The 72,089-nt window shown below is 46.1% G+C and overlaps 1 protein-coding gene across 3 annotated transcripts; it reads right to left on the bottom strand.

Moving 5' to 3' along the window:
• Positions 1-13,787: 13,787 nt before the first annotated feature.
• LOC144118631 (uncharacterized) lies at positions 13,788-68,151 on the bottom strand. 3 transcript variants are annotated; one of them, XM_077651512.1, is made up of 4 exons: positions 67,679-68,151; positions 23,508-23,596; positions 21,729-21,822; positions 13,788-14,033 (listed from the first exon to the last, which is right to left on the bottom strand). In XM_077651512.1, the coding sequence occupies exons 1-3, from the start codon at positions 67,791-67,793 to the stop codon at positions 21,739-21,741; spliced, it is 288 nt and encodes a 95-aa protein (XP_077507638.1). In that variant the 5' UTR covers positions 67,794-68,151; the 3' UTR covers positions 13,788-14,033; positions 21,729-21,738. The 3 variants fall into 3 exon arrangements, with proteins under 3 accessions (XP_077507638.1, XP_077507636.1, XP_077507637.1); XM_077651510.1 differs by having other exon boundaries at positions 21,757-21,822; XM_077651511.1 differs by lacking the exon at positions 21,729-21,822.
• Between the last annotated feature and the right edge of the window lie 3,938 nt (positions 68,152-72,089).

Genomic DNA, 72,089 nt, shown 5'->3' with positions numbered 1-72,089 from the left:
ACTAAAACGTCCTAAATTGGGGCTCGAAAGCGCCATTAAATTATCGCTTTCGGAGTGCGTGCCCACGTGACTAGGCACCACTTCTTGTCTCCGCCTTCGTTATCACACTGTGTCGCCAAAGCTGGCGCAGCAGGTGGCCCACGTGCGCTGGCTGGGAGGGCATTCGCTTTTTACGCAAGTGGCGTCGCTCGTAGCTCAAGCTGCGCATTCTTTGCAGAGGGACATGTGCTGTGTTGACGCTCATAAATCAAATGGCGGAACATACCAGTGTATGCTAGAAGAAGTGTATCGTCTAAGAAACGCGCGATGAGCGCGTGATAGGTTTGTGTATTACGCCAGATATTCTTTTCGAGAGACGTGTGCTAGCGTTTGTGTCCGTGGACTTGTGGATCACCTCGGACACTCCGTACAACATGTAGTAATTTGCAGTCGTCACCTGCCATTGGTACTTAATGTCGTGACGTTTTCATTTCCGCTAGATTTCTAGCAGGATAGGGACTGGTCTCCTACGGGGAGCTTCATATATCCTGCTAATAAATTTCACTGGAAGGAAATGAATGTGAAAGAGCGCATTAAGAAAAGAAGACAAACCGAGACGCTAGGCCCCACTAATTTCAGTCCAAGTGCGTAGCAAACAAGGCTCTGAAACCATTTTTAACTAACAATTGTACATCTTTCACAAAACGCAGCTTGGTTTAACCTTCAGTTCAGATCCTCTCTGCAGCTGATGTGTGTGCAACGAAAAACGGCCACAAATACATCACGATTCTTTTAAAGCTCCATAACTTCGCCCATGCTACTGTGGAGGTCGCCCAGGAAGGCGACCGCGGCCACGTTTATTGAGGCCTGTAGACGAGGAGAGAGCAGCGGAGCGGCGGCGGCAGCGTCCGGCCCTAGCCAAGGTTCCGAGCGTTCTCCTTAGCGCGTGCTGGGAACACTTCGTCCTTTTCGGCATCACGCGCACTGCTAGCCGCGCGGGTCGCTACAGGGCTCCCCCCCCCCCCCCCCCCCCCTAGACTAGACGATCAGTCGGTATGAGTCAAGAGTCATGCAGGCCGGCCGGCCGGCCGGGGTCCGAAGGCGAGGCTCAGGCGGGCGACTATCGCTGTGGCGTTGAGCCCGATCTTTCGGAGGGCGTCGAGAGACGCGGAGGGGCAAGTGAAGAAGATGGGTCAGCCGAGTCAGCGTGTGAAGTGCACCCAGTGCCGGTGATTCAGGGGCAGCAGCTGATGGCCGGCGCATGAGTGGTGGTGCAGCAGAGAGACCTAGGTGTGTTGCGGGTCAAGAGATTAGCGCAACTGATGACGGGCCAGCTGCCCGGTATAACCCGAGGGGCGGCTACGGCAGGCGCAGCGAGAGTCCAGGCAGGGGAGTGGCTGCGGTGAACTGCATGAGACTACTGGGACACGCTCACAGCCATCCTTGTAGCGATTGGCTTGCACGTGAAGGGCGGCTGCACGAGTGGCGCCCTTGCAACTGGTGCCGAGGCGTGCACGTAAGGAGGACGCCGGCGAGGTAGAGGCGATCGGAGGCGCTTGGAGTGGCGAAGCTGCCGGGAGGGCCGTGAGCGCCAGGAGAGCCAAGACCGCCAGGATGGCGGGGGGCGCTGGGTGTGCCGAGGCTGCCGGGAGGGCCGAGGACACCTGGAGGGCAGGAGACGCCGGCACCTAGGGCTGGCGGCGCCGGGAGAGCCGAGGCCGAAGGAAGGGCCGGGGGCGCAGGGAGAGCCGAGCCTGCCGGGAGGGCTGGGGGCGAAAGGAAAGCCGGGGCCGTCGGGATGCCAAGGGGCGGCGAGAGGACAGGCACAGGCAGCGTCGTTGTTAAGCAAAATAAGGCGGGTGATTATCACCATGCTTTGTGCCGCTGTCACCGGTTTGGCCTTCTCATCCTGCTTCATGGGATGTTTGGTGCGTTGGGGACCTTTGAAGGGGCTGTGGCTGTGGCTAGCAGGCCGGGGCTTGGCCGAGAGCTCAAGAGAATCAGCCGGTGGCGGCTGCGACAGCGCTGCAGAGGGGTGTTGTGGCGAGCCAGACGGAGGTGCCGAAAAACGTGACTCGCAGACGGGCACAGAGCCGTCCTTAATGTCAGGAGGCTTTGGCGAGAACGGCAGTGGTGGGCGAGGTGATGGGGACTGGGTCAAATGAATCTCTGGATGGGCACTGCTGCAATAGGGTGCGTCCAAAGAAGCGGAGAAGGCAGGTTTGGGAGTGGGACTTGCGGAAACGCGGATGGTGAGCTTACCTTGTGAGTCGTGACGATGCTCGGCGGGGCCAGAGACGCTGAGCGTGAGTGGCGGGTAGCTAGCCTCCAGGGGCTGCCGAGGCGGGCAGTGCTGGACGAAGGCGGCGTGGGCGTGAGCTAGGCTGGTGCTGCGCCAGCTGCTGGCGGCAGCGACAGCGTGTCTGCAGCGTCGTAAAGCGGCAGCGGGAAAGCGAGACGCTGAAATCCGCTAGAATGGCAGCGCGCAGCTCGTCGTACGGCCGGCAGCACAAGGCAGGGCAGGCGAGTCGGCGCAGCAGGTCGGGCGGGAGGATATTGCAGAGGACGGCGTGTTTGAACGGCTGGATGGTGATGCCGTTCAGCTACAGTGCCGCCTCGAATTGAGCGAACTACCCGCCGACGCCTTGAGGCCGGAACGCCGGAAGCGGCGGGTCGAATGCTGCGTTCTGCCAGTAAGTCATCCAGGAACGCAGCTGAGGGAGAAGGTGCGGCTCGACGGGTCACCACATGTGGAGGTCGCCCAGGAAAACGACCGTGGCCACATCTATTGAGGCCTGCCGAAGAGAAGACAGCAGCGGAGCGGAGGCGGCAGTCATAATGATGATGATGGCCTATGGCTCAATGTCCGGCCCTGGCCAAGGTCACGAGCGTTCTCTCTAGCGCGTGCAGGGAACACTTCGTCCTGTTTAGCACCACGCGCACTGCTGCAACCGAGCGGGTCGCTACGCTACTAATATACCATCTTTAAGCAGCGAACCTAGAACATATAGGAAAAAATTGAAGAGTTTATTGTAGTTAAACCGATTAAACTTCCGAAACCGTGTGTTTAGCCAGATTGGCTCATCATTTTGCATTGCTGCATCGTCAGCATATCTGGCGACGATACTAGGCTCAGGTTAAGCTCTGATCGAGGTTAAGGTGATCTGATCTGTTCAAGCTGCAGATGGAAGTTGAAGGCGATGTGCAAAGCATAGCGCGAAAGCGTGTTGCAGTTCAACACGAGGCCTGATCGGCTCCGGCGATAGCATGGTGCTCTCGTGCAGTGGCCAGCCAAGCTGGTCTGTTCGCGCCGCTGCGGGTTCGAATCCCAGTCGCTACAACAATTATTCATATATTTATTCAAAGTACAGGTCAAAGCTTCTGCGACAAAACGACTTTTCTAGCTTCAATACTGAAGTAGAGATTTCGCCCTAAAAAAATAAAGGACCATGTAGTAAATTACCATCGCGTTAGATGTATGCAGGAGACCGCTGTAGGGCATATGCGCAATGATCGCATGAATAATGTTGAAGTCGCTTCATGATGGAAGCCAACAGTCACCGAGACTAAGAAGCATAGGGGATGTTCATTTGTGGTGTTCATCAATTGACGATAAGTAGAGTAATTAATTAAAGGTAAATTGTCATAAATTCGAAAAATAATCACATGCGATTCGGTTGGATCCGAACCCACGACTTTCGAAATTCGCATCCGGGGCTCTAACAAGAGAGTTACACTTGGGTTTTGCGAATATTGATGCGTAGTGTCCCCTCACCTTGAGAGTGTTCACCAGCCCCACACTCATCCATAGCAGCGGAAGTAGTACATCCTCTATTACTACAACTGTGACGTGAAATTTGATGGAACGGCGAGGGCGGAAGCTGGGCAAGGACCCTCTTTTATGTTACCCATGGCATCAAGACAGGATCGAGGCGCTCTTTAGCTATTGAGCACACAAGGGAAGGGAAATGATGGGCTTTTTATTACATACATGACCGAAGACAACAGTCAAAGCAACCAAGGAGCATAGTTCATTTGTTTTTATTTGTGGTGTTCATTAGAGGGTGAATTACAAGGGAATTGTGTGAACATAACGGATTAAAAGCAGATGAAAAGCACTCACATGCCACCAGTAAATGAACGAAGGAACGAACGAACGGACGGACGGACGGACGGACGGACGGACGGACGGACGGACGGACGGACGGACGGACGGACGGACGGACGGACGGACGAATTAACGAACGAACGAGCGGACGGACGGACGCACGGACGGATGCACGGACGAACGAACTTTATTCCCGTCATGATGGGGCTCATGCTCTCGGCGCAGCATTTAGAATGGCGTGCCTCCCAGCCGGCTCTCAGTACCGGAGACCACCGAGAAAGTCGTGTAGTAAGCTATACCGATCATGCTCCGCATTTTTCACAGAACAACTTGTGCATCGAGTCAGCCAGAACAGGACACGAAATGCGAAGGTCGTGTTTTCTGATCCCGCCGGCGGCATGACAGGTGGAGACATGCCGCCGGTGGGACCAGAAAACACGGCCTGTGGATTTCGCGTCCTTTTCAGGTTGACCAGGTTGCATAGGATGTTCTGCGAAAAATGCGAAGCATGAGCGGTATTGAAAATTGATAGTTGATTTTTGAGTAAAGGAAATGGCGCAGAAACTGTGTGACACATCTCGGTCGACCCCCGAACCACGCCGTAGAGAAGGAATAAAGGGGGGACTGAGAGAACAAAGGAAGAAAGAGGTGCCGTAGTGGAGGTCTACGGAATAATGACGACCACCTGGACATCTTTAACGTGCACTGACATCGCACAGAACACGGGCGCCTTTTGCGCATCGCCTCCATCGAAACGGTGCCACCGTGGTCGGCCATGAACCCGACTACTTCGGCTCAGTAGACGAGCGCCTTGACCACTCAGCCACCACGGTGGGTAATCGGTATAGATATTGTAAGAGGGGCTTGTGACTGAACTGAATTTAGGTCACTTGCGACACCCAACAACGGTCCAGGACAAGCGTTCGGTCTGTGAGTGAGCTTCACACCTCGGTGTCGTCGCCTTCTTTCACGACCCTGACCTTGCGTCACTGCCACGCTACAATATTAATAACAGGGTGCTGTTATGCCTGATGAAATGCTGCAGAAATCAGTGCTTAATGGTTGCTGCAGTGCGTAGATACTCCTAGTTCTTTGGTCACTGACTGCTGCACGCTACAGGCAACGATAAGTTTGCGTCACCTGCCACCACTCCTACAAAAAAGGGTGAAGGGGCAACTGTTTGGGGACACGAGAGCTAAGGCGCGAGTGGCGAGGATAAAAGGTGTACCAGCCCAAGTAAAGGGTCTTGAAACAAACAAAAATTACGAAAACTACAAAAAGTTTCTCAAGTTGCACCTTCTTCAGAAAAGAGCTGTAAGATGCACTGCTGGCACACCTTACCTTTTCCCCACACATCACCTCTTTTTAAGATACGAAAATTTGTCAGTCTTTGATTTATACAATTACAGACACTTAATCAGCTACAAATGTTCTTCACGGAATCATAAAAGTTATATTGGTTATTTGGCAGAACTTGTCAAAAATACCCATATTCCCCAAACTTTGCTTAAAGACATGTCGTTAGTGCCGACACATAGAAGATATTATATCGAAAAGTCTATCTATAATACTCTCCCAGTATTATTATACAAGTTAAACCAGGAATTGTTTGACCCTTTCGATTATTCAAAAGCTGTCATTAAACAATTATTTACACAAGTGTATGAGATAATATTGCACGCATTTTAAAATTGCACTGTTGTCGTTTCTCTTCCCATAGCGTGTTTTTTTTTTGCTTCAATGAATAGCCCTTCTTTTGCTCAGTGTTCTCAATTTTTTCCTCTCTACCTTCTATTTGTACGCCCAATGGTCGACGCTTCGCCGCTGGCCTCGCAGCCGACGCGTGCAGGAATTCCCAGGGATGCGGGGGGATATTGACTCGCCGCGGTGACATTTGTTTAAGGCGCTCGTCTACTGAGCCGGAGTACCCAGGTTCGAACCCGACCACGGCGGCCGCGTTTCAATGGAGGCGAAACGCAATAGGCGCCCGTGTGCTGTGCGATGTCAGTGCACGTTAAAAATCTCCAGGTGGTCGAAATTAGTCCGGAGACCTCGACTTTTGTGCCTCTTTTTTCTTTGTTTTCTCATTCCTTCCTTTATCTCTTCCCTGACGATGCCTACTGGGTGTGCACTGCGATAAGTGAGAAAGTTACTGCGTTATTTGCTTTCCTAAAAAAAAAAATCATTTTTTTTGGCTGGGGGGGGGGGGGGGGATTGTCTTGATTCGCCGGAGTGACGCTGCTGATTAGTCGCGCCCATGGTGGCTGCGTGACGTCTGGAAAAATTCGACCAATAGCCATCTAACCATGTAAATAATAACCTTATAGCCGATAAACTATAGTCATCTAAATAGCCTCTGAAACCATACCAATAGAAATACGCAGGGGCGTGCGGGGCGCACGAGGGCACGAGCATGAAAATGTCGTCGGAAAGGACTGCCAACTGTCACAAAATTGTGTGTTTTCTGCTGCGTTTAGAAGTCTATTATTTTTGTGACGTGTTCATAACAACCGATTGTATGAGTGAATTTATGAGGTGCTTCATAGTTGTTTTATAGCTATACAATGCAGGCTGCGAGTAGAATTTTCTCTATTTTGGTGGCAAAAACCACAGAAAAAGAGAATACCTCTGCAGCAGAGTTAAGAGATAAATGCACTGCGAAAAAAAAGCCATCGTATCGTTTATTCTCGAAATTTTCACAAATGCCAATTATGAAGCAAGCCAACATTAGGCACGCACAATGCCGCGCATTCTATGCTATCCAGTGGCGGCTGACAAAAAATGCAGCCAGAAACTGTATATTCGGAAACAGGATTCTTAGTAAATGCGATAGAGCGTGGTAGACAAATTAATTAAATGCTGCCCTTAAACCGATCGCAGTACAAGATAAAAGATAATATTACTCCCCCTGGCGTTCGCTCTGCGCGTGCCTAGGCCGAAAACTTGCTGTTCGTCGCGAGTGCAGTCTCGGGAGATATGGTGGTCTAGTTCGTCCGATAGCCGCACCATCGGATAGTCGGATGTGTGGCGCTGCCCAGAATAAAGCATGCCCAGAATTCTTGGACAAAATATTGGAATATTGTAAGGTACATTCACCACTTGTTGTGGGTCTGCGCGGCGCTGAAGCCAACCAGAATTCGCCACTTGGCTGCAGCGGGTCTCCAGCCGGACAATCCTTCTTCATATATTACTGTGACGCAAAGCCACATCACCGCTCCCTCCTCGCTTTCATTAGATCGGCCCACCTTTATTTCCTTCGTATAACACCCACCCACTCTTTTCTTTTCTTTTTCTTCAAAACTTCCCTTATGCCAAGAGGCAATAAATAACGTTATATAAAAAAAAAAACAACTGGGCAAGGTATCCGTCGGCTTTTGGTCCACTTTGTGTAATGGACAATACCTTCGTCAGCGATCGTCTAAATTGACAGAAAAGGAGCAGAAATTATCTTATCTAGGTCTTTGATTTTTACGCATCATCGTCATCCCCATAAAGGTGACTAAACCGCACATGAATGCTTTGACGTCTTAACACAATATGACCGGATGTGGCCGCATTAATTCAAACGGGTTTTGTGAAAACTGACCTCTATGCTAAGAGAGAATGTTTCTTACAACTCATGAGTTCTTTAAATATTCCGATGCCCGAGCACTTAGAGTACTTGAGGGTAATAAATGTGGCTGAAAAAAATTATTTTTGCGCCGCTGTAAAAAATCACTACTAGAGATAAACATAGCTTCGCCGTTGAAGTGATTTTTCTGAATAAAAGTTGGGAATCAAATAAGGGTGCCATGAAAATAGGTTCAAAAGATAATGTACCGCAAATGGTACGGCAAGGCCCGCGAAGCAGATTGTTGTATTCTAGGTGTACAGAGTTTGAAGTCTGTATACCTAGTCCACTGCAGGAATAATTCATTGGTTCGCCGTGTTTTAACTGCTATATAGACCGAGCTTTATCAGTAATAAACCTACGTGCACTTGTTTCAGCCTGCTTGCGTTTTGTGTCGTTGCCCATGATGCTGACCAAGCAGTTAATGTTGCCTTCAAGCGAAACGTCGACCATTGGTGAAGGTTTCTCTGCGCCCTAGTCTTCCAGATCGTCGTGAATATATCACTGCACAGCAAGCAGTAGACACAAATGTAACAGAACACTTCATTTTCCTGCTCTCGCCAGCTGCTCGACAAGGCAAATCTAGATTGCTGTCGCTTAGCGTTGGGGAACGCTCCTGCTGCTTCGCCCTGCCGTGCGTGACATGGACCGAAGGTTTCCTACGAATACCATGTCGCCGCATCTGAACCATTTGTTTCGTTCCTTTTACTGAGGTAACGAGCTTATTTCAATCGTAGTTGATATGGTAGTCTCTCTTCCATTCTGCGTTTGTGTCATTGTAGAGCCCCCTTAGGACGCGTAGTTTAGGGTTTCTGTGCTCTTCGATTCGTTGATCCAGAAAACCCGGCTCGCTCTCACATCCTCCAATGAACCTCTCCCTGTTTGAAAACAATGTGACGCCAGGGACGCTAGCGTCTTTCCGGCGGTTACTCACCTAGCTTGCCCGGAATGGCACGTAAATATTTACGTGTAATTAGCCGCTCTTTGCCGTGGTGCGTGGCAGCGGCGTGTCCGGGTAAAAGGGCAGCCTGGTGGTTGAGCCGATGCCGAGCGTTTGGACCTTTAAGGCCCCTCGTCGAAGGCAACACAACACTTCGGTCTCAGCTTCCTGTGGACGGCACCTCCGGCCTGACCCGACAGGAGGTAATTGGCAGTCACCTTTTCCTTTCCCCCCTCTACCTTTAACTTTCCTATCAACTTTCTCACAACTTTCCTGTCTGCTCCTTCCTTGTTTGTTTTTCCTTCTTTCCTGGGGCTTGGATTAACCTTGAATGACGAACCAACCACCCTGCATTTCGCCATATTTTGTTATAGTTAGTGCACAACTCGCGTGAGCAGAGCTTTCTTCTAAGTTCTTGTCTCGTCTCCTTGTTGGGCTCCATGCTGGGCGGTTGGAACCGTGGCCGGACAACAGATCCATTTTATGGCATCCAACTCTTCAAAAACTGATTGCCTCGGTAAAAGGAGGTGGACCGAAATCACGGCACATTTCCAGCAAAGAACGAAACAAATGCATTTGCTAAATATCATGTAATGCATCCTGAAGACAAGACCAGCCGGAGTCTTGTCCCCTTTCTATGTATCAAAATGTTTGACAGATGCCTTGGGCTTAAGGTACAAAGTAAGCTAAGTAGCCAGCCACGAGCTGCTATTCTAACTAGATTACTATCCTCAGCAAGTAAAGCTTTCAAACATTTAGTCAATTCGGGAAGTCCCTCTCACTATCACTGCACTAAGGTCGTTAAATATCGTTCGTGGCGTGATTTGTGACGCTGACTTTTTACACATCACTTAAAATGAAAAGTTGACTGGTCTTGTTGACCAGTATGTCGTAAATGTTCAAAGAGTAACAATCCGAAAAGACGACAAAAAATTCCTACAGAGCACCAGATCTTCTCATTCTATGCAAGCAGACTGCCCGAAACCATAGAAGTAGGTTACCTGAAAATTCAAGTCCGTCCCTGTATACCGAACCCCCGCAGATGCTTCGAGTGTCAAAGATATGGCCATTGGTCAAACAGCTGTCGCGGTTTCACAACATGCGCGAAATATGCCTCGAATGAGTACGCAACTGAAAACTGAGACGCAGTGGCGTCCCCCTATGCCAAACTTGGAAGGAGACCACCCTTGTGACTCCAGGTCTTGACCAAGATGGAAAAACGAGAAAGATATCAAAACCCCGAAAACAAACGAAAACCTAACTTTCAGAGAAGCCAGAAAAAGGTTGGCACTCACCAATTCATTTCTATTCACGCCAAAGAAATATTTCGCGGGTGTGGTGCGCAAGGTCGGAGCACCGCACCCGGCTCGGGCCACTGCGCAGGCAAAGCATCAGGCAGGACCATCCCCGCCCTCAGCAGACGCAGTGAAGACCACCCTACTGCCACTTGTAAAAAAAGGCCCGCCGGCATCTCAGCCGGCCACACGCAAGGCTTCCCCCAGTCGGGAGAGGCCTCTGAACAGCGCACCCGCGGGTTCTGCGCGGCAGTCTAGAGCCTCTAGTGAGGCAACGCAGAAATTTCCCCCGCTGCAGTGGTGGCACAGCTCTCTTGAGCGAAAAAGAAAAGAAAAGACCCCTGTGACAGGACCCTCAAAACGAACAAGTTTTATGCGTCCCCCCTCCCCTTTCCCCACCTCCAACCAAAAAACTTATCCAACATGACGTTCCAAATTAGTTGAAACTGTGGATGACTTAAGAATAAAACTACAATGAAGTGAGAGATCTTTTACACTCGCTTTCCGCTGTGGCTTTATGCCTATAGGAAGCTATAACCTAGGTTCTGAACATACAAATATTTTAAAAAGTACGATGTCTTTCGGTGCGACCGAGAGCAAGCGAGTAGGCTCTCGGGACCTCACAAAGAGTATTCTTTACACAGACTTCTTAAGTGTACTTACTGCTCTTCACTCTCGAAACGCAATCACACCGCTACTTCGTGACATCATACAAACATAGTAACAGCCACAGCTCGAAGATAAATCATAAAACTCTGCTGGGTCCCAAGTCATGTCGGAATAAAAGGGAACGGGATGCACATTTGTGTGCTTCTCATGCTCGTGGCAAGGAAATAAAAAGTAAATATGCACTTTAAGGATTGCATGAACTTAGTACAACAGAAATTAGGAAAAAATAGCAGTTGGCTTGGAACAACGAATTATATATTAAACTACACTGGATAAAGCCGGTTTTGGGTGAATGGAAGTCATGTGTGCACCAGGAACGTTTCAAGGAAATGATACTCTGCCGTTTACAAATAGGCCACACACACCTTACGCACAACTTTCTGCAAACAAAACAAGATAAACTTGCGTGTGAAGAATGCGGCAATGAACTGATGGTTCATTCCATTTTATTCTCTTGTGCGAAACTGGAAAAATTAAGGAAAAAAGAGAAAAGTTTTATAACGAATGCATTCCTTTCGATACCACAGTGCTTTAAGGAGGTAACGCTGTTCTAGACATGTCTTGCGTTTTTAACGTTTTAAGAGAAGCCGGATTTCTCAAGAAACTCTAGATTCTGACCAACTGTTTTCCTTATTTTTCAGTGCTTTTTTTATGCCGGAAAGCGCTTTCCGCGAAACTATGCATGTTGTCATCGAAGAATGAGTTTCGAGTGTAGATTTAGTTGCCATCTGTTTGGAAATTTTGGCGTGCACTTGCTCACAGCAAGCGACGAAGCGATCAGGGGTTAGGTCTATTTCAAGTGCTGGAAAACCAGCTGTTTCGTGTGTGTGTGTGTGAGTGCTTTGCTTATGAAAGCGAAGAAATGAAATGGAATATGTGCCCGGTGTATTACTTCTTGTTCAGTGAATATATAAGCACTACATGTTCTAGGCAACAATTATCCGAGCTATTATAAAAACCTGACGGTGAAGGAAAAGCAGCCTGCCTGCACAGGCGTCAGCCCGCCGGCCTCCACTGGCATCGGCTGTGTAACTCACAGCAATGCTCGAAAGAAAGTGCATCGGCTGACTGCCGAGGTGTGAACAGTGTTACGTGCATTCTCCTTTAATGTAGAATGTGCGTAGTGCTTTCGCCTTCGAAACAACCCTATGATTTTTCAACCATGCGATGAGATTCAACGGCGTCAGCCGTATTTGGGCTCTAGTTTGGGCTAGTTGGTTCATGGTTCACAAAGAAAACTGCATGAAATACAGGAACAAAAGAGAGACATACACGACCGTTCGCTCTGCTTTGTGCGGAGTGTTGCATTGGGATATCCGAAGCTCGTGAATATTTGTTCGCTTCCCTATGGGAGAAAAATTTGAATAAAGCTCGTCGCTGCAATAAATAATTCATAGTGACTATGCTTATGTTAAGCAGCGAGTTGTTTGCAATCACAATAGTGGGTGCTGCTTTTTGATATTTTTGACCGCTTGGGTCTTGCACATCTTTCGCAATGTGCTTGTCTAATTACACGCCTTGTACCAATAACAAAAACGCTATTTGTTGGTGATATATATGATTTTTTGCTGTCCGTGAAGCAGGGCTCATCGCTATAGTTGAGTAGTCTCTGTCGTTTCCATGTTGGTCCCGAAAAAATCTTCTACCCGCTTTCTAAAAGCACTTCCACTTATCAGGCATCAAGTGAGTTGCTCAGGCTTTGATGTGAACTTCTCTCGGGAAAAAGTGTAAATTCAGATGGAATAAGAAATTGGCAGTACGTTGTTAATTCTACCAGAAATGTGCCATTTTTCTTTCTTGTGGTGTTGACAAGCATGAACCGATTCCTAAGTTATTATTTTCCAGTAAGGGGCTCTGATAGGTAGAGTTCGGGAGCGCAGATGGTTGGATGGGTTGGTACGACACAACTTTAAGACAGCACATACGACTCAGACAGGGAAGTATGCGGTTCCATTGCACAAGCAGGGCAAATATTTACCGGACCTGTTTAGTAAGAACACAGGTGCTTTACATTATTGTAATAAAGCAATTTAAATGCTACAGGGCCTACTGACTGGACTCTTTATGTGCTCCTGTGTCCAGAAAACGAATTTGTTATTTCACTGCTTCGTGAGATAATGCTGCTTTTGACTTCTACTTACATTTTTCTTGTTGATGATGTGGCACCATTGCCAATAGGTATGTAAACTTCATGGCCATGGTTTCTATGGTCCATGGTACATGGTGGCTATGATTCTATAGTTTTTCTTTTTTTTGGTTAAAAATACATTCGCATGTACTTGCCGAGTGATCTATAATAAACAGTGATTTGTAAGCCAGCGCACTGTGCATCCTATACTGTTTGTTCATTTTTCGCGTCCCCCTGCAGCTTTCACCGCCAAGACCAAGAATGTTTTCACTTTGAAATCATTTGAATAAGTCGAATGATAGGAGCAATAAAGTGGCTTGAGATCCTTTGTTATCATTTAGCAGCTTCATGTTATTCACAGGACGAAAATCAAATGTGCCAAAGAACATTTTTATCTTCAACCAAAGTTATGAACGTCTGAACAAACCGGCGACGGCGTTCTTGCACCGCATCATGCGCGAAAATAAACATTACTGCATTTTGGTTGCGAAAAATATAAATGAGAGCAACAACCTCAGTTTTGTCACATGTCAGGATGAAACAACCGGTTGGTGTTAATAACCACTTGCAGAAATAATCGTTTGCCACTTCAACTCCCGCTTGAGTTGCAACGGAGGCACCGACTACCCCTGTGACGTCGGTCGCGTGAAGAGGAAGAAATGTCCTGTCCTTGACTATCTGGATAGCATTGGCAAGCACAGGAGAAAGAGAGGAGGCAGGAAAGTGGATGATTCGTCGTTCTCGGCTAATTTAAGATGATCCAATGATAGACGCAGTGTTGCTCCAAATAACGCATCTCATAGGCCACGGTTTGAGAGAATGAGTGACGGCGTGCTTATAAGGTATAGCCATCACATAGCACTTCGTGCTGGTTTAAGTGCGCGTGGCTTCAAACAACGTGCAATGATTACACGTCCCACTCTAATTTAGCGGCAGCACAGCTCAATCTCCTGTGCGGGAGATCGAGCACCCGTGGACCCGTAAATGGCTTTCAGCCTTTTCCATTGTTACGCGCACTGCATCTCTGAAGAGAGGCGCAACGGAAGAGTCAAGACAAATATCTTTTAAACATTCTTACAACAGCAGTGCAAACCTTTATTTTAGAATGTAATCAGATGTCGTTTTGCTGCTAAAGTATTCGCAGTAATCATGACTTGCCGTAAAACCTGCCGTGACATTGCATTCATTGCTGCAACTCAGCTGGATGCGCATCTGGATACTGAGCCGTATATGCACAGACCACGGAAACAGCTGCCTATCCAGCAGTAGTATGCTCCATTTGCATCAGACATAACTGGTTGTGTCTGTAAAAAAATTATTTGTGGTTGTAGTTTTATAAAGGCAGAAAGAATCTTTATCTAACATACAAAAACCAAAACATAGAATCTTGATTTCCGCAAGGCCGTCCTCTCCACCTGCAGTCAGTCTACTAATGTCCATCATTTCATAATGCCATGTTCAGAAAAAGCTGCTGATACCACTTACTTCAGTGAAACAATGCAGCATAATAGATATCGCGCGGTGGCCTAGTGACTTGAGCACCCGCCTGCGAGGAGCGCCTGCGCCTCGCGCCTGCAAGTTGTGAGGTTTGATGCCCAGTGCCGTCGGGTACCGGTGTTACAATTGGTAAAATATTCCCCTGTCCAGGTGCTCGGATTATTCATGTTGAAATGCTTGGGAAATGGCTCTTAGACCCCACCGTGAGTAAACAAAAATACCCCGTGCTATGGCGCTGTTTCTCCGCAGGTGCCCTTGCGCCATAAAAAACTGCTATCGTCATGCAGCTTAATAGATAAGAACGCCAAGCTTACACAGACGAACAAGCATCCTACGACCACAACAGAGACTGTCACACAAAAGTGACTAATGAGAAACTTTCCCTTATTTCCCACATCTAGCTGCCCTCGCAGCAATGCCATTTACCGCACGTTCTGTTTTCCTATCTAGTGGAGACTGATTGATAAACTTTAAAATCTACTTTTGCCGCTCCCCCCCCCCCCCCCCCCCATGTTGTTGTACGTTCAGTCTACGAATTATATTTTGCCTCCCCATCTGCCACAAATTAGTTAATTTAGTGAACATTAAAGCCTCATCATAGTACCTTTAGATGTGTACTCACCCGATCGCTATCAGCGAATTTAGTTTTAAGGTCTTTTCTTTTTGGGACGCATATAGCAAAACCACAGCATACAGTAAGAAAGTGATAGAAATCATGTTTCTCTAGCAAGCAGGAACCAGGTGTTGTCTTAGGTAATAATTCCATTCTTTTTAATCTAAGTCGGCTCAGTCCATTGTCACACCTGCCGATAACATAAGCCATCAAGTCTGAGAGTACGCTGGTCAAGGCTGGTTTTTAACTATGATACGACATAGCTGAATAAAGGGTCCCACATCCAGGCCACAGTTGTGGCCAGCACCGACGCTGACAAATAACCGAGCGCTACCACAAATTTAACAGGCTTTATAAGCTTTATGAACGTTTATTACGCCTCGTGAAACAGACTATATGTTGGTTGTGGTGCCAGTGGTGCGGCATGCCTTGTGGGCCTGTTGGCTAATTTGAAACTGCGAACCGTGGCAGCTCTCGAAGTCCGAGAAGGAGCAAGTTGTCTTTAGAGTCTAGAGACGATATCGTCGCTGCTGATCAGAACGCATGATCTGAATCGAAATAGCCGATTGGAATATGCTCTTCGGTTTCCTGGAGCAAAACAATTGCTCCGAATCGAAGTTCAGATTTTCGCCAGAAGTAGACTTGAGCGCAGCGGCAGACGGGTCATCTGCGGCGGAGCCGCTACAAGAGCGGTAGTATGTCTGCTTGGTGTTTGGATTCACATGTTTAGTTTGTGTGGCAAAAATTGATATCGCATTTAAATGAATTGAAAGAGAACACAATTATATACAACACGGCCTGAGCATTTTCTCTTTCTTCGTGCTGATAGTTATATCTTCGTATTCTCACGTGCCACTTGAAACCATGCACTCGACTACAGCAGTGAAAGTTATGCTAGTCTGTGTCTTTTTATCTATTGCAGATTAGATTAGTCGAAGTAACGCAAATGGCGCTGATGCAGTAAAATATTTACGAGAACAACTCAGAAGATAACCATTCTTTGGTGCAGTGTTTGGAGGATTATCTAAAAGAAAAGTAGATTTGTAGTAAAGTAGTAATTACTTCTTAGCAAGCATCAAAGCACAGTTATTCAGCTACAAAAGAAGTATCTACTGCCTTTTTTTTTTCAACTACAATATTTCGGTGGAAGCTATTTGAATTTTCTATGTAGTGATACGGCTGCACCTTGGCGGATGTATATGAGTATGTACTATATTAGAACCAATATTCCTGCCTCGTTTTTGCGTACGACCGAACAAAGACATCAAAAGGCTGAGTAAACTTAAAAATAGGAGAAGACGGGATGTACGCCATTTTGAAACCATTTACTTTGTCTATGTTCAGCGTCAGTCCTGATGAAACAGCAGGATGACAAGTGACAAACCAGCCCTACGAATACCTTGTCAGGTCTTGCCGCCGCTACCAGGACTTTCACTAAAAACACTTCATTGAACAGATAACACTAGGTCGCAGCGGATGTTAACCCACGTACTGCAGCAGCATCGAGTCCGTGCGACATAGAGGGACTGAGCTCTGCCACTTGATCGCACAACTGCCAACGAGGTTCTTTTCCACGTTAATAATTATCGCGAGGGTCAGTGTTTCATAAGTTGTCCATTCAAGAATGTCCATTTCGCGTCCGTCTGGTCCTCTGTCATTGGGCACCCAGATGTACCCGCGGCTTTCAAGCGTCTATGGAAAGAGACCCGGTCATTGGGTAGAAGGGGACTAGACCTCACCGTTGGCAGCATGATGCAGCCAATGACAGCCAGTGAGCCGTTCCGGTCACCTGCTGTTGACAGAGTGCTGGGATGCGCCCTAACGGTGGCTGCATATCGCTGTCAATGCCGCCCAATGCTCAGGTCCGGTCACCTTCTACCAAATCACCGGGCCAGATTCCACAGACGCTTGAAAGCTGCGGGTATATATGAGCGGCCAATAAAGGATGCCAAGACGGACGAGAAATGGGCATTTTAAACTGGACCGCTCATAGAATAGCATCCCAGTTGTCTCAAAGCATCGTCTTGCTTCTTGATTCGTTGACGATAGTGCCAGTCGGAGAATGTCGCTTGGGCCTGGTTCAGTTTATGCCAATGAGTTGCTTTGCAGGCACTATTTGCCACGATCAGCGTAAAATAAAGCTCCGATGAGGATGGGACGCTCAGAGGCCTTCGGGACGGACCAACAAGGAACGTTTCTAATTTGATTATGTGCAAGGCGCTAAGTACAAGAGAGCGCCGAAGCGCGTCTTAACATCGAAAGGAAGAACATCAAAAGAGTGCTCACATCACAAACATGACGAGTCCACCACGAGCCGTTGTTGTTGTGACTGAAGGATGAATGGAAAGCAAATTGAACGGGACTGCCCACTTACTCGAGCTGAGCCAAAATCGCTCACAAGATAGTTGAAAGATGTGAAAGACTGAAAGAACAGACGCGCGTCGCCACAACCGCGTCTGCCGAATCAACGGCGCCTGCTGTAACATATGCTCCAGTGTTGTTGCTGTTTTGACTGAAGCAAGAATGGGAGGAAATTGCGCGGGCCGGCCCACTGGCTCGCCGTGAGCCACAATCACTTCCACGTACAGACAGAGGAGAGCTGAAAGAGAAGAGGAAATATTGAAAGAAGAGACGCGCTTCGCATAACCGCCTGCGCCGAAGCTACGACGCCGGTTTCAAGAACAGATAGCCCAGTCACCTAGTGTGCCAACTCGCAGGCAATATAAACCATCGCTAGTGTCCCTAGAAGTCCTTAGGTGGAGGCCAACTTGTGCACTTGCTGATGGTCATGTCAAGGTAGAGAAAGCGGCGAGCGCACGGGTCAAGCGCTCGATGTAACGCCCCGTTGGACGCCCACCGCACGTATAGAACGCTCTTGGCGCGCTGTCGATGCGGCGCTGTCGCGGAACCTGCCTCAACGATGTTGCTCATTCAGCGTCACACTGCCAACGTTGGATAGCTCCCTACAGCATCTCACGCAAGCCCGTTCATAACAGCCCATCCGCCGCCCGCAGATGCCGCAAAGAGGCTGCAGCGACACTGCGCCCCGAAGTGGGCGTGTACACGTTCGATGCGTCCATATATGCTGGCTATGCTGACCACCGTAGCGTCTCCTGGTCTTCTGCAGGCCTGATTGTTACAACATCCACTGATATGGCAGCACACGGGCCTCTAGCATTTCGCCTTCATCGAAGTTCGACCACCGCGGCCGGGATCGCATCCGCGACTTTCTGGTTAGCAGCCGAGAATCATAACCATTGAGCCTCAGTGGCGGCCAGTAGCAAATGGGAACAGCTGAATTGCTGAGAGACCTTCGCAGAAGGTCAGTTCTCTTTGAGGTTCGAGCCCTGAACTTGGCTGATTTTTTCTTCAGCCACAGATCGTCTGAGAAAGAAGGAAAGCATTCATTTGTAGCCTGTTTGCCACGGTCACATGGCGATAAGAGAAATTAATCCCTTATTTTCGGCTTATTGTTTCTTTTTAGGTTCTGCGAAATACAATACTTTTGAGGAATAAAATAACCTATGCCAATAATTCCTTGCATACGTCTCTGTCCCGCTCAAGTGATGTGTTTGTGTGTAATCTGTAACAAAGTCCTCACAGGGTGGTACTTGCCCCGGGCTTAACGCGAGTTCCATTTTAGTGCCAAAGCTCAAAATTTTTGGCCTCCGCGACAAGATGTTTTCGTGCTTTGCAAGCGTAAAGAACAGAGAAGGAGTCAGGAGTTTACAGAAAGGCCGTGAACTAGTGTTTAGCAGCAGAGCGGTATCGTGAGGTGCCCCACTGAAGCCGTTAGAGAGTTTCACTGAGTGGAGGCATGCTTTGACTTGATGATACGGTTAGGTTTCGAAAAATGAGTTTGGAGGAGCAGGTAGAGGTTGGCATCCTGATAGGGATGTTTGGTGCCGAACTGCGTAAATGCGTGAAGTAGGGAAGAAACAGGGCTGTACAAGAAAGACAGAAGGCTCGAGGAGACGTCAAGAAAGACAGAGAGAGAACAGAAATCCAACAAGGAAGAGAATTTGAACGCGAAATGAAACTGCTTACTATGAAGCTTCAACTGCAGCATTCTGCGAATAACTGAAGTGAAGTTCATACCGTGAGAGAAGAAAGTAGCGGGTTCCGGATAGATTTCCTGGAAGCTACCTGCCAGGTTTGATTAAAGAAGGGGAGCTCGCTGTGGTTTCCTTAAGTGCTTCGAAAGGATCGGAAAAAGTTATGTTTGGTAACACGGTGAATGCGCTACGGTCCTTAGCACGTGTCTGGGCGGTGAAGCTCTAAGTGCATTCGAACGACTGTCTCCGGGAAATGCGACAAGCTACTACAAGGTTTAAGGCCGCGTTTCTCAAACGATTCGAGCTCACCACCATAGGGTTTCGAAATGAATTCAAGACGGAGAAGCCCACAGATGGCAAAACGGCAGTCCAGAATGTGAGAAATTTAAATCACTATGTCGATCGGTGGGCAAATCTTTCGGAAATGCAAATCCGGAGAACACAAGAAAACTTGACGGCCGTAATGCCCGACCCACCTCGAAGCTTCCACCGAAATGCTACCTTTGCAACAATGCAGGTGACTACGCGTCTAACTGCCGCAACAGCGCCACAAATAGTAGCCGAACAGGATGTTTTTAACGCGGCCAGAAGGGGCACAAAGCCGTGGCATAGCCGAAAAAAGGCAAATTTGTTCCCTAGGTATCGTGGATACGGGCGTCTTTGAGCGACCACCTAAAGAAAGAAGATGAAAACGAGTTTTTGGAGCTGAAAAACGACATGAAAGTTGCAGTCATCAGCGACTTAGTAAACGTGCGATACGAAACTGTATTGCACAAAATGCTTGCCCAGAACGGAAAGGTCAGGAAAAAAAACGGCTGGGGTTCAACGGGGCTTGAACCTAGTTATACGAGCAAAAGCTCTGTAAGCATGGTCTCCACTGTCTCAAATCAAATGCCAAGGTCAAGGGTCACGGTGAGGTACCAAAAGGTCATAGCGTCAGTGATCAGGTGGTCATACTACCACAGCTGGGCCACACAACCGCGCAGTTAAGTTCGGTTTGACTTCGTGGGGAATTCAAGGTAATCGATGATGTGGCGATCAATGTCTGATATCAAAGATCAAGGCTAAGGTCAAGGTCAGGGGTCAAGGTCAATGTCGGGTACCCAAAGGTCATAGTTGTATGATCACGTGGCCATACTACCGTAGCTTGGACTATACCACCACGCAGATAAGTTGGGTTTGACATTGTGAGGCATTGATAGTCATTGTCTCTTCCGCATCGAAATCAAAAGTTGTACAGAGAGGAGAAGAGCTCTAGCTCTAAAAAGAATTTTACTGTTGTGAGACTAAAGAAACAAGGCTGTAATTATAAAAAGAAGTTTGGCCCTCATATGAGCATCTCACTGGAACGAAGAGACCCGTGCGGCTAGTGGACGGCTGAATTCAGCGCTTGCCAGAAGCTAACGTGCATCTTAGCACTTCGTACTACAGCGCGAAACTAACACCACTGTGCATGAAGGGCCCCATTTACGACCTCATCTTGGGCAACATAAAGATGCTAAAGTACCAAAGGACCCAAAAAGAAGTAGCCACGAGACAAAGAAATCGGAATCCCGCCACTGTGAACGTTTGTGATCGCAACGGGAAAAGGAAGTGGCAAAGGAAGCGCGAGCGTGGTAACTCCAGCAAAGAAAAAGCGCAGGAGATACGCAAGAAGGAAGAACGGTAGAGTGCAACCGAGGAGCGCTCCACGGAAGAGAAAACTTTCCCGACAGAAGGGTGCGGCACTCAAGTAGAAAGCTGTGAGTAGTCAAAGGAAAGCACATGGCGCCGAGATAACAAAAGAAAAGCTCCGAAGGAAGCATTGTGCTGTGAACACATATTTCGCGGGCATTGTGCCCATATGTGCCTTCTGACTTTCACCAGCGCGCGCTCCAGTGTGATTGCCCTCACAGCCTTTCCAGAGACTCGTTCTGCGTCTCGACCTCGCTTCCTCCTGCATTCAGACACATTGTGCGCACTGCGTGCATGTGCGTCCTCTGAATTGCACCACCGCAGTTTCCCGTGCCCGTCTACCGCACTTTTCGTGCAGCATTGTGCCGTGCTCCTTCCGCCGTTTCCGCGTCCAGACCCGTACTCTATTCTACTTCTTTAATCCCCCCAGTGCAGTGAAGGCGTTCTTCCAAAGAGACAGTTGCACGCCCTGCACACAATTTTTTTCTCACCAAACAGAACCACTTGTAAGATTATGTATGTAGAAACATTGTAGATATTTATGTATGTTGGCAGCTGTCATTTTAGTTTGGGAACGCATGCATGTGCGCACGATTGTGTGTTGTGAATTGTTGCATAATATTCTAAAATACAGACTCAGTGTCGCAAAATTCGGTGCACATTCGGGAACCTGCGCGGTAGTAATCTCGCCCGCGTGTGCCGTCGACGGTTTGTGAAATGCGGAGAAGTCATCATTATCGACGGAGAGCATGTCTCTCTGCCGGGCTGAGTGATAAGGTCCCGCATCGACTTTAACAAGCACATAACTACAGTACTTTTACAAGCAATGTAGTTATGTCCCTGGCACTAATATTGATGAATGGTTTATGGGGGTTTAAAGCCCTCATACGACTCAATCTATAAGAGACGCACTAATATAGATGAGCTGGACTCATTTTAATGCAGCGGTATCAAAGCTAATATTTGTTTCACTGAAAGTCGACTAAACAGCAACAGGTCAAAAGATTTCGAACGTCTAAAATGAACCCAGAGGGACACCAAATTGGTTTTGCCATCACCGCAGCAATATTTGATAATTAACGCTCAGCATAATAATTCTTAAGTATTTTCAAGCATACAACTGTAAAACAATACAACCACGCTGGATAGAAAAATTATACCGGCTTATTATCATGCAAGAAAGCCTACCCTGCATGCTCCATTTTCACGAGGTGCCTTCACATTTTTGTTTATGCAATCTTCGTTTGGATCCTCCTGCATAATTCGCAAAAAAGTACATGCAGTAATCAACAGACCAGGAAATAAAATCTCATTAAAAAACGAAACAAGTTTGTGGCACATCTCCAAGCCGCTGTCCAGCGTTAGGAACCCCCCAAAAATATTTTGGTTTTTGCAGTAAAGGACCAATAAAAAACCACCATTGCTTTTCAGTTAGAGATTGAAGAACTAAATTTTGACAGGTTACTGCAATACAGTTAGCAGAGCTATCTGACTTTATCCGCAGAAATTGCATAATGTTGATTAGGAATCATTTTGTTACTTAGTACAGCTTTTTCCTACATTCACAAGTAATCAGGCTCGCACTACTACGGGGATGTTGCTAAATATCTTCTTACCAGTGCGGCCAGTGCGAGGCAAACAAAGCATGCACGATCTCGCTTCAGCTTCATCGTTTACAGACTCTTCCTTCATTGTCATATCAACTCACAGGCAATCGCTCCTCTCCTTCGCCGCCGATATCAGCCGCGTATCTGCTTCCAGGGTGCATAATATACACCGATGCATCACACACAGCACTGCAGGGAGTTACCTCAGTTTACAGTCCGTCCCATCTTCATCTTAACTCTCACGCTACATATAGCGTGGACACTTGCACCCTCTTGCTTTGGAGCTTTAAGTGGTACACACTGCAATTGCTTCCCTTCCACGCATACCCAATTCCGATATTTTTCATATTTACACTGTCTCCCTTGCCACCCTTAAGCAGCTTAAGACTGTGCGGCGCACATTCCAAATTACACAATTCATTCAGCAGATGTGCACAAAATAGCCCTGTCCTGGTCGTATACACTGCATTCGCGGCCATGCTCACGATCCGCATAATGTTCATGTGGATAAAATGACACACCATGACACATAAGACACCCCGCCGTCTTCCCCTCTTTACACAGATCCGTTCCTGTCCCATGTTTCCGAGAAACAAGGTTTTCGCCAGCAAACACGTACCCTTATCCCTCCATGTTCGTACCCTCTCCGTAGTCTCACTCGGAAGGAGGAGGTATCTCTGCGCCGGATTCGGGCAGGAGCGGCTCTGACTCCCTCTGTGCGTCATCGGTGGCATGACAAACGTTTACAAGTGACTGACAAGTGTGCCCATTGTGGTGCTGCGCCTGAACTGTGTGACGCAAAACACTTGCTGTGTACTTGCCCGGCTACAGCTTCCGTGAGACGACGCTAGCGTCGTCGATGGGACGTTGAAGGCGACGGGACGTTGAAGGCGACTATCACAAGTGGACACTTGATAATCGCTTTATCGAGAACTTTTGCCACATGTTAATCGAGGCCTGTCTGCACACCTTCTTATAACTTTCTTCTATATCCCCTCTCCCTTTTTCATTGTGCTTAAGGGCAAACATGTCGAACAGAAAAAAAGTATCTTTCTGGAACATTGTAAGTTGTTAGCAACGTCTTAGTTTGTGCGTTTTCTGCGCTAACCATTCCACATGTTAGCTGAGAAGCACGTAGTACCGCTCAACGATATCCATACAAACAACACGATTAAAATAAATACTTCATTGCACTTCAGTCGCTGTTTGTACTTTTTGCTGTGTTTTTCAACGTGAGAGCGATAACTGAGTGCACTGTGCATGTGAGCAGGTTAGCAGACTGATCATTCGACAGTAACACAGCCACACAAGACGACACACTTTAACTCTCACCTCTCCATATAAGAAGGTAGTTCCTGGGTCTTTTAGAAGGTTTTCCTGCTGATCTTTGCTCAATATAGTGTTGTCTTCATTTTGCGATGCTAGAAAAGGTGTCAAACACATGTAAATTGATGAGAACTACCCTTTTAAAGAGCGTCAGAGGTCAGTACTCGTGGCAGCTATTTATTCCCTTGAAAATGAATAGAGGTCGTCGCATGGCTTGCAGAAAGGAAACAGAGGCTTTAAAAAAGTTTGAGCTGTTTAGAGCTGAGAAAGGAGACTGCAGTCTTAGTGATGTCACCTTATCGGCATGAGAGAGTTTAGCTTTCGGAAGATTATTTACAGTATTAAGCTTCTAGTAAACCCTTATATGAAGTCCAATACAAAGAGTAATGATATCACTTATATTCTTATAACTTTTACAAGAAGACTGAAAAAGTACGAAAGGAAGGAAGAAAGCATTAAAATAAAGAAATAAAGGAAGAATAAAGAAAGAAGGAAAGAAAGCAAAAAAGGAAGAAATAAAGTAAGAGAGGGAGAGAAATAAAGGGCGAAAGAAACGAAGAAAAAGAAATAAAACTAGGAAGATAGAACGAAAACTCAACAGCGAAAACTAGGAAGATAGAACGAAAACTCAACAGCGAGTGCAGTGAGGATTCGCACTTTTTATCTTTACGCTTGTAAAAATGTAAATAAACCCACACGTAATCTTCCTCCCATCGTCCACCTCCTTAACTCGTCGGCAGTCCTGTCCTGGTGGCGTTGGGAGCGGGCGTCGTCTTGACCGTGGTTACGACAGAGTGTGACTCGGAGCCCCACATCCCCAACAGCAGCTAATGCCGCCTGCCATTCTCACCGTGCCATTCTCATCAAAATGAACACCGGCCATGCAAAATTGACGTGTCGCAGGCGCCATATTTAAAGCAGTTGCGCATCGTCATAAAACTAGAGTTCTGCGACGCCTCCATCAGTGCAAAAGCACTTGCGCAGTCGCTTAGATTCGGATGCTGTCAATAGGAAAATATTAGGTGTGTGCAGAGGTACTTTTTTTCCAAACAGAACAGAACGCGAATAGTGTAGCTAAAAACCGAATAGAATGCGAATTACATGGTCGTAGAACCGAGTCGAATACGAATCGAAATCGGTACAAATATTCGCTACTTTTGCGAATATTCGTAGAAAACGAGCGATCGTTTATGGTTTACGGGAGTTTAACGTCCCAAAACGACTCAGGCTATGAGGGGCGCCGTGGTGAATGGCTCCAGAAATTTCGACCATCTGGGGTTCCTTGCGAGCACTGACATTGCACTGCACACGGGCCTCTAGAACTTCGCCTCCATCGAAATTCTACCGTGAGAGACAATGCACACGACTGGCGGGAGTGCGATACTTTTCTATAGATTATGGATTTAAAGCTATAGATACACAGGGTGTCTAACCAAAGAGTATAGACAATTTTAAATATTGTACTTGTCAGCAGTACTGGCGGAACACAGCTAAGACGTGCTAACTACCAGGCTGGTTAACCAATATTGAATAGTTAACTTGTCCCCTATAATTGTTAGGCTCCTTAAGGATTGAGAAGCATGCAGCCCAGCGTAAGAAACAGATATACCAGTTTTTAGAATTTCGAAAACGCGCTTACTCTCACCTCTGTGGGGCAACAAATGTTTGTGGTTTCGACGAGTTACCCTCACTAGAGACGTTTCTTTGCCTGCAAGCTTCTCAAAAGAGCGTGGATTTTGGCGCGGTGCATCCAAAATTTGTTTCGCCATAACGCCGAGGGTAACCGCGTTTTCGAAGTTCTAATAGGTGCTATGGATATTATTTATGGTGGACAACACGCCTCTCTGTAATTAAGGTGCCCTACAGTAATAGTCAAAAAGTTAACTATTTATTATTAGTTAACAGGGCTGCTAGTTGGCACGTCTTAGATTTATTCTCATGCACTACACAGCAGGTAATGGTTTGACAATAAGAGCGCTCTTCTGACTCAAAAACTATTTTTGAAAATAATTTAAAATCTTAGGTGAAACACCCTCTATAACGAGGCAACAAGAATCAGCTTATCTTAATTATATGACCGCCAAGTAATTCGTATAGAAACATTCTTCTTTTACTGCTGGTGACAAAAGAAAATAATTTGGAGACATCTCAGGCCATGATGAAGCGACAGCTACGTATGAGCCATGGCCTCCGAGATCGGGCTTGAAGGTATGGTTTGCTGAACTTCCCAGAGCCCTGCGTAACGTCCAGTCTTAGAAGCCATATACCAACGTTATCAATGCCGCCATGCTAATGCACCGAGTCGCGGCGGTCAACCATACATCCCATGCATACTGATCGCGGCAGGACTCTGTGCGACTGTGGTGTGGGCCCTGCTTTTCGAACAGTGGCTGGAGAAAAGTACTGTGTGATTTATTCAAACCTCGTGCCAATTATTCGAAAATTATTCGAAAACGTCGGTGCATAATTCATTTCTGAATAATAATTCTTATCATACACTCTTTGATTCCTTCGAATAACCAAATAGGTGGGTGTTCGATTCGCTATTCGAAATTATCGAACATTTGCATACTACTGGGAAAAATAACTTCAGAGTGCCAGCAATGACCGTGTTCCATAACCGCTGTTGCGCGAAAAACAAGGACTAAACGCTTCGTGCACATTGGCACAAACTGTTCTTGGCTCACAAGGTTATAATAGGACTCGTGAGTGCTTCTTTGCAGATAGCGATGTTAACGAATAAATTACGCTTGGGCTCTGCACATTGCGGCGAGGGTGCAGTGTTACCGACGCCATAGCTGTAGAGGTTAGACAGTTTTCAGGCACGCGGCTATCACTTTCTGGGGAAATTTGGCATTTAATATATATATATATATATATATATATATATATATATATATATATATATATATATATATATATATATATATATATATATATATATATATATATGTCGTCGTTTAGAAGAATGACATTGCAGTGCTCAAACAGCTTTTGTAATTCCAGGTTCACTTGGACTTACATATTCACACTGATAATCTTACTCACTTTCTCAAACGCAGAGTTACACAACTTCCCAGTCACTAATTTTAGCTCGGGATCAGATTACCTCTTTCCTACTGCGCTTATAGTCCCATCAAATAAGCTAACTACATTCATCAGGTTTAGTGATCCTAGTCAAGTTCAGTGATGGCACTTCGAAATGAGCGCGGCGGCTTATCCTGCAGTTATTGGCGAACTGAAATTCATTCATGCAGGTATTCTTTTCTCTGAAGGCGCGAGAGCTTCTATAGAATAACTCACATCTGACATAGACGCATGCGAACAACACGATGACCAGACAATGAGGACACCCCATGAGTTGCAGTAAGAACTGATATTACTTAGGCCACCGTCGTTGAGAAAAAGAGAACTCAAAGCGCTGACTTTTGCGGCCAAATAAAGACTTATGTATGTTTGTGATAGCTGCGTCTCCTCTCGCCCTCAGCATGCCCACGTCTAGTGAATGCCCTTTTACCTTTTCTCTCGTGCATCTCCCCTCTTATCGAAATATAATGAGTTCGAAATATATGGTGCGATATTTTTAAGGTATTTTAAAGATATTTTATAATAACGAATGCACTAAAAATATACCGGAAATAGGCTCCTGAAATTTTATGCTTGGTATTCGAAATATATTCTTCAAATTTTCCAAAAATACGTCACTTAAAGCATGCTTCGAGCACGTTTCAAACACTTGAAAAAATACGTATGTTTTTCATGACCTTGTGAATGTATTAAAAGTGTACTTTCGTAAATATAAAATCAATTCGTCTGAAGTATATTTACATTTTGACAAACGGGCAGTCCTATTAAGCACATCTGAAGCACGCTATTAGCTCCCGTAGAAAAATCTAGAGCTCGAAATCGCGTTTCGGGAAATGGCCTTCGCATGTTGGCAATGTATTTAAAGTGTACTTTCAAAATACGCCATTAATTCGTTCAAAGTATACTTAAGTTCTAACGAGAACTTCAGTTCTTCACTGATTACTTCTGCTGCTGACAACACTCATCAGTACCATCCGGTGAATCCGACTAGTAGACCTTTTTTAAGTCGAAGTGAATTTATTTTTAATGTATTAATTGTATTTTAGTGCACTTTATTGTAATGTAATGTATTTAATGTATATCTTTAGTATATCTTTATTGTAGTAAGTTTATATCTTTAGTGTATTTTTAATGTAATTTAATGTGTTTACTTTATACTTTAGTATATTTTACTGTATAATAAATGTGCTAAGCGCACAGAAAATGTGTTTTATGCATTGATAAGAATGTTCAAAATGTTACTCTTAGCATACTTAGAAACAGTTCGTAGTGCAATTTAAGCGTGGGGGCAAAAAATGCAAAACAATATGAAATTAATTAAGTGTGCTCGAAGAGCAGTTTTAGCAGTCTTTTTTCGCCAAGGGTCGTTGCGACATCGATGGTCACGACAGATGTGACGCTGAGTGTTGGCGCCTAATTATTCACTTTCTCCGAAGAGTTAACTGTCTTTCTGGCACACTGCCAAGTGTGTCACTCTTGCCAGTTGCCAGATTTGGCAGAAAGCACACCGAGATATTCTTCAGCAGTGACATGAAACCACAGCTTTTCCCCATTTGCTATCGACATACGTAGCTACCATTCAAAGCAAGCAAAAATGGTCCTCAGATAAAAATATTACATTACGTCGCTGAAATAATAATGCTTTCAGAGGACCAGTGGAAAGTAATTTCCATTCAACAAAATCTATACCGAACGATTTCTATGTGCGCAAGGAAGCGGGCAGACAAGCAGAAAAAGAAGAAACGCAAGAAGCAATAGTTTCATTTAACATGCTGAATAACAGCGCTGACAGACAACGGAGTAGAACAAAGACGAGATTGCAGTCTCTGCCGTCGCCTCTTCCCGAAGTTCAAAGAACTAGAAATTCTGTCAAAGGGCAAAAATCCACTAACCCGAGAAATCATAGTAGCCCTCACTATTACAAGCTAACAGATGAGTGCGTTTGCACGCCGTCAGTTGCATTGTTAGGAAAAGAGTTCATTCCTGCCTGCCTCGATATGATTCTGTGCATCCTTTTCGTTTTAGCCTGAGATGTTTTGTTTGCAGCCAGTTTTTGCAATCTTGCCGGTTTTAATTTTCTGCCAACGCGTCTATTATGTCATGATAAGCTTTCATCGTGTTTTCATGCTTCATTGTTTCTTTTTAGGCCGTGTTGTCTGCTGATCTTCACATAAATGACCACCTTTCCTACTTGTTATCATCCTCGCTGGCTTTTCAGGTTTTTTTTTCTTTACTGGTTTTAGCCCTTCTAATCCCGTCATCTTCTGGATGCGTCATTATCGACTTATTTCACAGGCTTTTCTCGTCCGCTTTTTTTTTTGTCTTAAACTCTTCTAGCACTTTTATCCCGGTCACCTTATCCGAACGGCTTTCGTTACGTTCTTGTTTTTCTTCCTCTTTTATTGTCACTCGCTGAGAAGTGTTGCTTGTTGGCTTCATCGACGTAATTTTAGAACTGTTTGCTTACGATATCGCTTTTTTTGTATTTTTCCCGCATCTCTTCCCTGTACCCCTTTTTTTCGCTTGTTCAGGTTACATTATTGGTTGTGGATGACCATAATGAAAAGGTGGCGTATCTGTTGGTTACTTCCGTGTTCGAATTTTGCTGATCTTTGGTCGTGCGTATTATTACCTTCCGTTTTCTATCTGTATAAAAGGTGCGGATCGGCTGCCTTCCAAAATAAAGTTGTTAGTGCAGTTGTGTGTCGTCCTCGTCCTCGTTCGTTGCCTTTGAGTGCTGTGTTTCTCAGAATGTTCCTTAACCAGCTTGCCCACACTTAGCGAAAACTAGTGCGTTTGGAATATACTTCGGGATATTTATTATGTATTTTAAACATATTTTGCATTCATGAATGCACTAAAAATAGGCAGGGAATAGGAATTTTATGCTTAGTATTCGAAATATATTCTTAAAATTTTCCAAAAAGACGTCACTTCAAGCATGCTTTGAGCATATTTCAAATATGTGAAAAAATATGAAAGCGGTTTTAGCATCTTGTCAATATATTAAAAGTGTACTTTCGGAAACATGGAATTAATGCATTTGAAGTACACCTTACTTAAACCATGTTTCGAGCACGTTTCAAATACATGAAAAAATAAGAATGCGGTTTTAGCATCTTGTCAATATATTAAATGTGTACTTTCGTAAATATGAAATTAATGCACTCGAAGTACATGTCACTTAAGCATGTTTCGAGCATGTTTCAAACACATGAAAAAAATATGTATGCGGTTTTAGCATATTGTCAATGTATTAAAAGTGTACTTTTGCAAATATGAAATTAATTTGTCAGAAGTATACATGAATTTAAAAAAACGGGCAGTCCTTTTAAACATATTTGAAGCACTTTTAGCTGCCGTAGAACAACCTAGTGCCCCTAATCGCGTTGCAGGAAATGGCTTTTGCTTATTGGCATTGTATTGAATGTGTACTTTCGCAAATACGGCAATAATTCCTCCTAAGTACATTTCAATTCTAGCGAATGAGCTGTCCGCGTAAATGTATTTGCAGCACACTTCAAGCTGGCGTTGAACCGTTAGCGCCCGAAATCGTGTTTCGGGAAATGACATGTTGGCAATGCATTTAATGTGTACTTTCGTGAATAAAAAATTAATTCACGCGTTGTATACTTGAACTCTAACAAATGGGTAGTCAGCGTCAGCATATTTGCAGCGCACTTCAAGCTGCCTTGGAACAACGGAATGCTCGAAATCACGTTTCCGGCAACAGTAAAGACTCTCTCTTTCCTGTTGTCCATTTGCTTATGCTATACCCCGGTCACACGGACACTTTAGATCCCCATTGAACTCGATCTGCATCACGATTTTCGAGCACGCTCGAAACATCCGGTGCTACACGGACATTTTCAATGCTCATTGAGAAGTTTCCCTCATGTGTGTTAGGTGGCGCCAAATGTTCCGCCGACAGCCATACATGCTGATGTCCGGCAACAATGTGCAGTCGGGGGCAGCGGCAGCCAAATCCGTGGCCAAATCGGTACATCTGCGCATCTGCGTCAAGTTTCTAACCTTGTGGAGCACCTCTGCTGCTGTGCGATGGAACCCGAGGGTCCGCAACGCCACCGCGATTTCTGCATAGACTACGGCGTTTCTCTTCAGGCGCCGAAAATCATCCAGACGGTCTTGACAGCACTCGATGAGAATGGCTTTCTCGCGCCCGCTCCACATTTTACGCGCCGACGAGCAGGAGGACGCCATCTTTGTTTACACTGATGACGAAGCTTGGAGCATGGTGTAGAGATTATTTTCAAATATGTTTGCGTATCGACGTCACTCCCAACCTACGTCAAGCTACTCAATCTCCAATTCCGAAGTCACTGCTGTAAAGGAGTATCAATACTTGGGTGTTCAGTTAACCCGCGATTTCAGTTGATCACATCACGTAACGCAGATTATTAACGATGCTTATCGTGTTCTCGGTTATTTTCGCCGAACCCTTCGCCTAGCTCCTCAGTAAAGTTGTTAGCTCATTTAACATTCATTCGTCCCAAACTGGAATACGCATGCGCGGTTGGACCCCTATCAAAGTAACCTTTCTAACTTACTGGAAGCAACACAAAACCGCGCAGCAAGATTCATCCACTCGGCATATTCCCATCATGTAAGTGTCACTTAACTAAAACGTATTGCTCATCTTACAAACTTAGCAGACCGCCGTACCATTGCAAGACTATGCCTTTTACATAAATTTTACTATCACCCCATGACCAAGTCTATTATCAGCCCTGCCCACCGCATCTCCAGCCGCACGAACCACCAGAAGGCCGCTTACGCTACCCCTGCCCGGACTAGTGCTCAACTGTCATCATTTTTTGTCCGCACTGCAAAGGACTGGAATGACTTGAACAACACCGTCGTACTTCACTCCGACCCATCATCATTAAAAAAATCCATCGAATCAACTCTGTGCCCTGAATTCCACTCCCTCATGTAATACCCGTTTAATGGGGCCTTTGAGGTTGTAATAATTAAATAAATAAATAAATTAATTAATAAGCAGGCGTAGTATCTGAAAATGTTCTGTCTTGCATTTTAATCAATTAAAACAACAACAATTGTGATTTTGTTTTGTTAACTGGTGTTTATTTTTATAGCTTCATGAGAGCGAGAGTGCTTTCGATTGTGCTTGGAACCTCAAGCACTCTTGAGGAATCGGCGTCGAGTCAAGCAGGATCTAGCTCGATTGGGCTTGGAAGTGGCCGTGTGACAACCGTCGATCTGCATTGAGTTCGATGAGCATTGACCCGTGTGACAAGTGCCCGTGTGACAGGGGTATTAACTTCTAGCAGAAAGGCAATCATCACTTATTTAAATGAAGCGTGGACAGCGTGACAGCATTATACCGGCAATGACGCCATGCGCGCCTTTGGGCCCGAGCATGCCAGCGAAAAGGACCCCGACTGACAGGGCCGAGCGGCTCCCATAGACGATCATGTATTCGTTGGTTGACAGTTCGACTCCTGCCCGATGCCTGACGCAAGTTGCGACTAACAATTCGGTTCTAGATAGACCGCAAATTCGAACGCGACCACTCCGACGCTTCCACGACAATCTGGGGGCCCACAGTCTTTGCGCGAAAAGCGCCTCACCGGGCAAGATAATGTGCCTCCTCACGAGGGTATATATAAGCCAAGTCAAGTATTGGGCTTGTCGGAGGAGTTCGTGTTTGCTGCATGACGTCACTATCCGTCGGCATTTCCTGCGTGGCGACATCTTTCACGTTCTGTCCCCGTCACGTGACCTTGCACTGGCATAGATGTCTTGATGACAAAGCTTTTATCGGGCATCGTCTGTCTCCTGATGCTTCTAACCTGTTCAGTCATTACTTCTGTTGTTGACAACATTGATCAGTATTATCCGGTGAATCCGACTAGCCAACATTTTTTAAACCGAGCCGAAGTGAATGTATTTTTAACTTATTAATTGTAATTTTTGTGTATTTTCAATTTAGTGTAATGTACATAATGTATATTTTTATAATACTTTAATATATTTAATGCATATTTTTTAGTATATTTTTAATGTAGAATAAATATACTAAGAAGGCAGGAAATGCATTTTTGATGGATCTGTAAGAATATTCAGAATAAGACTCCTAGCATACTTATAAAGCTTTCATACTGCAGTTTAAGCATGGGGACAGAAAATGCGAAATAAGTACGAAATAATTAAATGTGTTAGAACTGCATTTTTAGCACAGCCTTTATTCGCTAAGGGCGAAAACACACTTTGCTCAATTTATACAGAAAGAACGGAAGCCCGCGTCTGATCAACCTTTCACAACTATCACAATCGAAGTTATCACGAGGCATGAATTGAGCGCAAGGCCGGTAGACACTACAGACGTATTACCATATTATTCTTCTGTTAGCGTTATTTCCTTCTCTGCCCATTCCCATTGGCCCAAACTTCACCTTCTGAAAACGGGTACAAGGAAGGCGAGTTGTCGCAAAAGCTATTTTGAGGTTGGCATTCAGTGTCGAACGCCTTGCGAGATCGCATTGTTGCGGTTGTCGTTCACCTTGTCACTCTGCGACGTGCGTGCGTGTACAAGTTTCAAGAAATTGATCGCTAAGCTCAATAGCTGCCGCGTAGTCGACTTTTCCATGTGCCAGAAACACACCAGCACAACAGTACCATAATCGGCTCGGCACTACACAGCAGCAGATCGCCTTGACAAACCAGTGCGGTAACTTCCTGTGTGAGCGTTCCCACGGAGAGACAAAAATTTCGACAAGAAAGTGATAGCTGCGCGCTTCTTGTTCTGATGCCTTTTGTGTTACATGTGGCCTCCCGCGAAGACATGCGATTTTTACGTGTCATCGGCTGAACTGAACTGCGCCCCAAAGTGAGCGCTCCAGTTAGCAGGGATAATGAGCAGGAGGCTTCACTGGTACACTTGTTTGTCCTGAAAAAGCACCGTTCGTTGAGGAGGCTTTCTCCTTAGCCCGCGAAAACCTATTGAAGCTGAGGGTTTTACGTTTTTACTCCTGCTTACTAGCTTTGGATGAACACCATGTCCGCACGAGAATATGAGTGAAAACAAAAGCATTATAATAGCTGATGGCGCCGTTTTCTTTCTATGGGCCAACGACGAGCCATAATTAAATGATTTAGCAATCGGGCAGCTTTCATGGTAAGGTAGTTTTTTTCGTAGGGTTGCCGGAAAGTTGCAGCTATCTACCTATTTTTTGTCTGAGGTATTAGACGTGAAGAGACGCTTAATTTGGACGCCATGATAACTTTACAAATGATCTTGCGAAATGCGAAGATCACTTCCACCACGTATCTGTTACGAATAAGGCATAAAATATGTTTTAGAATGGTGTTGAAGTTTGAAAAAAATGGCACAACGTAACTCACTAAACTTAGCCTGAACCTTGTACACAGAGCGATCGTGCACAGCTCTCACTAGTGCCTAAAATTCTTGAAAGTGCTTCTTATAATAATAATAATAATAATAATAATAATAATAATAATAATAATAATAATAATAATAATAATAATAATAATAATAATAATAATAATAATAATAATAATATTATTAATAATAATAATAATAATAATAATAATAATAATAATAATAATAATAATAATAATAATCATAATAATAATAATAATAATAATAATAATAATAATAATAATAATAATAATAGTTTATTTCCATCACCATGCAGTGTTGGAGGGGATGGGGATAAAAGCGGTTAACGCTTGACAAGGTCCCCACCCACGTACAGCAAGTATTCATGTTATCCTTGTATTATTTCGCGTGCTCGTTATATTAGTTTTATAGAACGGCAACAAAATTCAAGATGGCCAGCGCGTTGCTGACACTTTTGGAATTACCTTTCTTTGATTTTTATGCAGCCACTACAGTTATTTCCCAGTGCCTTGAAATTCATTACAAAATTTCTTGCCGAAATTGTGCATGGCTATGTTGCTGTACATGTGGCTTGAATCATTTGCGGAGGCGTTACACTACCAGTGATGTTCAATACTGCGCATGCGTTGGCGCACAAGATTGGTTACATATTCTGGCTGAAAATGAATAACCACAATATGCACTTCCCCTGTAAGCAATGCAATAAACAGCAAGGATCGATAGAACACTATGTCCGCTATATGTCGGCAATGCTGGGCACTAATTTATTATATATTTTTATTGCCCATCCTAATGACTGTATGTTGCCACTAGTCCGCTAAGCATTATGCGGTGTGGACTGGGCGACATTAATATTCGTTCTTCTGCCAAGCGCCAACATTAATGAATATTTGTCGTAACTTGTGCGTGCATCGGCTTATAGTTAAATTTGATATGCCATTTGGCGATTTTATGCTCACGCGTGATGCTTAAGTCAGAGCAGGTGTCTGGTTTCTAATCGACTTTGACCACTCAATGCACATGGTCTCAACCCAATATCATACGAACGTCGAAAAACGTAGAAGCTATGCATGCAGCCGGAGGTTATTGCTTCCCCAAAAGCCTCCAGCTGCATGGAAGACAAAGTCCACATGATGTAATACTTCGAAGGGGCGTGTCGTAATTACTCAAATGGCTGCATATCAGCAAACTCACACTGTAGCTTAACAACGCAAAAACAGCAACTTTTAAAACCGTGATCATCTGAAAACCAGGCCACGAGACATTAAGCGGTAATCAACGCGCTCAAGCAGTAGCCCCACGTATTGCTAACTGGCCCCGACAGTGGTCTCAGCGGCCCTGGAGGTGGTCCAACTAAACTACAGTGAGGTGCTTCCTTACCACAAGCGGAATCGACAACTCTGCCCCCCACCACACAAGAAGCTTACACGGGAAGGGTTAAACCATAGCTTGGAGGCAGCTACAGGCGGACACAGCCACACACCAGTCTCCTAAACCACATAGTACACCTCATGTTACACCGAACCACTTGTGCACTATGCGGGAAGCCCCCGATACTGTTCACACTATATGGAATTGTCACAGCATGCAGGTGCCCCCAGAATCCCAGACCCGCAGCCTTAAACACTGGGAGGCTATGGTTTCCAGCTGAAGCTAAGTGGGCCAGAAGCTTCTGGTTCAGCGGGCACATCGAAGAGCTAAGTCCTCAGAGGCCAGGTAATAAGAGCTGCTCCCAGTCCGAGAGGCGCAAAGCTGTTTATACAGTAAAGTTTACCAGCTATAGCCCTGGAGAAATAAAACATTTCGAATTACATGTAGAAGTGTAAATATCGTGAATAAGGGTAGTTAAGAAGCAACGTTTAATTTTGTTATCCTGACCGTCGCCATAAATCATGTGCTTCGTGCGCAGCTCTCCTTCTAAAAATTGCACCCGAGCCCATCTTTCCGTTGTTTGCACTTTCATCAATTTTCGCTTGTTGTTGTTGTTGTTGTTGCCTCAAATTCAATGGCACATAGCCACGCTGGGGGATTGGCCAGGGTTTGGTGCAGATCCGAACAGGAAAAAAACTCATCCAGGTTTGCCAAACGGTTTCATCGCCTTCGTTGTTCTCTTCTTTCTTCTACTGTACTGATTATATTGTTTACAGAATGTTGGTGTCTCTTCTTCATGTCTTTATTTATTAGCCTTTTTTCAACTTCAGATCACTTGTTTTCAATCGTGTTAACATTGTCAACAGAGGAATCAAAAGATTTCTTCTTGCTTGTTTTCTATATGTTCTTCTCCTGTAAACACGCCTACGACTGTTCAAAACTAGCGAATGCATCATCTTTTAAAACCGCCTCCCGTTTTTTTATGTAGTAAAGCAGTGCATTTTGTTAAAATGCGCAATACGTTTCGAAAAGTAAACACCGCGTTATGCTTAGGAGTGGTGCTCTGGATAGTCAATACACGAACGAGGAAAAGCTTTCTGTATTCATGGTCCAGGTTTACTGCCCTTACTTCGATATGATCATCGTAAAACTGACTATGTCCACTGCAGGACAACGCTCTCTCACAAATCTTTCCATTAATCCTGTCCTGGCAACCTTCGCACGCAAACATCCTAGCCTTACTCGCCCAACCGAGCCTCTGACGTCCTCTGGTGCACCTGCCCTCACTGGGAATCGACTACATTATTTTTAAGAACGATCGCTTATCTTGCCTTCACACTGCATACACTGTCTGCCCATTCCCGATTTCCTCTTCACTAGGATGCTACTACCATGCGGTTCATCCCTTGCGACTTTGCTCTTTTCACGTCTCCTAATGCTGGAAGTCAGGAAGGATGCAAAAATGGCTTTTGAAAAAAACTCTTTAATGGCCTTACTCTTGCCCAGAATGACCTCAATAAGTCGGCGGTGGCTTTAGCAGGAAGCATCCTTGGGGGTCGTCGAACAGAATGACTGCTGCTCTCGGTCGAACTCAATTTAAAGCTCCCAGGGAACGATCGAGATAAAACGTCTAAGCAGCTACAACAATCTGGAACAGTGTGGAAGCGGTCGTGCATGGCTGCGATCATGCCAGATTGTTTCGGCCACATCTCGCATCAGAAACGAAATGATAAAGCTCGACTACTGATCCGGAGTTCCCGGGTTCGAACGCGACCGCGGCGGCGGCGTTTTTATGGAGGAAAAACGCTAAGGCGCCCTTGTGCTGTGCGATGTCAGTGCACGTTAAAGATCCCCAGGTGGTCAAATTTATTCCAGAGCTCTCCACTACGGCACCTCTTTCTTCCTTTCTTCTTTCAATCCCTCCTTTATCCCTTCCCTTACGGCGCGGTTCAGGTGACCAACGATATATGAGACAGATACTGCGCCATTTCCTTTCCCCAAAAACCAATTATTATTATTAAGGCAGAGTGCAATAGGCTCTGAGCTTGAATAAACAAACAGTATAAAAAATCGTGGCATTACGCCCCTCTGAAAGAAGTATCCGCTGGATATTTTACAACAAAAAAAGAAAGGGTTGCAAAAATAAGCACTGAGATTGAAGAGATAAGTGTCCACTAGCTTCCATAATAAGGTTTCAAGAGCACAACACGCAGAATAGCAGGGCCTCAACGGAACCGCAGAAATACAGCAACCCGATAGGGGACGAATTCGTAGTGAAATTATTCGATTCGACCACGAACCTTTTACGGACCGAAATACCGGCCCCAAAGCACTTCGTTGAGACTGCGGCGGCGAATCCGCGCTCACATCCAAACACGTTCACCGCGCTTTTATTACGTATGGCGTCGGCGTATATTGTATCATCAGGAATCAGTTTGCTGTTGGTATTTGATCCGTAGCCGGGCCAGTCGTCAGGTTTGTTCGTGGCGCTGAAGGTAGGCGGCGACGTCTGTGTGGCCTTCATCGGTGACGTTTGGCAGTATGCTGTGAACGAGCCCAAATGGTGTCATCTGGGTGAGCCTGCTGTGCAGCGGTGTTGCACGCAAAGACGACGTAAGAGAGGATGGCATCCCAGCACTTATGTTCATCGTCCACATACTTGACGAGCATGTCAGCGGATGTTTTGTTCAGACGCTATATATGTGTGCTATTGTGAGGATGGTACGCTGTAGTTCGCCGGTGAGTTGCGTGGCTGAAGATCAAAAAGCCCTGGGTAAGCTCGGCAGTAAATGCTGTTCGCTTGTACGTGAGTTGAACTTCTGGGGTGCTATGGCTCAAAAGGGTCTGCTCGGCGAAAAACTTTTTCGATATTCGCCGCAATCACACTCCATGGGGCTTTTACTTCAGCGTTGCAAGCCAAGCATCGGTCGCCTCGAGGATCGACTTGTTGCTCCATGTTGACTACGTGAAGGGGCCAAGGGGATCCATTCCAGTGTGTTGGAAAGGCTGCTCGGTGCTGGTGTGGGTTTCAACAGTTCAGTTGGCGCGATCGGTGGTGTCTTTCAGCGTTGACACTCACAGTATGTTTTGACGTACCGTGCGACGTCAGCAGTCAGTTTCCGCCGCCGAGACGGCGAGTGCGACGAAGGCATGGGAAAGAAATAAGGAGGAAGCTTATGCTTCGCCTTAAGAGTGGACACGGTGCGCCTTTTCGTTCTGTTTTCTCTTCCCTTTTTATTTCTCATTTTTCACCGATTACCAATCCACATTGACATATACTGATCACGTTCATCGATTAACCCCACAGGGGTCGGTGATTTCGCCCGTGCTCTTCAACCTAGCCATGATCGGCCTGGCCAAAAGATTGGGGGAAATCGAAGGCACACAACATGCCATGTATGCGGACGACATCACGGTGTGGACCAACCGTGGATCGCTAGGAGAAAAACAAGAGAGACTACAGAGAGCCGCGACCTGCATAGAAGAATACGTGAAGGCAAGGGGTCTAGCGTGCTCTACAGACAAGTCAGAGCTACTCAGAGTAGCGAGGAAACCCACGGAGGCGAGCCTAGAGATCAAGCTCGAAGGCCAAAACATACGAGAAAGAAGCACCATAAGGATTCTAGGCATGTGGCTGCAGAGCAGCGGCAAATGCAGCCACACGATCAGCCTGCTACAGAAATCGACCGAACAAGTCGGCAGAATGATAAAGAGAGTCTCCAGCAGAAGACAAGGCATGAAGGAAGAGGACACCCTCAAACTAGTCAGGAGCCTGGTAGTCAGTAGGGTGACGTACTCCCTCCCCTACCACCCGGCGATCAAGAGGGAAAAAGAACAGATCGAGGCATTAATAAGGAAAGCCTACAAGACCGCACTAAACCTACCGAGAAACACCCCGAACGACAAGCTACTACAGCTGGGAGTCCACAACACCTTCGAGGAGTTGGCGGCGGCCCAGCTGAACGCACAGCTAGAAAGACTAGAACTTACAGAAGCAGGCAGGCTACTCCTGAGAAGACTTGGCCACAGAGTGGAAACCACAGCAGATCCGGACGAGAACATTCCGGACGAAATCCGGCAAACCCTCAGAATCTGCCCACTGCCGCGCAACATGGACCCCAACCTACACGCGGCCAGAAGACAAGCAAGAGCAGAATACGTGGAGAGACACCTAGCCACGCAGGAAAACACGGTGTACACGGACGCAGGACTATATCCGAGGGATAGACGCAACCACATCACGGGAGTGGCGGTGGCGGTCGTAGACCACACGGGCGACACGATCAGCTGCGCATCCGCGAGAGGACGTACGGTGGCAGAAGGGGAGGAGATCACTGTGGCGCTTGCAGCGGTCGAAGGCTACCGCAGAAACAAGCCACAGATTATAATAACGGACTCCAAAACGGCCTGCAGACGATATCAGCAAGGAAGGATCTGCAGGGAGGCCCTACGCATCCTCCTTGGCGCGAGAGCCTCGGGATTCAAAGCGAAGCAAAATGTCTTCTGGGTACCGGCACACACCGCAGTCGAGGGCAACTCGAGGGCTGACAGCTAGGTTCGCGAGATCACGCACCGAGCCTTGCTGACGGAGGACCTCGAGAACCCCTCGATGGTGGACCCGACGTACGCAGACATCCTAAATCACTACAGAGGCTGCAGGTTCAAGTATCCCCCGCCCCACAAACTCCTCACACAGCAAGAAGCGGTCAGCTGGAGGAGGCTGCAGACTGGCACCTTCATTAACTTACACGTCCTAAGCAAAATGTTCCCCACCCAGTACAGCGACAGCTGCCCCTGGTGCGGGGACGTCCCGACACTTCACCACGTCACATGGGAGTGTAAACACAATTACACCTTCCACAAACAGACTAACCCGAGTGCGGAGCAATGGGAGGGCCTGCTCACCAGCAGCGAGCTCACCGCCCAAAGGGCATTGGTGCAGCACGCGTGCGAGGTGGCCAGGACCAGTGGAGCCCTGGAATGAGGGACCACCCTTGCTAAGGAGCCCCCGACTGCGGCGGCGGCTGCGGCAAGCGCCCAGACGCAGCTGCAAGGAGACTCTCCGGAACTGACCAAAAGAATTCAATAAAGTTTTTCATTCATTCATTCATCGATTAAAATCACAATTACCGAACACGTTACCGATTACAGATGAGCAATCAACATTCTCGATTGCCAATATCTGTCTAGGTTACTTTGAAAGGCATTCTACGCCACTACATGCACGATCCCAATTACTGATAACGTTTCCGATTACCAAACAACAATCAGACATACTACGCCACTACATACTGATACACATACATACCATTTGTTTCAGTACAATTATGCACCATTACGCCGTCTTTTCATTCCGCACATATTCTGATGCCTAATTATTGTATTTATAATTACCGAATATGTGTTAAGTCAGCCGAAATCGAAAAACATAACAGGAGTTAATTTATGACGTTTCGGCAGGAGGACCAGCATTTTATGAGAGTACACTCGAAAAAGGCTGGTCCTCCAGCCGAAACGTCGTGAAATAAATCATGTTACGTTTTCCAACTACTGGTGACTTTATACTATGTTGATCAATCAGCTGCAAACCCTTCGTGCAGTAAGGTAGTGCTAAAATGCATTATTAATTTTGCATTTTTGGTCCCTGTGCTTAAATTGCCATACGAATGCTTTCTAAGTATGCTAGGAGTACTATTTTGAACATACTTACAATTGCATCAAAAATGCATTTTCTGTCCGCTTCGTATATCTATATTACATTAAAAATATACTGAAATACACATTAAATACATTTAAAATATACAATAAATACAATACACGTATACCACAAATGTACATTAAATATATTACACTACATTAAAAAATACACTACAAATAAACAATTAATGCATTCAAAATATATTTATTTCGAGTCGGCTTACAAAATAGTTGCTATTCGGATTCACCGGATAATACTGATTAATGTTGTCAACAGCAGAAGTAATGACACAACTGGTTACAAGCGTTAGGATGCCGACAATCTCAAACAAAACGCATTGTCATCACGAAGGCTATGCCAATGCAAGGACACGTGATGGGGCATGAACGGAAAAGATGTCGCCACGCAGGAAATGCCGACGGAAAGTGACGTCAGCAAACAGGAACTGCTCTGACAAGCGTGGTACTCGACTTGGCTTATATATACCAATCGGGGGGAGGCACATTATTGTGCTCGGTGTGGCGTTTTTGCGCAAAAGCCCTCAAATTTCCCACAAATGTCGGAGTGTCGTGTTCGAATGTGCGGTCTATCTAGAGCCGAACTCTCAGTCGTAACTTGCGTCGGGCATCGGTCATGAGTCGAACTGTCAACCAACAAATGCATGAGCGTCTATAGGAGACGGTCGGCCTTGCCCGTCGGGGTCCTTTTCGCTGGCATGTTCGGACACTGAGGCGCGCATGGCGTCATTGCCGGTATAATGCTGTGACGCTGTCCCACGTAATTTAAATAAGTGGTGATTGCCTTTCTGCTTGAAGTTAACATAAACGAAAGGACGACAGAAAAGGAATTGTTTTCACTGTTCCCGGAAACGTGATTTCGAGCACTAGGTTTTTCTACGGCAGCTTGAAGTGTGCCGAAAATACGCTGACGCGGACGACCCATTTGGTAAAATTGAATTATACTACGCACGAATTCATTTCGTATTTACGAAAGTACACATTTAACGCATTGCCAACACGTCATTTCCCGAAACGCGACTTCGAGCACTAACTGTTCAACGGCAGCTTTAAGTGTGCTGTAAACCCGTTTACGCGGACAGATGATATTCGTTTGAATTGAAGTGTACTTTGGACGAATTAATGTCGTATTTGCGGAAGTACACTTTCAATATATTGCCAACATGCAAAGGTCATTTCCCGAAACGCGACTGCGAGCATTAGATTGTTCTACGGCAGCTAAAAGTGTCCTTCAAATATTCTTGAAAGGACTGCCCGTTTGTGAAAATTCCAGTATACTTGAGACGAATTAATTTCATATTTACGAAAGTACGCTTTTAACACATTAATAAGATGCTAAAACCGCATACATATTATTTTTGTGTTTAAAACTTGCTCGAAATATGTTCTAAGTGACGTATACATCGAATGAATTAATTTCATATTTACGAAAGTACACATTTAATACATTGATAGGATGCTAAAACCGCATAAATATTTTTTTCACGTGTTTGAAATGTGCTCGTAACATGCTTTAAGTGACGTATACAAATATATCGAGAAAATGCTAAAACGGAATTCATATTTTTTCACTCGCTTGAAACGTGCTCGAAACATGCTTTAACTGACGCATACTTCGAACGAATAAATGTCATATTTACGAAAGTAGAGTTTTAATATACTGACAAAATGCTAAAACAGCATTATATTTTTTCACGTGTTTTAAATGTGCCCAAACACACTTTAGGTGCCATAAACATCGAATTATTTAATTTAATATTTGCAAAAAGTACACTTTTAATACATTGAAATGATGCTAAAACCGCATACATATTTTTTTCACGTGATTGAAACGTGCTCGAAACATTCTTTATTTTACGTGTACTTCAGGAGAATTAATTTCATATTTAAGAAAGTAGAGTTTTAATGTATCGACAAAATGCTAAAACCGCATTCATAATTTTTCACCTGTTTGAAACGCGCTCGAAACATGCTTTAAGCGACGTATACTTCGGATGAATTACTTTCATATTTACGAAAGTATAGATTTAATATATTGACATAATGCGAAAACCGCGTTTATATTTTTTCATGTGTTTGAAACGTGCTCGAACACGCTTTAGGCGTCGTATACTTAGAACGCATTAATTTAATATTTGCGAAAGTAGACGTTTAATACATTGACAAGATGCAAAAGCCGCATTAATATTTTTTCACGTATTTGAAACGCGCTCGAAGCATGCTTTAAGTGACGTCTTTTTTGAAAAATTTGAAGAATATACTTCGAATACCAAGCATAAAATTTCAGGAACCTATTTCAGGCGTATTTTTAGTGCATTCAAGAATGCAAAATATGTTTAAAATACATTCAATATATCCTGAAGTATATTCCAACCGTATTAGTTATCGCTAAGATATAATAATAATAATTGGTTTTTGGGGAAAGGAAATGGCGCAGTATCTGTCTCATATATCGTTGGACACCTGAACCGCGCCATAAGGGAAAGGATAAAGGAGGGAGTTAAAGAAGAAAGGAAGAAAGAGGTGCCGTAGTGGAGGGCTCCGGAATAATTTCGACCACCTGGGGATTTTTAACGTGCACTGACATCGTAGAGCACACGGGTGCCTCGGCGTTTTTCCTCCATAAAAACGCAGCCGCCGCGGTCGGGTTCGAACCCGGGAACTCCGGATCAGTAGTCGAGCGCCCTAACCACTGAGCCACCGCGGCGGGTTATCGCGAAGAGAAAAAACTCACTTTTGATATATATATATATATATATATATATATATATATATATATATATATATATATATATATATATATATATATATATATATATATATATATATATATATATATATATATATATATATATATATATATATATATATATATATATATATATATATATATATATATATATATATATATATATATATATATATATATACACGATCGGCGGACCGATCTTTTTCAACAGTGTGTATATATGTATGTACATAAATTCTTGTAACAGGAGTACACATTCCCAACGCACTTCACTGTTATGCACAACGCAACGCGTTCACTCGGTATCCCTCCTAACACGTTTGGACCAAAGACCCTTTTTGGCATTTCGTTTTGGCATTTACGTTTTGTGCCCGGCTGGCAGGCAGAGTTAATATTTCAGTCACGTTTCTGTGGCATTCCTGTCAGTCCTACATCGCAGAGACGGCTTTTTACCGAACGAGCTGTATACCTTATTGCGTATAACAAATACCAGGAGCAGACACCTCCCTTCACTGCTTCCGGCGCGCCATTTCCTCATACGGCACAATTCACGAACCTGTATAAGGCGCAAGTTTTCGCAACTTTCGTATCAAAATTGTGACGCTGCCGTTAATGATACAGCTTTCGCTACACATAGCATGTATCTGCTAGTCAAGCTCGAGGCTAGCTGGAGACAGGGATTCCAAGCAACTCCCCATAAACTCACCATGTACCTCTAATTGTATGCCCTCCGAAGATTCGTATCAAACTTGTGACGCAACCATTCGTCATACAGCGTTCCAGGTGGTGTCAACCACTTTCTCGTTGAACAAAACATGCGTCTACTAGTGAAGCTGCAGTCTAGACCGGGACAGAGATTCTAACCGAAGACATATGTACCTTTAAAGGTTAGCCTTTCCCTGAATTTCTTTACACAATTGGGACCCACCCGTTCGTAGTAGAGCGTTCCGGGATGCGTCATGGGATTTCTCCCTTCACGTTCATAGCCCACAGCTGCTAGTCGAGTTGAAGGCTAAGTAGCGACAGGTATTGGAACCGATCGAAACACGGCCGCCGCAGTCGGCTTCGAACAATATAAACTTATGATGAGACAGACATTCATGCTTTCGCCTTCACAGCGCGTAATAAGTCTTAATTGCCCTCTGTATATTTAGGGTGACCCGTGCACACAAAAAACTGAATAACTCGGCGGCGGCTTTAGCAAAACACGCGTTCGGCTGTCATCGAAGAGAACGCGTGCCGCTCTCGGCAGAGATCAACTTAACACAATCTGGAACAGTGCGGAAGCAGCAGCGCATGGCTGCGATCATTCGAGATAAGTTTGGTTGCTTCTCGCGTGAGAAACAAAATGATAAGCCGGCTGCCGGCGGCTTTGAGCGCGAGCAAACAAGCAGTGCAGATATTCGTGCCGACATATAGGAATTGGATAGCTTGGTAATATAACCCGTATAACTGGTGATTGATGGCGCCAGTACGGTATTTTTTTACTATCCTTCGGTAATGTCTCTCTGGTCCTTTGGTTGACTGAAATCTGAGGTTACTCTAATTCACTTGGTGATGATACTAGTAAACACCTTGTAAACAATAAGCGCTCATCTGTGTCGTGTCGTCGTTCTCGTGCCTTGTGTTCATCTTTTTTAGCGCTAACCTATTTCAAGGAAATGTCTATTCAACTAGCCCAGCACGATTTTTACAAAAGTTTCACTAAAGCAACAGCCCATAAGCTGATCGTGGTTTAATTTTAGAGCGAGAGCTCTACTTCACTACCAAAGATGCAAAAGCAGAATCATGGCTGAAAGCTCGACCTTAACCTTGAATAGATAAATAAAAAAAATGAAATATTGCCGCAGCTGCCATCCGGACCAGTGGCGGCGCGAACAGATCAGCGTCACTGGCCACTGCACGAGAGCAATATGCTATCACCACAGCCGATCACGCTTCCTGTTGAACAGCAACACACACTCGTGCTGTGTCTTATCAACTTCTATCTTCTGCGCAAAACAAATCAGATCAGCTTATCCTCGATCAGAGCTTAACCTGAGTATAATATCGTCGCCAGATGTGCGGATGACCTAACAAAGCAAAATCGTGAACCACGTTTTCAAAACCATGTTTTGAAGTCCTCCGCGTCCCCTTACTTGTGAACTAAGATAATTACAGTGTTCTGCTAAAATTCTTTTACGGTCGAGGTTGCAAGACACTGCGTATAAAGGGGGGCAAGTAGTTCAGGAACAAGGTCCCCTATGCCCTTGAGCAAGCCTCCGGCACTTACCTGATCCTCACTTGCCTCTGTCGTTGTTGTGGTTGTTAGCCTATCAAAAGATGGCACATACCCACACTGGGGGATCGGCCAAGAATCGGGTGGTTATTCACCTGAACGCAGTTAATAAAAGGAAAAGCACGTGGGAGCGCAACACCGGCGAATTCTTCCTCATGAACAGAAAAGGGATGAGAGTATTGATTTCAAAATTATTACAATAATAATAAACAGAGGCATTAAATAATAATGATTAAATCAAAATGTAATAATTGATAGAAAAGAAAAATTTGGAACACTTAGCAAGGCAGTCGGTGAGATTCTATCAGCAAACTTAGAACAGTGGTACAAACAGATCTGTGGCGGAACCCAAATGTGGTTGCGCCAAATGATAGCAAGAGCGGTCTGCTCAAACTAGGACCAAGATGCTGCAAGGGCTCCTCCAGCAACCTTTTTCTCAGATAGTTCAATCGGCGACAATACAGCCAAAAATGTTCTATAGATTCAGGCTCGCGGCAAAATGCACAAAGGGGAGAGAGCGCCAAACCCGACTTGTGTAAATAGAAATTTAGAGGGGGGATGCGGCAGTGCAGCCTCGTCAGTGATACTTCAAGTTGCCGAGAGCAACAAATTTTACTGTTCCAGTAATATTTAAGGTGCTCATAATCAGCTGATGTTAAAAGTGTTGTGTCTTGCGTGCTTAAAAACGCACGTCGCCGAAATCTAGATACTGTAATATAGGCTGTAGACGGGATGATTGGCAACACGGGACCGCTGAGGGAAGCCTTTGCCAGATTGTCAGCAATCTCATTTACTGTCACACTGCTGTGCCCGGGAACCCATACTAAATGAACAAGGCTCTAATGCGGAGGAAGTAGGGATAAGAAAGTTGTTAAAATGGTACCGTCAACATGTGCAGTGAGGTACGAACACAAAGATAAAGAATCAGTAATTACTGCAACTGCTGTAATAGAGCGGTCTAGCTTGTGTAGAGCAAGTACAACTGCTAGAAATTCTGCTTGAAAAATAGGGGTGAAATCTGGTAGGCGCTGTGAAAAGGACCAGTCTAAATGCGAGCAAAATATTCCCACACCGGCTTTTTCATTGCATTGCGATGCGTCAGTGGCTATTGCAATATCTGTAGGTAGGGTCCTCAGATGGATCTTCTAGTAGACCGTTTAGAATACTCGGTGGCAAAAGTTTTGCATTTTTAGGCAATATGTCGTCCAAAAAAATGTGAATAGCGGGCCCATTGCGAAGCGCAGGAAGGATATCATAAATGTTTACATCTAAAGGCTGAAGTAATCTTTGCACAAACACTACCTGAGGGGAATTGAAACGAGACCAGGGGACACCAAAAAATGAGGTTGGCTTACAACAGAAAATGCTTTGGGAACGGTGGAAATGGGACCCATAGATCCTGAGGTAAGTTTGCACAGTTAAAAATTGAAGTCGTGATAAGAGAGGAGGAATGCGGGCTTCAAGGTACAGCACATTGGTAGCCACAAATTTTGGAAGGCCGAGGCATTTGCGAAGTGCTTCCCTCTCTAAAAGGACGAGAGGACGAAGTTTATATGTAGCCGAGCCTGAAAACAACACTAATCCAAATTCTAAAATTGGCCTGACATACATTATGAAGATAATAGCGCATCTCTGCGCATGCCGTACCGGTGATGACAATCTCCGTAACATGCCCACAGCACCAGCCCCTTTCGCCGCGACATGGTCAACGTGATGTCGCCAGGTGAGTTTGTTGTCATAAATGACCTCTAGGTATTTTAGGGATTGAACCTGCGGTATTATTTTTAACTGGCAAGTGAGAGAGACCACTACAGGAGTGTATAGAGGGAAAACAAGGGTGGCGCACTTGCCAACATTTAACTTCAGGTGTCATGCGCTCAACCAGTGCTCAAGTGTATTCAAATATGACTGCAACAGACCATACAGGTAATGTATATCCGGCGCAGCAGCAAAAAACGCAATGTCGTCCGCATAGACGTAAGTGCGTGCATGGTGGTGGAAAGGAATTCAGCTGAACAGAATATTAAAGATCACAGGAGAAAGAACAGCTCCTTGCGGTACACCTCGCGTTTGTCTGTACCTCTCTGAATGAACACCATTATGGACCCAAAAGAATTCCCTGTTATAAAAAAAATGCAGATATCCATGCAACTATATAATCTGGAAATTGAAGAGACTGTAGCCTATGTATCAGGGTGGAGTTTTCTACACTGTCGTAAGCTTTGGCGACGTGTAACGTAACCAAAGCCGCGACCAGGTGTTGACGACGAGCAAGAAGAATTCTGCTCTCAAGATCAGCATGTGCATTCCATATCGAACACCGTGGCCGGAAGCCGAGTTGGCACGGGCTGAGTATAGTTTTGCGGTCCACAATGGCTGACACCCGAATTAGTAACACCCTTTCTATCAACTTTACCACGTTTGATGTTAATGAAATTTGCCTAATATTATCAATTCATAGCCTCCATCCTGATCTTTAAGTAAAGGGATCACCTTGGACAGCTTCCACTCGGAAGGTATCCAAGCGTGTTTGAGAGAGTAGTTTATTAGGTGCAATAAGGAGTTGGGAGACTCTTCAAAGGGAATCTTGAGCATCTCTGTAGTAACACCATCAGGACCAGGAGCAACAGCTGGCAATCTCTGGACAACTTATGAAAGCTCTGATAGATTTACTTGCGAGGCATTATCATTTGGCACGACTGGTGCAAACAACATTGGGCGCAAAGATAGTAAAGACGAGAATCACTTTTGCAGGCCTGTGGAATTTAATTCAACCGCCTGGATAGCTTCTTCAGGTGACATAACTAATGGCTGGAAATTATTAGAGGACATGAGTTGTTTCCTAGACCGTAGAAAACAGAATAGTGCACGTCGGTTGCCCGCCTTTGAAAGATAATCAAAGTGTTCTGAGTCATATTTTTCCTTCCCGCGAGAAACTGCGCGTTTAAAGGTGGCTGTAATAAATTTATAATCACTCCAGTTATTCGGGCGTTGGTTATGAAGAAGCTTTTTCCATGCTGCCTTCCTCCGCCTGTAATCTCTTGTACATTCCGCATTCCACCAGTTAGAAGATTTCCCTTTTGTTGGCCTCACCAGGAACTCCGACTTTTTAAGGCTTTCCTCTGCAGCCAGACATATGCTTGCTGACTGGTGGGCCTCGGCGATGTTAGACACTGAAGCAAGGGCAGAGCGCAACGCCGTCTGAAGTCTGTCATAATTTACATGTGACCGCAACTGAGAAGACGCCGGAGTTACGCAACATATGATATCAAAATGAATAGGTATATGGTAACTTGAGGTGCCGCTATCAACAGTCGACCAATTCGTTACGCCAATTCCAGGACTAATGAACGTGAGATCTAAAACATATTGAGTGTATGAGCGAAGATAAGTGGTCGATTCTGAATTTAAGCACATCAGGTTGTGATCAGAAACCCAGTCCCAAAGGTGCTTGCCGCATGTATTAGTCATAAAACCCCAGGACACATGGTGAGAATTGAAGTCCCCAGCCACGAGAACTGGGTTTTCACAGTTAGGGAGTGTTGCAAATGGGTTGCAAGCCCCAAGGGTAGCGCTGGCCTGGCGGCCTGGGGCAAAGCTGGAAACATCCGAAGGTCCCGGCAAAGGATGAGTCGACTGGCAACAGAACAACTTGTTTATTCTGGCATCGCAAAAGAGCAGCCGGTCAGGGCGACCACGTTACTCGAAGGAAGAAATCGAAGTCTCTCGTTGGCGTCCGGGGCAGCTCCCTTTATACCCACGGAGTCGAGGGCAAGAAGGAACGGCTTGGGAAGAGGCGTCCGATACGGCGACGCTTGAACATGTCCAGACGTGACGGGCGCGTCCGCCGGGCCGGCGCCGGTCAGACCTCCTCGCCTCCCAGTTGGGGAGCTCCTCTCCCCGGCTGCCGCGCTTTGACAAGCGTGGGCACCAACATGCACACACACACACACGACGACACGTGGCATTGAAACCTGCCTGGACGCGCTTGGCGGGAGGCGTTGCGGCAGCGATGAACGGGCCCAAAATGACCGCCACTTTGAACGAAGCCGCGGCGTCCGTTGCATCCGCGCCGGCTATACCGCGCGTCGTAGGCGAGACGTAACAGACCGCCCCGCCGGGAGAAGGAGATCCCGATGGTCAGGGGACTGAATCCGCTGTCCAGAGGGATGTCGCTCGATGATGCTCGTAATCGAAACCGATCGTCCCTCGACGTTGCTTGAGCGCAGAGCACAGAGAAGGCCTCGTTCTCAGGTTCAGGATCACAGAGGACACTGCAAAGTGACTTCGGGAGAGTTGCCATTTTTGTGCTCGTTCCCAGCAAGCGTTAGAACTACGCCGAAACGCAACCGCTCAGTTAGCAAGTACGAGACAACCCTCACTAAGCTCTGCCAGGCTCTTTCCCCTTTTATACTACTGCCTAGTTCCTTACAGTAGTCAAGCAGCACTCAGAACGCGTCCACAAATTGTAAAATTGCACTAGAAAGCACATAATCACTTTGAAACACTAAACAAAAGCAATTTGTTAAAAATCCTGCCTCAGGAAGAAAACATCAGTAACAAACAACTTTGAGGCGGATTCCTACGTTAGGGGCTTCGACTTAAGCCATCGGCGTTACCGCTGAGACTCCCCTTTTTGTAACGCACCTCAAAGGAATATTGTTGCAAAGCGAGGCTCCAGCGCAGGAGGCGGCCATTTTTGGGAGAGATGGTCTGCAGCCATTGGAGAGGGCAGTGATCCGTCTCAATGATAAACCTCGAGCCGGCTAGGTAGCATGACAATTTCTGAACGGCCCACACGAGACACGCACACTCTTTCTCGGTGGCGCTGTACGCCTGCTCACGACAGGTCAGCTTACGACTAGCATACAGGTCGGGGTGTTCCACTTCTCCATTTTCCCGTTGGCACAGTACAACGCCCATGCCTCGCTCACTAGCATCGCACTGAACAACGAACCCTTTTGTGTAGTCTGGCGATCGTAGCACAGGCTGGCTTGTTAGGGCGCTCTTTAAGGCGCTAAAAGCTCTTTCCTTTGTCTCGCTCCAGACGACTGTTTGGGGCTCTGTTTTTCTTAGAGCATCCGTCAGGGGAGCCGCGATATCAGAGTACCTGGGGATGTACCTCTGATAGTAGCCGGCGACACCTAAGAACGACCGAATATCGGTCTTCGTGCGCGGTTGCGGGAAGTCTCGCACAGCGGCCACCTTTATTTCAGAGGGGCGGCGACGACCCTGTCCAATCACGTGACCGAGGTAGACAACCTCGGCCTGTGCTAATTGGCACTTGGGAGCCTTGACTGTCAAGCCCGCTTCGCGCAGGCGGGTTAGCACTGCCCGCAAGTGTGCCATATGCTCAGACCAGGATGCGGAGAATATCGCTACGTCGTCTAAATACGGTAAAGCGAATTCTTCCTGTCCCCGCAACACTTTGTCCATGAGGCTTGAAAAGCAGTATGGCGCGTTCTTCAAACCAAAACTCAAAACTTTAGGACGGAATGTTCCCATTGGTGAAATGAACGCCGCATACCTACTAGCCTCTTCTGTAAGTGGAACCTGCCAATAACCCCTGACAAGATCTAGGGTGGAAATAAACTGAGCGCTACTAACTTTCTCAAGGCGCTCCTCGATGTTAGGGATCGGATAAATTTGATCCTTAGTGATGGAATTAAGCCGGCGGTAGTCGACGCAAGGACGAGGTTCCTTGCCCGGTACCTCAACTAAAATCAAAGGGGAGGTATATTCACTCTCACCCGCCTCAATAACACCGAGCTGTAGCATTTTCTTTACCTCAGCCTCCATAATATCGCACTGGCGGGGTGACACCCGGTACGCCTTGGATCGTACTGGCTCTGGGGAGGTAAGTTCTATATCATGAGTAAGGACAGAAGTCCTACCAGGCCTCTCAGAGAACTGACCTTGAAACTCTTGTAAAAGTTGGTGTAGTTCGGTTTTCTGCTCAGCCGACAGCGGTGCTTTAATGATTAAGTCACTAATGACCTGATCAGTGTCTTCCCTGTTCGTCACTGAGCCTAGTCCCGGAAGCTCTTCTAACTTTCCCGTGTCGGGCATTTCCTCTCCAGTACCTGGTGCCTTCAACGCTACAGGCTCAATTTTATTCAGTTTGGACGTGCTCTGAATATCAGCTTGCTGCGCCTCCGACCCTTTCTCATTGTTCGACAACGTCGGCCCCGCAACTACCGCCTTTGCAGCGAGCTCCCGAAGTCTCGATCTGGTTAAGGCCTGAACGCTAGCCTCACCAAACAAAAGCCCCTTCTCGCGCAGGAGGTGATCGGACCTGTTCGAAAATATGTACGGGTACTGGGGGGGGGGGGGGGGCAGCATAGACGACACTACGGCCTCCGTCTCAAGTGCTCCGAAAGGTCCTTCAATAAGCACTTTTGCTACGGGCAGACACACGCTATGAGCTTCCAAGGCTTGCTTGATCCATGCGCACTCGCCCGTGAACATATCGGGTTCTACGTAAGAGGGGTGAACTACATCCATTGTAGCTGCGGAATCACGAAGCACTCGGCACTCTTTCCCGTTCACGAGGAAGTCTCGCATGTAAGGCTCGAGAAGCTTCATGTTCTCGTCAGTGCTACATAATGACAAACACACGACTTCTCTTTTTGTTTCTGGACACTGCGCCGAAAAGTGACCCGGCTTCTGGCACGTATAACACACGCGCGCTTGCCTCCTCTCGAACCGCTTTCTGCGTTCGGCTTCGGCTGCCGCCGTCTCCTTACGTTCGGTCGGACTGCTTTCATTCGCATCCGCACTACGTGTGTCCCCCCTTGCTCTCATGGGTGTGAACTTCGGCCTCTCAGACTTGGAGCCAAATTCACCCTTTTGACCGTCCTTAGCTCCGCGAGCCCGACGCGTCACAAACTCCTCGGCTAGCTCGGCGGCTTTAGCTACTGTACTAACGTCTGGCCTATCCAAGACCCAGTACCGCACGTTCTCAGGTAACCGACTATAAAACTGTTCCAGCCCGAAACACTGCAGAATTTTCTCGTGGTCACCAAACGCTTTCTCTTCTTTGAGCCACTCCTGCATGTTTGACATAAGCCTGTAGGCAAACTCTGTATATGACTCACTTCTGCCTTTTTCATTTTCCCGAAACTTCCGACGGAACGCCTCCGCTGACAGCCTGTACTTTTTTAGCAGACTCGATTTCACTTGGTCGAAATCCTCTGCCTCCTCTCTCTTCAAGCGAGCGACTACGTCGGCCGCCTCGCCGGGTAACAAAGTGAGCAAGCGCTGTGGCCACGTTTCCCGTGAGAACCCCTGCTTCTCGCACGTTCGCTCAAAGTTAACCAGGAACAAACCAATGTCCTCTCCAAGCTTAAACGGCCGCATCAGGTCAGTCATTTTGAACGATACCCGCTCTCCTGCACCGTGTGCCTGACTTCCATTACGAGCGCGTTCCATCTCTACCTCGAGACGCTTCATTTCCAAAGCGCGCTCTTCTTTCTCTTTATCTTTTTGTTCTTTACGTTCGCGCTCGTCTTTCTCTTTTTGCTCTTTACGCTCGCGCTCCTCTTTTTGCTCTTTACGTTCGCGCTCGTCTTTCTCTTTTTGCTCCCTCTCCTCAATGGTCTCGAGGCATTCCGACAGCTCGTCATCCTCAGCCTCCAACTCAAGAATAGCCCTTAGCAGTTCTGGTTTTCTGAGTTTGTCTGAGACATCCAGACCCAACTCTCTTGCAAGCTCCAGCAATTTCGGTTTGCGCAACGACTTCAAATCCATGGCTGCTCCGAATGCTGCTTTCTCTACTGCCTACTATTGTCTTGCCGCAAACTAACCCGGCAGCAACGACAACACAATTACCAGCTCTGTTTCTGACACTAACAAAAGCCTGGCAAAACTCAGAAGAAGAAAGTCCCGAACTCACCAAACCTCCCAGCCAAGAATTCAGCGCAGTCGTTCCGCTGCAGGCAACCAGTCATCACACAGGGCTCGTTGCACTGCTCCCGGATGGTCGTTGTGCTGCTCAGCATACAGTTGACCGCATATCTTCGCTGCTGGCCTCCGTTGTCGGGATCCCACCGCTGGCAACCAGTTGTTGCAAATGGGTTGCAAGCCCCAAGGGTAGCGTTGGCCTGGCGGCCTGGGGCAAAGCTGGAAACATCCGAAGGTCCCGGCAAAGGATGAGTCGACTGGCAACAGAACAACTTGTTTATTCTGGCATCGCAAAAGAGCAGCCGGTCAGGGCGACCACGTTACTCGAAGGAAGAAATCGAAGTCTCTCGTTGGCGTCCGGGGCAGCTCCCTTTATACCCACGGAGTCGAGGGAAGAAGGAACGGCTTGGGAAGAGGCGTCCGATACGGCGACTCTTGAACATGTCCAGACGTGACGGGCGCGTCCGCCGGGCCGGCGCCGGTCAGACCTCCTCGCCTCCCAGTCGGGGAGCTCCTCTCCCCGGCTGCCGCGCTTTGACAAGCGTGGGCACCAACATGCACACACACACACACACGACGACACGTGGCATTGAAACCTGCCTGGACGCGCTTGGCGGGAGGCGTTGCGGCAGCGATGAACGGGCCCAAAATGACCGCCACTTTGAACGAAGCCGCGGCGTCCGTTGCATCCGCGCCGGCTATACCGCGCGTCGTAGGCGAGACGTAACAGGAGTAACAAGTCCAGAGGTCTAACATCCTGGACACCATTGGGGAAATAACAATTTGCTATTGAAAATGGAGAGCACCCAGGAAGTACAAAGTCTGGTGCCAAAATCTCACAGTCAGGTGACATTTGTTGAAAAGATACCAAAGCCCTGTGGCAAAATTTTGAAGACTAAAGTTAGTAAACCCCCTCCTCTTGACTGGCGATCCAGGCGAAATGAACGGTAATTTTTGATATGAAAATGTTTGTCGGTTGAAAGCCACGTTTCTTGCAGAATTATGACATCCAGATTAAGCTGGGAAGAAATGCAGTGTAAATCTGTGGAAGCTGAAAGAATAGAGCGACAGCTCCACTGCAGAACTCGCAACGACGCTATGGTTGCGAAAGCCTAGCAGCAGCGACTGCCTGCTCCAAAATGGTATCCTTGTGTTTGGTGCCAGGCTGCTGTTTCTTTGATTTGGGCTGGGTACACAGAGAAGACAACGAATGAGACATGGGGGACCCGCTGCGCTTAAGAAGCCGCGCATGAGGCTCCACCATCTCGGAATCATAGATTACACCAACATCCCTCGAAATACCCGAGGTAGGAACAGCGGAAGGGGCAGAAGTTTGTTCCTGGGGCTATGATGCTACTGGAATTGTAGACCGGATAATAGGAGAGGGAATTGCTGACGAAAGAGGTTCCAAACCAGCCTGCACGGCATGTGTAAGCTGAGTCGCTAGAACGTTTGTAAGGCACTCCGACACACTTGCGACAATCTTTTCTACCATTTTAGACATGGAAGCCTCCACAGCAGCCGCAGTTGCCTGAGACAGCGTTGAGTCTAATATGACACCTTGCCGAGCGGTCACACCGGCATAACCGTGGGCACGTTCTTTGACTTCTAAAATAGCGTCACGGCGCGAACAGCGTTTTCTGTCAATTATCTCCAGAATTTGGATTTCCTGAGCTCGAGAGGGACAATTTGAATAGTTTGCAGAGTAGGCACCGCCGCAAACCCAACACTTCTCATTCTTCTCAGTGCAGGTGCTCGTTGAATGACCATCCCCACAGTTGCAACACCTCAAGTTGGATTTGCAACCGCCGGCGCTATGTCCATTGCGCCAGCAGTTGTTACACTGCAGAGGCCAACATGATAACGGGTCTACCCGAAAAATTAGAGGCCATGCCTTGATTTCAGAGGTGCAGGAAGTGCCGGCAAAGGTAGCAATCACAGATTCAGTGGGCATCCACAAGTTGTTTACATCCCGGCTACAGCGGTGCACAGCAACAACACCTGCTGCCGACAGAAGCTCAAAAGTCTCTGCCGGAGACAGGGAAGAGTCTACGCCTCGTACAATACCTTTCGTGCACGCCAGATGTGAAGGGATGAATGAACTTACCCGAAGGGAGGCAAATGATGAGGAGTTTAGCAAATCTCTTACACAGGCGAGGTCTGGCGATCTGCACAGAATCCCGCCGCGTCCAAACTGGCGTACCTCTGAGATCGACCCATAATGAGAAGTCGCCGACTGGAGAGCAGCCAGAACAGCACCAGGGTTGTTCATCTTGATTACACCACCATACTTAGGCACCAGCGCGACAGGGATACTACCGACACCACTGCGCAAAAAAGCTTCCAACGGCAGGAGATCAGGGGACAGAGAAGCCGACCAGAGGGAGCTCCCCTGGCAGGAAGACTGGGTCGACATAGCCCGGACTTACTGCCTTACCGCGCAAAGACGCAGAGAGAAAAGTCCACAACCAGCCACCCGAAACTTAGCCGATCGATCCCAGCAGAGCAGAGCTTCCAGACGGTACAGGCCTTCTTCTTCTTTGACTTCTTCTTTTGACTTCGCATTGCGTCTAAAACTATCGTCACTTCCTCTTTCGCTACCTACGGAATATCCAATTCCTCCCCCAGCACTGGTTTCATGATTATCACCCCGAATCTTCAAGGTGCTGTAGAGATCTGTACAGAATTCTCTGGCTACATTATCTTATAGAAATTGATGACATTGCTCTCCTTGTCTCAGAAGCCGGGAAAATGATTTTTTTAGCAATGACTAAGGTTTTCTGGGACGGTTTATTTTTAGTCTACTGGAATCATTAGTGATTTTAGGTACATGTAGTTACGAAGCGTAAGGTTAAATGAAAAGGCGACGGAGGGATGGCGCGACAGGAAGAGCGGCAATAAAAGCTTTTTCTCAAGAGGCTTAAATAAACACGGTGCTGCTTTGGGTATTATAACACGCCTCGCGTAACAAAAATTAGAACAATAGATATGGTGTTTATGTATTTCCGTTCAGGCAGAAGAATTTCATGCGAATTTCCTACCAAGGTCAGGCCGCAAGGGGTCGAACCCAGGAAAAGTTGGTGCTGATTGACAAAATGATGTAATTAGTTGATTTGGCAGTGTTTAATGTATGAATATTGTCACGAAGAGCTGACTGCAATCCGGGGAGCATAGCGACAGTGAAAATGGCGTATAAACAAAACTCTTTATTTGGGTTGACTTTCGCCCACAATGGACTGAATGACTTGGCGGTGGCGTAGCAACAAGCGTGCTCGGCGGTCATCGAACAGAATGCCCGCCGCTGTCGGCCGTGCTGAATTGAAAGCTCATAGCGAACTTTTGAGATAAAGCGTACAAAGTTACTAGAACATTCTGGAACAACGCAGAGTCAGTTCTGCCTGGATGCGATCAATCGAGATAAATCTGGTCTCGTCTTGCATCGCAAACAAAGCGATAAAGCGGCACACCGGCTGCTTTGAAGAATGAACAAACAAACACTGCAAATATTCGTGGCAATATTTTTACTTTAAATGCAGCAGAGTTCAGTGACCTTCGATTTTTTCGTAGCAGTACTTATCTACCTTGCAAGTTGCTTGAGGTCAGTAATGCTAAGATGTGCCTGTGAGGGCCTTTGAAGGCCTTTTAGCTGATACTCTTTTCATTGCAGTAGACGAAGCGTTCTGTTGGGCACAAATCACTCCTTCCAATGTAGACTGACTTGGCTCTGTTTTCTGCATGCGAATGATTTAGAAATGTTGCCTTTATTGCGACTACAAAAGCCAAATCTATCTCTATTTTTCGATCTCACGAATATTATTCAGTGTTGGTGAAATGTTTAGGGGAATCCGCCAAGGTGGAGAACATTTGTAATAAGGGACTACTAGATGCCAGTGAGTAATTACTACGTTATTATTTTTCGGAGTTGGTCAAATGTTTAAAGGAATCCTCTAGGTGTAGATTTGTAATAAGCGAGTAATTATTCACTGACATCCACACGAGCGAAGCCATACAGCTACAAAGGAAAGCTGTACAGCCTTCTCAGAAACATCGCTGTTAAAGAAAAACTCGGGCTGGTCCGGGGATCGAACACGGGACCATCGCTTCACCGGAGCAGTCGCTCTAATGGCTGAGCTAACCGAGACGGCAAGCTTATGGTAGGGCGAGAGAGAATTGATCAACTCCTAGAGGGAGCAGTGTTGGTCAAATGATTAGGGGAATCCCCCAAGTTGGAGTAAATTTGAAATAAGGGTGTAATTACGCATTGGAATCCACCCGAGAGCAGTCTTAAGGCTACAGGGGAGAGCTGTACAGGTTTCTCAGAAACTTTCCAGTTAAAGAGAAATTTTTCCTGGTCAGGGGTTCGAAACCTGGACCACCGCTTCACCGGAGCAGTCGCTCTACCAGCTGAGCTAACGGGGCGGCAAGCTTATGGTAGGGCGAGACAGAATTGATTAATATTTCGAAGTGGTGGTCAAATGTTTAGGGTGTAGCGCCACCTTGTAGCGGTCGTAGCGGCACGCGCGAAGAGAACGAAGAACCTTGAAGCGTGAGCCGATCAGAACGTTGGAGGTGTCTTGCTGGCACGGCAGCCTACTCTACACTCAGGAACTCTCTCAAATAAATGTGACCGCACCACATCTGGATCGTTTGTGCGCCACATAGTTGGTGACATAGGACAACCCGAGCGCCCTCACAACCGGAGCAAAGCAGATGTACCTTCGGCTTCCTGCCTCGACATGGACCTACCGCGAGATGAGTGGGGCCCGATGCCGCCCCCGGACCCGTCCCGAGTACAACTGTGGCCATTCCGCCAGCACAGCCCCATTGCTTGGTTCGCGCAAGTGGAGGCCCAGCTATACGTCAATGGCGTGTCGTCCCAGATTTGGAGGTTCCTCCTCGTCAAGTGGAAGTTTCCCGCCAAAATCTTTGACCAGCTTGACCTTCCGCCGCCGGACGACCACTTGTTCGATGGTTTGAAAGAAGCTTTATTTCCGTTCTTACGGCGCTGCGATCCACCACTCCGCTCTCTGCAATCCGCGTCATAGTGGGGCACCGGAAGCCAGTTCAGCCGAAAGCACTCGTCCGACAGCGGCTCCAGCTCAGCCTTGCTCGAACACTCCCGCGAGGACTCTCGCGCTATTACCGGATGAGATACCAATCGCCGAGCGCGCCATTTTTTCGACTGGTTCTTGTACCTCTGGATCTATATCGGTTCCACGCACAATTAGTTGGCAACTCCATCTCTGCCTCCGGCGCGGCCCTTTCTATGCTGTCACGTACGTATACGCCATACGCCGTAAGCCATACCTGTGCCTCCGTGACAGCCGAGACAACCACTGAAGCTTCTGTTTTCCGCGCGACCTCGAGACACAACCCTGCGTCGCATTCACCGCAGCCGGTGGCGTCTGCATCATCCCTCACGACCATTTGTGATCATGCCGTGCTCTGTTCCTCCTTTGCCTCACCTGACTACGCTGCCGTTAGCTCAGCGTTCGCCGTCTTCAATGCGGCTGGCACTCATAAGTCGCCTACCCCGGCTCCGTCTCCGCGCCTTGCAACGGTTCAGTGCATCATAACCCGTGAAAGTAGCAGCCAGCGGCAAGTTCAGCGACATGCGAAATTGTTGCTTCGCCGTCACAGCAGCCAAATAATACGTAGTACGTTCAGGCCCCGCTGCCGGCCTCGCCACCGTGTACCAAGCACTTCATCGAATGGATGCCGCACTTCCCGCCGGTGGCTTACAGCCTCCTCCAACTACGGGACTGCATCAAACCCATCACCCGCCGGAAGAGTCGCTCTACCAGCTGAGCTAACCGGGACGGCAAGCTTATGGTAGGGCGAGACAGAATTGATCTACAACTTGAAGAGGGAGCAGTGTTAGTCAAATGGTTAGGGGAATCCCCAAAGGTGGAGTAGGTTTGTATTAAGATAAGTAATTATGGTAAAAAAACGCACCCTATTCGTTTTCTATGGCAGTCTTAACTACTCACTGCAAGCGAAGGGCCAACTTTAAAAACATTGTAATGCGAGGCATCAGAAGACTAGGCCATTCCAGTCAATATTCTCGTAACAGTATCATAGCGTATTCTACAGTGCTTGGTTTAAACCTTTTTCTACCTTGTCCTGTTGTTGGCTTCATGCGCACGAAACCATTACTGCGTAATTCAAAAGTGAAATGCATCTATTGACAGTCTAGGTGAGGCCATAGCATTGCGGACTACGCTTCGGCGTTTGAAATTTTCTCGAACGCTTTGTTGAGAAAGTGTGGATTTTGTGGGGCTCATTTGCGGGCATATCACTGTCATGTGCCATACATATAAACCACTCGCGAATTTTCGCTACCTGACTTTGAAGAAAGTTTGAATGTCAAACCCCGCTGGTGCATTATTATCGGGCAGGAATCGGGCAAACGGACACGATCACGTTCGCTCAGTTCGAACGCTCCAGCTAATCTCAATCTAATACCGAACGCCTAGCACACGCACATCGTCTTAGTTACGTTGTCCAGTCCGAAGCCAAAATGGAACCACCACAACAAAGAGGCGAAGCACTATGCTTGGCAAATTATTGGCATAGTTTCGGTTGAAGCTAATTTTTCCTGCTGCAATTTCCTGGCTGTGTTCCCATGTCGCAAAATATTGTCGGAAGTAGACACCGCCAAGCAGTACAGAATGAAAATTGCACGATTGCACTTAAGTATGCTTAAGAGAAGAAATGCGAAAGCCTTTCCCTTACCTCTCATTCTCCCTCAATTTCTCAATTTTATTATTTTAAATTTAAGCCTTTAAAATTTCATTTTCTTAACTTTAATATCTTTATTTTCGTTCGTTTTATTTTAGTTTTGTATTTTGTTTTAATTTTATTTTCTATACTAAGCAAGCCTTCTCACACATTTACATCGCTTTTTCATCGAATCAGTCACAGAAAACCTGCTTCAAACACCATTTAATTTCAATAATTGCATTTAATTAATGAATTAACTACAATTCATCAAACAGGCTTTTCCCATTTCAACAACTACTCACGCAGTACCTAATACAATCAAGCTTCTGAACATTTATCCCCGCAGAACGACATAATCGTGCGTGCAAAATTTGCTGACACTTTTTTCTGACGTGACATAGCCATATAATGCTTTCGCATTAAAACGCAGAAAGTGGGAAGGCAAATCCTACCCTCTGTGGCCCTTAAGAAAGTGTGCTAACACCGACATCATTTTCCGCTTTTGCTTCATAAGTCGAGAGTTACTCTTAGGTGTTATTTGCACGGGATTGCTGCCGTCTGGAAAACTGCTTCTCTTAATTTATACGGTGCGTTTCTTTGCCTCTTGAAAGCGACATTGTTTTTAACGTGCATTCCTGGGCCCAAAGGTGCACATGAAGAAAGAATGGATGCTTCAGGTAGCATGTGCTCTACGTTCTGATGTTATGCAAACGTAAAACTTTGCTATGTTATTTAAAGCTAAAGAAAACGGTACTTCTGTTTTAACCGCAACGTCTTACGCCTCTGGAGTTTTTGAACAAATCACAGTCTATGATCACTATATGGCTAATAAGCGAAAGATAACAAAGCGTATTCAGCATTCCTCTTAAATAACAGCAGTTGTGACCAATGGTGCCGCTACGGAGTTCAAGTGGTGCCACGGAGCTGAAGTGGTGCCACGCTGAAAGGTCGAGGAGGTGGCATAGTGTAACTATCGTTACAAAACATCACTGCCGCACTTAGACTCTTTCATGGGAAATCTTCCTCTAAAGTTGGCGTAAAGAAGCAGCAACGGCTGATTTGGGAGCATATAAAAATCAAACTAGACAGAGTTTGAACTCTTATGGTGGCGAAGAAGGAGATGTTTGGCAAAAATACGAAATGCCTGTCACGTGAGTCTTCTAGAAAAGGCTGCCAGGCTTGTTATTTTGCCGTGCATTAAAAGCCATACGTGAAAGGTTCGGCACTGTGCAGCATTGTGCTTTTTTTTCGGACGTTGCTTGCACGTGCAACATTCTCAAGGTTATCACTAATCACAACGAGGAGTGTGAACCCACATGTCCAAATTGCAACCACGGAGAACCCGCCACTCAAGTGTACATTCTCTGGGGATACGAAAGTATCTCGCCCCCATGGGCCCTCTCGCAAGCTGCCTCTGCTGATAGCTGGGACCAGCTCCTCACCCAGCTAGACAAGACCTCTCAACTTGCACTTATTTCGGGGCTCCAGGATGTCATCCCCACCTGGAGGCCAGACAGGACCCACCTGCCCTTATTCCCGACACCTGTGACAAATAAAGTTGTCTCTCTCTCTCTCGACTTTAATCCTTCGGCCCATCCCTACATTTGCGCACATAGCCTGACCCCTTTAGACATGTACTGAAAATGTGATATAGTATACAATCCCAAAGGTAAAATGTCTGATGAGAGTTCTGAACAGAGCCTTCTAACTTCAGCGTTCTAATTTAAAGTCGAATAAGAAACGTAGAGCTATGTTCAACATTATTTTTGAATCATCACAAGGGAGTCCTTGCAAAGGTTTTTGAGAGAGGACGTCAATTTTAGGGGAGCGAATCAGCTAAGTTCTACCTGTACGTAACATGACCTGAATTAGTGAAACCAGTGGGTAAGGCACCTCAGCTCTTTGTACGTACAAGCACAAGATGGCATCTCGAGTAGATTTTGGTGACGTTTCTGCCTATTGCAGTGTAAAACTTTCGTTTTCCTCACTCAAAGTTCACGATTGAAAAATTCTTCACACTGATTAGAGATAACGAACACATTGCTTCAGTAAAATACGTAGTACCAACACCCACAGATGAAGGCTCTAGTGTGTTTTGAAGGCACTCCCTATACAGCTGTATGCGTTCATGTCTTCAAGGACGCACCCGATTACGGCTTTATGGATTTGCAATGACGTATGTTGATTTCGTATCTATTCCACTCCAGCAATCTTACTGAAATCTATGTAGCAGCATGTTTGTTCCGAAGTCTTTGTGCAAAGCGCAAGGCTATAGCATACGCTCAACGAAAGAAGTACAGCGAGCTAGTGCGACGTTAGGCAACAAGTGTCGATTAATCATCTACCAGCTGCCCGTTTTTCTGGGAATGTGCTCCCGCTGACGTTCAAGCATACACGATAGGCATATTTGCGCGCGCGCACGCACCCACGCACGCACACACACACACGCACACGCGCACACATGCACACACACGCTCGCACGCACGAACGCTCAAACATACGTCTTTAGGCTCGTTATTGTTATTGCTTCAGCAATTTGATAATGCTCTTGTCTTGTTACTGAAACCGAAGTTGCAGAATGGATCGCGTCACGACCATTTCTGTATTCAATTTACTCAACTGGGGTGAGACAGGTAGGCGCGTTTCTTTTAAATTCCTCCAGAACACATTCCTCCAGAAGTTTGACCTAAATTAAACTGGTTCGTGGTGCTTACACGCCTGATGACTTACCACATTGTGTAAGCGATTACTATGGAACCGGCGGACCGTTTTCGAAATTAAAGTTTTCCTTAGCTAGATAAGTGAACATTGTAAAAAAAACTTGGCAGTAGTTTAGCTCTGGTTAAGCCTGGAGTAACGCGATAGCTACAGCTGGCAGAGTTTAACTTGCTCATTCGAATTGCAAAGTCATGGTTTCGCCGCTCCGTTTCGCTGGGCGTTCCTTCTTCATCTTCGTCCCACTTGACACGGCTCATGCGCACAGCTGTGGCAGCTCGGTTTCGCCGGTTCTAGTCCGCACCACGTAGCTGGTCACGTGACCAACCTCGTGACGATCCACATGATCAGCCACGGCTCCGCGCCGCTGGCAGCTGCTCCGCGCCAAGTGACCAACCACGTGACAGCATGGCGGCGCCGCCACCGCCACGGCGCCACCTCGCTGAAGGCTCGAAATGCTACCGTAATGTATCTATCGTTACAAAATACCAACTTCAATAATGCAGTATACTTGCAAATGGTGTTCTCACATTCACTTGGCACAGGCTTGATATCAAAGACTAAGTTCGGAATAATATTACTCTACCAACTAGGTGAAAAAGATTGTTCTCTAAGCTGCTGTCCTATAACTTAATCACCTCATCCAAGAGAAGCATGGAACAAGCTTTATTTATTCTCTCACATAAGTCTAATATTCTCGTGCTATGGACATCTTAGACGGTAGAAGTTTTTCTCTTCATTATAGCGCAGTTTTGCAAGGGGAACTCTTTCGAAACGCAGTTAGCCATTTTTCGGAAAAATTTAAACGTTAGCCTGTTCACCAAAGTTAGAACTTAAGTCATATATAAGGATAACACATAAGCAATTAACAATGTACGACTTCATAGAATAATGGTAGAATTAGCTCCTTAAGACTTGCATGCTAATAACTAATTCAGAGGAGAAAATTTTTTGCAAATCGCTCTAAATAAGTCATTGTGAAAACAAAAACCTTAAGGTGGTCTTCGGTGGATCCTTTGAATGCGTTAGCAGCCAGATGGTCATTATATTCGAGATTGACAGACTATATTGTTCATTATAACCAAGGAGGTTCAACTAATTTCGTTACTGCCGCGATCAACATATTAAGTTCGTCACGTCTGAGACACACCCAGAGAGTTCGTTTTATCCGAGGTGGCATATCTAGGTTCAGTATGTCCGAGTTAAACACACTGAAGATCGTTGCATCCGATGTTGCATACACTCTTAATCTTGTTGCCTTTATTAAAGGCAGACATTTGCAAAATTTGCACGCTCCTACTTTACAGGTTATTCATAACATTTAGACATAGTAACAACTACAGTATAGGTCACGGTTCTTCTCTAGGTCACACAGCGGCTTTTAGCACTGAGGTGAACCTGCAACCTCCAAGAGTGTAACCTTTATTGAAAGCACGCATTTGAAAATTTTGTGTACGTCTACTTAAATATATCTGAAAGCCTCCTAAATTAGATGTTTACGCAGTATTCTGGTAGTAAGTCTAAAACTAACCTTTAAATAAATACAGCACACCACAACACCATGGGATCCGAACCAACAACTTCCGCTTGTCTGACGCAAAGCAATGTACTGAGGTCATCACATAGGACAAGCAAAGCTGGTATACATTCATGTACCATCTGCGGCGAACTGTATTTTAGTTTCATTGTGTCTAATAAATACAATTTATGTCCTCAAATTAAAGAAGGACAGAGTTAAGTAGCCATGCTTTTTTTGGCCTAGTGGTCTGGCACTAAATTTATAATCTTCGCGTGTATACGCCAGCCTATGGGCTACGGATGCAATGGTGAACTTATTCGCAGAAGCATGGCACTTGCGATTGCATAGGTTCTCAAACATTTGCCCAGATGCGAAACAAATTATTGCAGGGGAATAAAAAATAAGAAGCACTTCATTGAAAATCGAAAATATAAGTTCATTATATGGACTCCTGGTAACCGAAAATTATTTCCTAAAAAGAATTATATGGGCACTTCTAAATCTCGTGTGCCCAAACCATCTTGGGTAATCGTACTGATCAGAAAATTTTTTAAAGAGCCCCAAAAGCCACTTTAATCGGTTTTAAAATGAAACGCCGTGTAATTTATCCTTCAGGCCTCAGAAGTTTTTGAACCAGAAAGTTAAAATGCAGAGCGGTAGCTGAGGTTTTTCAAGTAGGTGATTTTCAGGCATATGATGACGTCACGCTCAGTGCTTTTGTTGCTCAATTACATGACTTGTGCTTCGGCCTCTATATATTCAAGGCTATTTTTTGTAAGCGTATACATGAGGTGTTTTACCTTGGATTCCTGTCGGTAGCTTCATAGTCTGTAATTAAAATAATCAAAGGCCCAAAGGAGTCAGACTCTTAAACTCATTTAATGTAGCAGTCTACTGTATGTTTTCTTGGCAATATGCTTATGCTCTCCTTACTCCTTTAATGACAGACGGATATATTTTCTAGATTTTGAGAAAAATAAGTCTTTTGTTTGTTGTCATTCTCTCGAAGAAAACTTTTTTTGTAATTTGTCCACTTTTGCAAGCGTTAGCAGGGTTCATGCTGGTATTGAGGGCAAAATCTCAAGAGTTTTCAAGAACTTCAAGGCATTGTCTCAATTTTTTCCAACACTTATGAGCCGTGCAGCTCATAAAACAGCATTTTCCATAAAAAACAAATGCACAAAAGCACAGACCTTTGGGCAAGTTGGTGCATTGCAATCATGAACAAGCGCAAAAAACAGGGACAAAGAAGGACTGAACAACACAAGCGCTCGTGTTGTCCAGTCCTTCTTTGTCCCTGTTTTTTGCACTTGTTCATGATTGCAAAGCACAAATGAAGCCTTTTTTGGACAAAAAATTTCTGAAGATGCTCAAAAAATTTGATTTAGGCAAAACGCTAAAGTGCCCGTGTGCTGTGCGATGTCAGTGCACGTTAATGATCCCCAGGTGGTCGAAATTATTCCGGAGCCCTCCATTACGGCACCTCTTTCTTCCTTTCTTCTTTTACTCCCTCCTTTACCCCTTCCCTTACGGCGCGGTTCAGGTGTCCAACGATATACGGGACAGATACTGGGCCATTTTCTTTCCCCAAAAACATATTATTATTACTAGTCGATGCATTCATGAAGTTCCTTCCTTTGTTTCAAACTAAACAGATCTTATCTTGACGCCTCTTCAATGTTCATAACGATGAGTTAGTATATTATCAAGATTATTCTGTTTCGAAGCTGTATCGCAGTTCAGTTTGCAAGCTGTCGGTACGTGCGTTTCCCGCCACTCCAGCACATGAGCCAGCAGTGCAATAAAGACGCAATACAGGCTCAATCACACGGAGAGTGCACACGGCTGCGCGTGGCTGCGCGCATGCGGGGCAAAACTGCGACCAAGGCGGCAGCAAACTCATGCAAAGGGGCATATGACACGAAGCACCACGTCGAAAGCTCTAATCTCATGCTCCACTCTGCAGTAATTCATGATCGCGATAGATGCAACGACATTCCACACGTGATTGGTTACGCAGAGCCGTGTTACCGTTAAGTGTGCTTGACCCTGTACACGAGCAGAAACCACAGACAGCAGATTCTTGACCTTTTTTCTCCGCAACGGTAACAAGCAGGTGATACGTGTGCGCAGTATCTGCTGCTGTGCTTCGGCGATCTGCATCGGCAGTAACCTTTTGTTTTACTGCCGTAGACTCTGTTGTTAGGTGAAGGAGAACACTGTTAAAAGTCGATAATATTATTCCAGCATTTTTTCCTGACTGCGTTCGCGGAAACCCGACAAGGGCGAGGCGGACGCGGCGAGGGCGCGATGCGAGAGACATGAGCCGCAGAGAGCACAAAGATCGTCCATGCCTTGTCAGGCGTGAGCGCCTGACTTCTGTGTCAAAACAGTCTGGTGGCACCCGACATCTTTAGTACAAACAAGACCGCAAAACACCACAATAGTCAAAACCATCCTACATGAAACGTACCTCATAGCAATTCAGTCTTTAGTGACAAAAGCTATGTACGCGCGCAAATGAAATCCAAACACGTAACACATGGACAAGGGATAAGTTTGTCAACTTGACGCGAAAACAAAATGTAGCATAAAAGAACTATAATATTTGGATGTCTGGTTTCTGGGAGACACTTTTCGTATACAAAGGCAGCATAGCTTGCCAGGGCATATAATTTGGAATACAACTGCTGCATACAGAAACATCACTTACCGAGATTGGCCATCCTGCTCTGGTAGCCGGGGCTATGATCACAGTAGTCGCACCGAATACGCTCCTCGGCCATGTCGAGGGGACACACCACCGTGTATCTATGTTTTAGTCGCATTACTGCTTATGGCAGCGGCCGCGTAAAACACCAAAAATGTCACTGTGCCTCACGGGCATCGAGAACGCACAACGCCCATCATGAGCAACGCGTGCGCAACGCTTGGTTACTGGGGTGACACTTCGAACGAACCAATAGGGAACCGAGGCGGCAGTTTTCTCCGCGAAGGTAGCGCTGGGATCTCCCCTAGCGGAGAGACGCGAACCCACGCTTCCGATGGCGGGACTGGCGCTTCGCGTCCTCCTCGCCGAATTATCGAACCTGTCCCTCTTTTGTAGCGATAGCATTTCTAGCCTTCAGCGTGGCGGTGCACAACCCTGTGGGGGTGCCGCCGCCCTGTGGCTGCGCCGCCACGCTGTCACTTGGTTGGTCACGTGGTGCGGAGCAGCTGCCGGCGGCGCGGCGCCGTCGCTGATCACATGGTTCGTCACCTGTTTAGTCACGTGACCAAGTTCCACTCGGCCCGCTGTAGCTATCGCGTCACTCCAGGATTAACCAGAGCTAAACCACCACCAATTTTTCCTAAGCTTTAACGAATAGTGCTCGAAATCAATCAGCTATATAGAGGCCATCGCTTGAGGTATGCAGGAGAAATATACCTTTAAATGGCAGCTGTGACCCTTGTGAACAACTATGTAACCTTTAAAGCTTGCAAAAAATGAGAACCAAAATGTACATCCGTGTAGACCGATGAAGGTCTACATGCTACGCAATTTAGAGGTAGGCTCCTTATATCCGAGGTTAACACACGAAAGGTCGTTATTCCGGGGGGGAGGGGGGGGGGGCATGCTAAGGGTCGTTATACCCGAGGCACTATACTTATTTCCTATAGGTAGTATACTAAGTTATTTGTAGCACGATGGGCAGTTCGCCACCTACCAACCAAGCTGTCGTTTTGCAGTAGAGAAATGTGCAGGTATGCCTGCTTCACGGCACGCTGGTCGATACCTGGGACTGAGAAAAAGAGAGACCCCTGGTCTAACGTTCTATGGTGTCACCAGTCTGTGATAGCATCGGCTCTTACCAATGGCCGCTTATATTATGTGTATGTGTGAGATATAAACAGTCAAAAAGAGAGCTTTCAAACAGGTACCATTTGAATGTTAGGAATTGTCATGATGGACAACAGAAATAGTTGAAAATGCAGAAGCCCTTTTGTAATCTCCACTAACCGCATCATTGTTTCTGTGCTTGGGCACGATTGTCTCTGAAATCAATTTCCTCTTTTGTTCCGCGAAAACGCTTCATCGGATGCCTCATTTCGGCCTTATAGAGCGAAAGCTCTTTCGTGGAGGCTTTCTGCGGGCATTGCGGCGACCCTGTACCAGACGTCACTTCTGAAACGGAATCTGCCTATCGACAGTAGTAGTATGTTTTTATCGAAGCATCATTATAGATGCGCTATAATAGCGCTTGCATAAGATAGTACTTATAAAGAGCTGGATTGTGCATCTATTTAGTTGTGGTATTCCTATTTATTTTTATTTTTTACCTTATTTCAGGCGCATGTGTGCGCTGTCTGAACTCCACGGTATACGCATCGTTGATTAGGAACAGAATACCCAATGTACATGGAGTGATGTCAGTCATAGTGGACACCAGTGGGCACTGCTCGCTAGCGGTCTGTGTAGCAGACTTCAACTTAGTTTAAAGATTTAGGCACTGGTAAGCAGATATCAGTTTATTGCGTTTAATTGGCCCTTTGAGCTGTTCTTCGTTTATGTGCGGCGGGCTGGCTTCTCTCTTTTTGCCGCGCCTGTTCCCTGTGCGGGTTCCCGCGCAAATGTCAGAGCAGTCTCTGGTCGATAGCTTCGAATTTTTCCACTCCTAGAAAACACTCTGTCACATACCGACTGTTGCGAGGTGGAGATCCGTAGAGCAATGTCCTAGACGTGGGATATTCCAGCTGCTTCCCTCGCAAAGGTCAGATGGTATCGTGCGCATGTGCCAGTATGGCAAAATACTTTCGCCGATCGTACATTTTAATCCATCACTGTGGCTTCCATTATCTTATGCTCAATAATAAACGCACTAAATTTTTTTTTTCTGTAAAAATTCAGCTTGGCAGTTGGAAAAACCATTTGTCATTTTGTACTTGTTTATCACTTTCATGAAAGCCGAAAAATATTGTGTTCACCGTGTGGTATTTTACTTGCTCAGTCATTGTTTTTATGTTTTCGCAGTGCTGTGTGGAGTGTTCCATAGTTTATAAAAACTATGAAGAATATAATATACATACAATGAATGGTATGCTCTGTCTATTGGCGACTTTTTCTGTAGCTGTCGTCGCACTGAAAATGAGTTTATCAGCGCGCAAGAGTCAAAAGTTGAACGCAGTCTGAAAAAAAAAACATATCGCTTTAAAGTGCGCTATCGCATACAGGGGCCATTACCTGCATTTAAGCGTTGTATGTCTGTGTGTCTGCCTGTCTGAAGCCGGATTTGTGGCAAGCTGATCACCAGATGGTGGGAAGCCTGCACGCGGAGCAGCCCATTTAATCGTGAGAGGCTGCTCGGGAGGAGCAACCTGGGTCACAACTCATCCCAAGCATGCAGCTCAAGTCCCACCGATGGTAACACCTGCCCTGTGCCGCTGCGCCACTGCTCACCTGCCCACCGCGTGGATTCTTTGCCAAGCTGTAGCCAGTGCCAACCAGGCGAGAACCTGGGGCGATTAGGTGGCACCGCCCCTGAGCGCACCAAGCTATACGGAATGAGGGGCAGCGGTTAGGCGAGCGTGATTATAATGAACAGTAGCTAAACGGCAAAAGTGGGGGGATTATTAGGTGATAGCCTGGTACCACCCAGTATACCGCAGCTCCAATTGACAATTGACGTCATGCTAGCGAACATATCCGTATTTGACGTAATTACCCAAATCGAATTTCATTTTTAAGTTTTGAATTCCGTTAGAGTGGCAGCAATGAAGCAGGCCTGCTTTAAGCGAGCAGAAAGCCACACAGGCTATTTTACTGTTGTCACTGGCACACAATGTGACCGGAAACTGAGCTACATGAATTGAGATTTTGGAAGGAAACTTTCAATGGCACTGCGAAAAAATGAAGTAAATGCGTTCCTTGCATTATATGGGTTAATTTATAAAATTTCCGAATGGTCCGAAGAATAATACTTGCTTTTGGATCAGCCCTTGCTCGTTCCAAAAACCGCGCGCTCGTCACCATTTCAGCTTTGGAAGACATTGGGTTAGATTTCTTTAAATAGCTGCCCCACTGGATGTTGCGGTTATGTGTACGCAGGCAGGCCTATTCTAAGAAAAAAAATACTGGCTGGTTATGCGTTTTTCGGTTTCGTGAGTCACATTATAGTGGCTGATTGCTTTCTGCCATCGCCTATTTCGTGCGAACAGCAGCAGTAATTGTCCAATAACGAGCATCATTTTGTTCACGTCCTCACCCTTCACGTGAACCGAACCCTTTGGCTGCAGCGAAATTTGATTCCTACAAAGTACATACCGCACTCGATTGCGGAGGTGTAATTATGAATAATTTCAAATCCCAACGTGCGTGCCACTATCCCAGGAATACCAAAAAAGTCGCACATCGCGACAGTTGGAAAGAAACAATTGGCGTTTACAGATACCTACTCCATGTATGGTGATTCAGAATTTGTTTTTGTCGACGGATCAGGGACAAACCCGTCTGCAGCAGCAGCGGTTATTGTGCTTGGCAGGTCCTTCAGCCACAGCTTCAGGCTCATGCTTAGACCATTATCCACGTCCACCGAATTAGCAGGCATACGAGAGGCCATCCGCTACATAGGCCAACAGACCGCAAACAACTGGACTATATTCTGTGACTCAAGACCCGCATTGCAGATCATAGAAGCATACATGAAGCCACGCACATGCGAGTAGCTAATTGGGCAAATTGTACTTTTGCTAGCTGAAGCGTTCCAGCGCTGCCATACCACCAGGCTTCAGTGGATACCCAGCCTTTGCAGTATAGCGGAAAATGAGAGCGCTGATGCGGAAGCTAAGCTGGCTCATACTGATCGGGCTTCCATCCAAGTCTCGTTCACAAGACGTGACACAGCAGCCTTACTGGCTCGTTCAATGCAGGCTGCGTTGCAACAGCATTGGAACGAGGTGAACCACCAGCAGGACTGCATCTCTCGACTTCATGATGGTTTGCGACTTCACCGACCATCAAATATTACGACGTCAAAGAACTCTGCTCCATTGGTTGGGGCTTGATTTAGCGTACACTAAAAGCTACCTGCACAAGATTGGACCCGAACTGCTTCACCTGCAGCCATCCAGAGACAAGCCATCACATT

The sequence above is a fragment of the Amblyomma americanum genome, chromosome 2 (assembly GCF_052857255.1).
Source record: "Amblyomma americanum isolate KBUSLIRL-KWMA chromosome 2, ASM5285725v1, whole genome shotgun sequence".
In the NCBI taxonomy this organism is placed as follows: Eukaryota; Metazoa; Arthropoda; class Arachnida; order Ixodida; family Ixodidae; genus Amblyomma; species Amblyomma americanum.
Note: the sequence above shows the minus strand (reverse complement) of the source record. Positions and strands in the feature narration are given on the sequence as shown.

Excerpts from the sequence above, each read along its gene's own strand:
- LOC144118631 (XM_077651510.1), bottom strand. The coding sequence starts at position 67,793 with ATGCGACTAAAACATAGATACACGGTGGTGTGTCCCCTCGACATGGCC. Across the intron at positions 23,597-67,678 it reads GAGCAGGATGGCCAATCTCG|CATCGCAAAATGAAGACAAC; the intron begins GTAAGTGATGTT and ends CACCTTTTCTAG. Across the intron at positions 21,823-23,507 it reads CTACCTTCTTATATGGAGAG|GAGGATCCAAACGAAGATTG; the intron begins GTGAGAGTTAAA and ends CGAATTATGCAG.